Source organism: Solanum pennellii, chromosome 11 (assembly GCF_001406875.1).
Source record: "Solanum pennellii chromosome 11, SPENNV200".
Taxonomy (NCBI): Eukaryota; Viridiplantae; Streptophyta; class Magnoliopsida; order Solanales; family Solanaceae; genus Solanum; species Solanum pennellii.
This window is the reverse complement of record NC_028647.1, coordinates 36,809,823-36,876,695: the sequence shown is the minus strand read 5'-3', so window position 1 is coordinate 36,876,695 and position 66,873 is coordinate 36,809,823. Positions and strand designations below refer to the sequence as shown.

The 66,873-nt window shown below is 33.1% G+C and overlaps 5 protein-coding genes across 6 annotated transcripts; 2 read left to right on the top strand and 3 right to left on the bottom strand.

The window, feature by feature from the left end:
- Nucleotides 1-18,536: 18,536 nt before the first annotated feature.
- On the top strand, nucleotides 18,537-24,596 carry LOC107004987 (heparan-alpha-glucosaminide N-acetyltransferase). 2 transcript variants are annotated; one of them, XM_015203430.2, is made up of 14 exons: nucleotides 18,537-18,684; nucleotides 18,770-19,197; nucleotides 20,352-20,489; nucleotides 20,721-20,802; nucleotides 20,933-21,009; nucleotides 21,111-21,217; nucleotides 22,138-22,255; nucleotides 22,373-22,489; nucleotides 22,587-22,678; nucleotides 22,815-22,881; nucleotides 22,977-23,055; nucleotides 23,173-23,189; nucleotides 23,902-24,045; nucleotides 24,140-24,596. In XM_015203430.2, exons 2-14 carry the CDS (start codon nucleotides 18,904-18,906, stop codon nucleotides 24,170-24,172), a joined length of 1,365 nt encoding a protein of 454 aa, XP_015058916.1. In that variant the 5' UTR covers nucleotides 18,537-18,684; nucleotides 18,770-18,903; the 3' UTR covers nucleotides 24,173-24,596. The 2 variants fall into 2 exon arrangements, with proteins under 2 accessions (XP_015058916.1, XP_015058915.1); XM_015203429.2 differs by having other exon boundaries at nucleotides 23,173-23,264.
- A 1,902-nt stretch (nucleotides 24,597-26,498) lies between these two features.
- Nucleotides 26,499-29,506, bottom strand: LOC107003490 (xyloglucan endotransglucosylase/hydrolase protein A-like). The gene is made up of 4 exons (XM_015201834.2): nucleotides 29,323-29,506; nucleotides 28,583-28,683; nucleotides 27,724-27,917; nucleotides 26,499-27,033 (listed from the first exon to the last, which is right to left on the bottom strand). Exons 1-4 carry the CDS (start codon nucleotides 29,504-29,506, stop codon nucleotides 26,610-26,612), a joined length of 903 nt encoding a protein of 300 aa, XP_015057320.1. The 3' UTR covers nucleotides 26,499-26,609.
- A 4,817-nt stretch (nucleotides 29,507-34,323) lies between these two features.
- Nucleotides 34,324-40,329, bottom strand: LOC107003078. The gene is made up of 2 exons (XM_015201325.2): nucleotides 39,928-40,329; nucleotides 34,324-35,123 (listed from the first exon to the last, which is right to left on the bottom strand). The coding sequence occupies exons 1-2, from the start codon at nucleotides 40,233-40,235 to the stop codon at nucleotides 34,658-34,660; spliced, it is 774 nt and encodes a 257-aa protein (XP_015056811.1). The 5' UTR covers nucleotides 40,236-40,329; the 3' UTR covers nucleotides 34,324-34,657.
- Nucleotides 40,330-46,646: 6,317 nt separating this feature from the next.
- Nucleotides 46,647-48,479, top strand: LOC114074871. Its single transcript, XM_027912932.1, has 2 exons — nucleotides 46,647-48,062; nucleotides 48,389-48,479. The coding sequence occupies exons 1-2, from the start codon at nucleotides 46,976-46,978 to the stop codon at nucleotides 48,421-48,423; spliced, it is 1,122 nt and encodes a 373-aa protein (XP_027768733.1). The 5' UTR covers nucleotides 46,647-46,975; the 3' UTR covers nucleotides 48,424-48,479.
- A 3,284-nt stretch (nucleotides 48,480-51,763) lies between these two features.
- LOC107004618 (DNA replication licensing factor MCM2) lies at nucleotides 51,764-57,364 on the bottom strand. The gene is made up of 17 exons (XM_015202894.2): nucleotides 57,046-57,364; nucleotides 56,788-56,966; nucleotides 55,902-56,065; nucleotides 55,618-55,807; nucleotides 55,271-55,490; nucleotides 54,983-55,190; nucleotides 54,768-54,902; nucleotides 54,418-54,609; nucleotides 54,147-54,319; nucleotides 53,892-54,080; nucleotides 53,667-53,783; nucleotides 53,137-53,221; nucleotides 52,896-53,048; nucleotides 52,682-52,807; nucleotides 52,405-52,587; nucleotides 52,112-52,273; nucleotides 51,764-52,024 (listed from the first exon to the last, which is right to left on the bottom strand). The coding sequence occupies exons 1-17, from the start codon at nucleotides 57,315-57,317 to the stop codon at nucleotides 51,905-51,907; spliced, it is 2,868 nt and encodes a 955-aa protein (XP_015058380.1). The 5' UTR covers nucleotides 57,318-57,364; the 3' UTR covers nucleotides 51,764-51,904.
- Between the last annotated feature and the right edge of the window lie 9,509 nt (nucleotides 57,365-66,873).

Genomic DNA, 66,873 nt, shown 5'->3' with positions numbered 1-66,873 from the left:
AAAAGGTAAAAATGTGGTCAACTTAAAACAGCTTATAAGCTAAAAAAAAAAAAGCACCCCTACCCCAGCTTTTAACTTTTGGCTTCAAATAAGTTTTTTTTAACTTAAAATAAGTTATTTTGATTATTGCCAAACAGCTAAATAACTCAAAAACCAGCTTTTAAGTCAGTTTGACCAGCTTTTAAGCTGAGCCAAACAGGCTCTTAATAAGTTTTGGAGCTTCCGCATTATTTTTGTTATTTATAGTTGAACTATTGGTATATGTTTGGGTTTAGACTGGTTGGTTCGCCCACCTAGGGGGTAAGTGTGGGTGTCACTCATGACTCATTTTGGGTCGTGACAAACTCGGTATCAGAGCGTTAGGTTTGGTGTTCTCATCACACAAGGACAAACCTAGTAGAGTCTTGGGAAACGGTATGGGGACGCCTTTACTTTTCTTCGAGAGGCTATAGGACTTTAGGAAAACTTCATTCCTTCTCTCTTTCGTGCAATTACTTGGATCCAATTGGTATCTAGGTGATACAAATTGGTATCTGACCTTCTCACTCTATTTCGCAAATCGTTAGAACTAGAGCAACAACTGTGCCAACACCAGCACCGGCAAGACAGGGTGCGTCTGAGCCAACCATTGGGGCTATAACTCGAGGAGGATTAGTGGCAAGAGTCTGTGGTAAAGGTCACGGGAGGACGCCCACTAGAGGCAGTAGACAAACACCTGGTCCAGCTAGGGATAGAGCAATGACTCCTCCACCGACTGATGAGGTAGTGAGAGAGGGTGAAGAAGGGGAACATGAGCAGATTCAGGATAAGGAAGTACCACCCCAGCCTACCCAGAGATGATTAATCAGGTTCTTATTTATCTTAGTGGGTTATCTGATCAGGTCCAAACACCTCCTGTGTTTTCTGCACCAGCACCTCAGGTTCAGGGAGTACAACATGCAGCTGTTGTGGCTCCCCGCATTGATGCATCATTGGAAATAGGCACGCTTCCTTGATTGACTACAGGGTCTATAATGACAGCTGATCAACATGACCTTTTCATTAAGTTCTTAAAGTTGAAACCTCCAGTCTTCAAGGGTGTTGAATCTGAAGATGCCTATGATTTTCTGGTTGATTGTCACGAGCTGCTACATAAGATGGACATAGTAGAACGATTCGGTGTTGAGTTTGTGACCTACCAGTTTCAGGGGGATGCCAAAATGTGGTGGCGGTCGTATGTTGAGTGTCAACCAACAAAGACACCACCTATGACTTGGGCATCATTTTCTAGCTTATTTATGGAGAAGTATATACCACGGACATTGGGGGATAGGAGGAGAGATGAGTTCCTAAGCCTAGAGCAGGAAGGATGTATGTTGTTGATTATGAGGCCAAATTTCGTGCACTATCCAGGTATCCCACTCAGCTTTGCTTCAGTCCACAAGAGCGGATTCGCCGCTTTGTGAAAGGATTGAGGTCAGATTTGCAGATTCCAGCCTTACAGGTAGCTGCTGCAGCAAAATCCTTTCAGGGAGCAGTTGATTTTGTGATAGAGGTAGAGGGGGTGAAGCCAGACGACTTCACCACGGTGTCGACATTTAATAAGTTCCGTAAGGGAGGTAAGTTTAGTGGTTCTTACTTTAGAGGGCAGAGTTCAGGAGGTTATTCAGCCCGTCCTATTCAGTCTTCATTGCAGGCTTCAGCTGGGGTTCCGTCGCAGACCAGTCAGCCTTTTTCTGAGTTTGGAGGTTATCTCCAGACTTCGTCATTTTCATAGAGACCTATACTTGACTCCAGTACTTGTTATGGATGTGGAGAGGCTGGATATATTAGGAAATATTATCCAAAGCAGAGTTACAGATCCCCAGTAGTTAGAGGTAGAGGTGGTCATGGTAGAGGCCTCCATTCTGGAGGACGTGCTGGCCAAGGTAATGGTGGTCACAAGTTCAGTCGGAGTAGCGGGAAGGTTGGAACTACTGTAGCGCAGCTTGGTAGGGTCAATGGATAGACAGGTGATAGGGCCCATTGTTATGCTTTCCCCGGGAGGTCTGAGGCAGAGACATCTGATGTTGTTATCACAGGTACTCTTTTGGTCTGTGATTGCATGGCTTCTGCATTGTTTGATCCTGGATTCACATTTTCATATGTATCTTTCTCATTTGCTACTGGTCTTGATTTATATTGTGATTTGCTTGACATGCCTATTCGTGCCTCTACTCTTGTGGGTCAATCTGTGATAGTTGAAAAGGTGTATAGGTCTTTGTGGGGAGCAATACTTATGTAGATTTGATTATTCAAGAGATGGTTGATTTTGATGTAATTCTGGGTATGACTTGGCTTTCTCCAAATTTTGCTATCTTAGATTGTAATGCTAAAACTGTGACATTGGCCAATCCTGGGATAGATCCGCTAGTGTGGGAGGGTGACTATATTTCCACTCCAGTTCATATTATCTCTTTTCTTCGTGCTAAGAGGTTGGTGAGTAAGGGTTGTTTAGCTTTCTTGGCACATCTTAGGGATGATACTTCCAAAGTGCCTTCGATTGAGTCAGTTTTGATAGTTCGTGACTTTCTGGATTTGTTTCCTGCAGACCTTCCTGGTATGCCACCGGATAGAAATATTGATTTTTGTATTGATCTGGAGCCGGGCACTCGCCCCATTTCCATCCCCCCTTATAGAATGGCTCCAACTGAGTTAAGGGAGTTAAAGGCCCAACTTCAGGAGTTGTTAGGTAAAGGTTTTATTAGAGCGAGTGCATCCCCTTGGGGTGCTCCTATTTTATTTGTGAAGAAGAAATGGAAGTTTTCGGATGTGCATAGACTACAGGAAGCTGAATAAGGTAACTATTAAGAACAAGTAACCCATTCCTCGCATTGATGATTTGTTCGATCAGCTACAGGGTGCTTGTGTTTTCTCTAAAATTGATTTGAGGTCTGGTTATCATCAATTGAAAATACGGGCAACAGATGTGCCAAAGACTGTTTTCGGAACCAGGTATGGGCATTATGAATTCTTAGTAATATCTTTTGGGCTTACGAATGCCCCTGCTCCTTTCATGAGCCTGATGAACGGGATTTTTAAGCCATATTTGGACCTCTTTGTTATTCTATTTATTGATGATATACTGATATACTCAAAGAGCAGGAAAGAACATGAGGAGCATTTGAAAATTGTATTGGAGTTGTTAAGGGAGAAAAGGCTTTATGCGAAATTCCCGAAGTGTGAATTTTGGCTCGATTCAGTGTCCTTCTTGGGGCACGTGGTTTCTAAGTATGGAGTGATGGTGGATCCTTCTAAGATTGAAGCAGGGAAGAATTGGGTAAGGCCTACTAATGTTTCAGAGGTAAGGAGTTTTATTGGTTTAGCTAGCTGTTATCGCAGATTCGTCAAGGGGTTCTCTTCTATTGCTTCCCAGCTGACCAATTTGACTAAGCAGAATGTTCCATTTGTATGGTTGAACGAATGCGAAGAAAGCATTATGAAACTCAAGATCTTGTTGACTACTGCACCGATTCTTGCCTTGCCAGAGGAAGGTAAGAATTTCATTGTTTATTGTGATGCATCTTATTCTGGTTTGGGTTCATTGCTAATGCATGAGAGGAATGTAATTGTTTATGCTTCGAGGCAACTGAAAGTGCATGAACGTAACTATCTGACCCGTGATTTGGAGTTGGTTGCAGTTGTATTTGCATTGAAGCAGTGGAGGCATTATTTATATGAGGTCAAGTATGAAGTTTATACAGATCATCGTAGTTTACAATATGTCTTTACTCAAAAGGACTTGAATTTGAGGCATAGGAGGTGGATGGAGCTATTGAAAGACTATGAAATTACTATTTTCTATCACCCAGGAAAAGCTAATGTTGTGGCAGATGCCTTAAGAAAAAAAGCAGGGAGCATGGGTAGTTTAGCCCACTTACAGGTTTTTAGACGCCCATTGGCTAGAGAGGTTCAAACTCTAGCTAATGAATTTATGAGGTTGGAAGTACTAGAGAAAGGGGGATTTTTGGCCTGTGTGGAGGCAAGATCTTCTTTTCTTGACAAGATAAAGGGAAAGCAGTTTGCTGATGAGAAGCTGAGCCGAACTCGAGATATGGTATTGCGAGGAGAGGCTAAATAGGCAGTAATTGATGAGGAAGGCATCTTGAGAATTAAGGGAAGGGTAGGTGTGCCCCGTGTTGATGATTTGACTCACACTATTCTTGCAGAGGCTCATAGTTCGAGGTATTCTATACATCCTGGTGGAGTAGAATGGAGCGTGACATTGTTGATTTTGTTGCCCAATGACCGAATTGTCAGCAGGTAAAGTATGAACACTAGAGGCCTGGAGGAACACTTCAGTGAATGCCCATTCCTGAATGGAAGTGGGAAAGAATTGCAATGGATATCTTAGTTGGTCTTCCAAAGACATTAGGTAAGTTTGATTCTATTTGGGTAATTGTTGACAGGTTAACTAAGTCTGCTCACTTCATTCCGGTCAAGATGACTTATAATGCAGAGAAGTTAGCCAAACTCTATATCTCGGAGATTGTTCGATTGCATGGAGTTGCACTTTCCATCATAACAGATAGTGGTACGCAATTTACTTCCTAGTTTTAGTGGACCCTACATGCTGAATTAGGTACTAGATTGGATCTTAGTATTGCATTTCACCCTCAGACCGATGGGCAGTCTAAGCGAACAATTCAAGTGTTGGAGGATATGCTTCGTACGTGTGTGACAGATTTTAGTGGTCATTGGGATAAATTGTTACCCTTAGCAGAGTTTTCGTACAACAATAGCTATCACTCAAGTATTGATATGGCCCAATTTGAGGCACTGTATGGGAGAATATATATGTCTCTCATTGGTTGGTTTGATGCATTTAAGGTGAGACCTTGGAATAGTAATCTTTTGGGGGAATCGTTAGAGAAAGTGAAATTCATTCAGGAGAAGATTTTAGCAGATCAGAGCAGAAAGAAGGAGTATGCAGATCGAAAGGTTAGAGACTTGGAGTTTATGGAGGGTGAGCAAGTCTTGCTGAAGGTTTCACCCATGAAAGGTGTGATGCGGTTTAGTAAGCGAGGTAAGCTTAGTCCGAGGTATATTGGTCCATTTGAAGTTCTGAAGCGCGTGGGGGAGGTGGCCTATGAATTGGCATTGCATCCAGGGTTGTCAGGAGTGCACCCGGTATTTCATGTGTCTATGCTGAAAAAATACCGTGGTGATGAAATTACATTATTCGTTGGGATTCAGTTCTTCTTGATGAGAATTTGTCTTATGAGGAGGAGCCTATTGCTATTCTATATAGGGAGGTCCGCAAATTGAGATCAAAAGAGATTGTCTCTATCAAGGTTCAGTGAAAGAATCGACTAGTTGAAGAGTCCACTTGATTTTTTAGTGGATCAGTTTTAGCATTTTATAATTGGTTTTGTAAAGCAATTAGGTTAAGAATTTATTTGGAGAAAAGAAGAAAATTTAAGAGGGAGGCGCACGGTGTAGAAGAAATCAAGAAGAGTAGTTATCAGAAAGAGCCGCCGAAAGTTCTTCGAATTGGTACCGTACTTCTCTGCTAACTCAGAATTATTTTAATGCTGAAAGAAAGTATGGGTAGTTTCTCCTATTATGCATGTAATATTGTAAAGTTATAGTTCTTATTAGGAATCAAAATTATTATTATAAAATAGGTAGGATGAATTATCATATATTTATATGATATTGAGGAGCAAAAGAAAGAATAAAATTGGCTATTGAAGTAAATGTTAGTTGAATATACAATTGATTAGAGTTGGTGCTAGGAGAGTGCTAATTGGTTGGAAAAATTAAAGTGAATGGTGATCGGAAAGTTGAAACACTAATCCCTGCGCAGCAACTAGTGTTGTTTGCAATTGTTAATCAATTTTGACGTCAAAATTTTACTAAGGTTCATGATTTCGCTAGCCTGCCACTGATTTCGTAATCGGTGGCCTAATTTTTAATAATATAATCCTATTATGAAATCCAAAATATAAAATAAAAATTGTAAAATTAAATATTATCGTAATATCAACTTAAGATTAATATAAAAATTCATAATTTTTTTAATTTTGAATCTGCTTATAGAAAAAAATCTCTTAACATATTTAAATTGTAAACTTTTTAAAAACATTTCTCGTTCATATATGTCACGTAAAGTACACCAAATACAATAAAAAGAGTCCGTCTGGATTGGCGGAATAAAAAAAGTTTTTAAGTCAAAAATAAAAAGTAAAATTTAAATGTCTTCTTAGTCAAAAAATAAAAAACTGGAAGAATACTTATTTTTGATTTTTAACTTTTTATTAAGTCATTTGAAACTTATTCCAAGATATTTTTAACTTTGTCAAGCACTCTCAAAAGTTAAAAACGATTTAAGAAGTAGATTTGATCAATTTTTAAGTCAAATCAAATAGGCTCTAAGGGATCGTTTAGTTTGAAATCAAGTTATGATGGAATTAATTATGATGGGATAAATTATAATGAGATTATTTTTATTGAGTGTTTCGTTTATTATATTCAAAATAATAAATTTTAAGAATAATTTATTTGTTTACAAAAGTACCATTCATGAATGTAAAATGTGGTATAACAAAAGGATTGAAAGAGACATTTCTGTCAATTATTTATTTTATCATGGGATTACTATACCATCCAAGGAAAGGAATAACTTATACCAATATTAATTATTAACCCCGAAATAAATTATTTCTGACTTACCACTAAACAACAAATTATATTATATTATAATTTAATTTTAAAACTATTTGATATTATCCTTCGCACCAAACGATCTCTAAATACTTTATGATATATTTATGACCTGTTTGAAATGACACAATATTTAAACCATAAAAGACATAAACTTATTCAACGTGCTCATACCTTTCTAACCAATGAAATTGTCAAAATATTAATCTTATATGGAACAAGTCGTCACTAGTCATAGGGATCGTATATAAAAATATTTAATAAGATTAATTATCTTATTTTTTATACAAGAAAATAGTTTCATTATTTCAGCAGAATAGTGAGCTAAATTAATTTTATGACTTATTTATATTTATACACAAATGAAAGAGTATATATTTTATTATAAAATTATTATTTTTATTCCATCAAATGACCCCTAAAACTATGTTACATGAATCATGAATCATGATGCACTACTATAACGACGACGCTAAAAAATTTTGAGTATTATTATTATTGTTGTTGTTAGTATTAACTCTCCACCAAAAGAGTTTGGTTGAATCTTTTTCGTCACTAAATGTCACTATATTATTGAATATATGGATTTGAATAGCAATAAGAACAAGATATTCAGCAAGAAAATTCATTATTATTATTACTATAAAAAATTTGAAATGTATTCAAATTTTGATTGAAATTATTGTAACGATACCAAATTTTGGAAAAGACTTTTTGTCTCTGTAATATTTAATATTGTATTTTAAAAGTATATATGTGTCCACGTATAAATAAAAAAAATTGCATAAATATAAATAGTAATGTGTCCACGTTTGCACTATATAAAATAACTATTAAATAATGTAGAGATAAAAGTATCCTCCATAAAGTTTGATGTAGCAATTTCGATCAAAATTAAATTGTTTTTCAGACAATTTTCTCTATATATTATTATTATCATTATTTAATTCATACGATAAAATGTGACTTAATTTTAATCATGAATCCCCTTCGAACCTTTAGCTCCACCTCTAAATTTGAGTGAGAACATTATTTAATTACTGATAAATTTTTTTGTAATTATTTAGATAAGACAAAGATAGTTGAATAATTTTGATACGATAAAATAAAAGTTAAAAGTGATTGAAACTTAAATTTCTAAAATTACATGAAAAATGGCAATGACGGTAACCTTACAAGCAACTCAAAGGTCATTTGGATAAAAATTAATAGATGGCTTCTTAAGCAACTTAATTATTAGAAGTATTAATGGAGCTGTTAAATGTAAGTACCTTACTAATAAAATTAAAGAAATTACATTTAAACCATGGTTGGGTTGAACATTTAATTCCACACCAATAAAATCATTAAATTAAACCTCAAGTACAAATTTACCTAACCATGCTTTTTTTAAAAATCAATTTTCTATCCAATAAATAACCGCCAATTATTTAAATTATAGCAATTTACTCAAAATTATAAAAACAAAACTTCACTAATAAAAAAAATTGTAGAAAATACAAATAAAAACCCATTAAGAAAATAATAGGCTAAAAGTGACTCTAAAAAAAAGAAGAGAAAATGAATAGAAAAATAATTTTAAAAAATCCTACTATGGTATATGTCCTAGACGGCTAAAAGTTGAGCCAATATTAAAACAAGGAAGTACGTTTAACTTTAATTCTTTTTCTTATTTTTAAAAGACAAAAAAAAGTGTTTACATTTCAATATAAATAGTGACATAATCATATAACTTATAATATAATTCTAAATTTAAAATAAAATTTTCATCGGGTATTTGAAATATTTAACTTCAAATTTATATAATTTTTTTCATATACTTCATATTCAATTAAAAACGATATTCCATAAATAAGAAATGAAAGAAATTTTTACCCCAAAGACACTAAAATTATGTAATTTGCATATTGAGTGATTCGATTTAAAGTTTATTCAATTATTATTTTGTAAACATGATAAATTGTTGTAGAATCATATTTTAACTCAATGAGGTATTTGTATTTTAATATAAAAAGTAACACAGTAGATTACTTATAAAATAATAATTATAAATTTAAACTTAATGATATATTTTAATAATACAGAATTGTTCTGACTAAAATTACAAAGTTGGAAAACCTTTTTCATTTTTTCATAGACAATAAAAATTATGTTATATAAACAAGACATAAAGAAATATCCTATGTGCAAGGCGAAGCCTGAATTAAGATTTTGGAGGTTCTATTTTTCTAAAAAAAATTATTATTAATTTTGTTAAGGATTTACTAATAACAGATAGTATTAAATAAATAGTATTAAATAATATTAGTATTTAATGTGTACTAATCCTAGTCCTATTAGGATTAGTACTCCTTAATCCTAGTCCTATTAGGATTAGTACTCATTCCTATATCTCCTATATATATCTCCCATGTATTCCCTTATTAGGTTAACACTTCAATACAATCAATATTCCTTCATGGTATCAAGAGGCAGAAAACTTAGATCTTCTTTTCTCTAGGTTTTTTTTTCTCTCTTTAGGGCACCGATCGTTCCCTCTCTTCTCTTGGGCGGCGGCAGCCATGACAACCGAGGTGGATCCTCTCGATTCACTTCCTTCTGGCGTTAAACTCCTTCTCAGGCATCTTCATGCCCTGATTCCCGAAAAATTATCAGACATAAATTACCCTACATGGAAAATCACCGTTCTTACAGCCCTTGAGGCCAATTACCTTCTCAAATACGTCGATGGAAGCACAGAGCCGCTGCCGGCAGTCATCACCGCCACGGACAAATCAGAAAAAACCAATCCGGCCCATGCCGCCTGGAAAGCCGTGGATGGCCAGATCCGATCATGTTTGATTGCGGTCATCTCTCCCACGGTTCAGAAACACGTCCGATCCTACACAACTGCTTCAGCCCTGTGGACGGCCCTCGCAACACGCTATGCATCAATTTCCCACTCTCATATTTTTCAATTGCGTGATCGTCTCCACACAATTACCAAAGGCACGAAAACTATGGCGGAGTATTTAGACGAGGTCTCCACCATCATCACAGCCCTCGACACCGTGAACGAAATCATTCCCGAAAAAGATCTCGTCATGTGCGTCGTTCGGGGGCTCCCATCAGCTTACTCCTCCATTAAACAGGCGGTTCGCATCAGTCCAACGCCCGTTGACCTGGCTACTCTCTCCTCGTGGCTAAAAAGTGAAGAAATCAACGTGGATCTGGAGAGCAAACTTCTTCTCCGAGAAGCCGCTGTTATGGAGCCGGCCACTGCCCTCACCGCAAGCCAGAACTATCGCGGGGGGCGTGGTGGCGGCCGGCAGGGGAGCCGCGGCGGCTACGGCAGAAACAGCGGAGGCCGCGGGCGCGGCGGTCGGCAGGGCAGTCGTCCGCCGTACGACGGTCAGCAGCACGGCAGCAACAACAGCCTGCACTCCTTCGGCAGCGGCGGGCAGTCATCTTCCAGCGGCGGGCAGGGCACTTACGAGCGGGATCGTCCAACTTGTCAAATCTGTCAGAAAACAGGACACACCGCTGCTCGTTGCTGGTTTCGGTATGAGGAGAGCCGAAATAGTGATAACCGTGCCAATTATGCATCTCAAGCCGGCCCTTCCTCTGAATGGCTGTTGGATACTGGGGCCAACATGCACGTTACTTCTGATCTATCCAAGCTTAACGCTCCAAATCCATATCATGGCTCCAATGGTATTACTGTTGGCAACGGTGAGTCCCTTAATATTTCTCACACTGGCACGGGTACCATTAAAACCCCCACCGCTATCTTTCACCTAGGTAACCTTACCCACGTCCCTTCTATTAAATCCAATCTCCTTTCAGTTCACCAATTCACAAAAGACAATAATTGCTCACTCTTGTTCACCTCTAATGATTTTCAGATCCTAGACAATACTACCAAGAGGGTGATTTTTCAGGGCCCCTGTGAGCATGGTCTGTACGTTCTTCCTGGCACAAGTTCGTCTGCCCACCCAGTTTCAGAAAGCGTTCCTGTGGCTCCGGTGGCTCTTTCGGCTGATGGCCACAGTCTGTTGTGGCACAGTCGTCTGGGTCACCCGTCTACTCAAATAATAAATTCTTTAATGTCTCAATTAGGTTTTTCTTCCATTCATGTAAACAATTGTGACTCCTGTTCAATTGCTAAATCTCATAAATTACCTTTTACTTTATCTGAGAAGCGTACAACTGCACCTTTTCAACTTATTCATTCTGACCTATGGGGTCCTACTGCTGTTCCTTCATTTGCTGGTTTTCGCTATTATATTTGTTTTGTGGATGATTTTACAAAATACACTTGGTTGTACCCACTAAAACACAAATCACAGGCATACACCACCTTTGTCACTTTTGAAAAAATGGTCAAAACACAATTCAATTCTCATGTTAAACTTTTTCGAAGTGACAATGGAAAGGAATATGTCAATAACATCTTTGGCCAGTTTCTGCAATCCCTGGGAATTATACATCAAACCTCCTGTCCATACACTCCCGAACAGAATGGGGTGGCTGAGCGTAAGCATCGCCATCTCATTGAAACGGTGGTTACTCTTCTACATCAATCTCATCTCCCTGTCTCCTTTTGGGTAGAAGCTCTAGCCACCGCAAACTACCTCATTAACAGAATGCCCAGTCACACTCTCTCCAACAAATCACCCTATCAACTCCTTTACCAAGAACTTCCCAATTATACCAACCTCCGCGTCTTTGGGTGTCTTGCCTACCCTTGGCTACGCCCTCATATTACTCACAAATTACAACCCCGATCCCGTCCTTGTATTTTTTTGGGCTATCATCCTACCTCCAAGGGTTATCGCTGTCTTGACCCACAAACTCATAAAGTCTACATATCTCGTCATGTCAAATTTGTCGAAAATGAGTTTCCCTACGAGTCTATTTCCTCCTCCACAAATACATCATTCATTGGCGTCCTTCCCCTTTTTCCAACATACTCACAGGGTCCCTCACCACCTTCCCCCACACCTCCACCCACTACCCAACCACCCCTCATCACCCCTTCGACCGTCACCCACAATACACCCGCAACCACCACCCACACTCACAACCAACCCGAACCACCCCATACCCACAACATCTCCAGCCCGATCCGTTTTGGGTCCTTCCCGGCCACCCCCGAATCACCACCGCCCGTGCCACCCCCCAATACTCATCCCATGTTAACCCGTGGCAAAGCCGGTATCTTTAAACCCAAAACCTTTCAGGCTACCATACTACCAAATACACCCCTTCCCGATAGTGAACCAACAACCTACTCTGTTGCCTCAAAAAATGCTTATTGGCGTCATGCTATGGATGACGAGTTTAAGGCTTTGACTGATCAGAAAACTTGGGTTCTTGTACCTAAGCCCCATGGGCGGCACCCAGTGGGCTGTAAATGGGTGTACAAAATTAAACACAATGCGGATGGCAGTATTTCCAGGTACAAGGCTCGTTTGGTTGCTAAAGGCTACAATCAGGAGTATGGGCTTGATTACTCCGAGACATTCAGTCCTGTTATTCGGCAGGAAACCATTCGCCTGGTACTGTCACTCGCCGTGCGCAACAATTGGCTCATCAATCAGTTGGATGTTTCCAATGCTTTTCTTCATGGCATGCTTGATGAAACTATCTACATGACGCAACCACCGGGCTATGTTGATCCCCGCTTCCCTCAACATGTTTGCAAACTCCAGAAGTCTCTGTATGGGCTCAAGCAAGCCCCCCGTGCTTGGTACACACGTCTGAAAACGTTCCTCCAGGGACTCGGCTTCACGTGTTGCGTACACGACACGAGTCTGTTTACTCGACATTCAGCACACGGTACAGTCATTCTTCTTGTCTATGTAGATGATATCATTATTACAGGCTCTACTGCAGCTCTCATTCAGGATGTCACTCGAGCTATGCATACTACCTTCAAAATGAAGGACCTTGGCCCGTTACATTATTTTCTGGGAATGGAGGTTTCTCGGACAGGCAGCGGCTTGTTTCTTCATCAGTCAAAATATGCTCGAGATCTGTTGCAGAAAGCTGGACTGGAAAAATGCACCAGTCAACCAACACCGATGGCAGTCTCTTCGTCTACGAATGGAGCCGACACCCCCTTTGCCGATATCACCCACTTCCGCAGCCTCATTGGGGCTCTACAGTATCTGGCCATTACCCGTCCTGACATCCAGTTTGCTGTCAACCGAGTTGCTCAGCGCATGCATCAACCAAGTGAACATGATTACCATTGTCTAAAACGCATTCTCAGGTACATTTTTGGCACTCTTGGTCGTGGTTTACTCATTCGACCCGGGGACTTGGAGCTTCGGGGTTTCTCAGATTCAGATTGGGCGAATGATAAAAATGACAGAAAATCTACATCGGGGTTTCTCGTTTTTTTGGGGCCGAACCTGATCTCCTGGTGTACAAAAAAACAACCCAAGGTCTCTCGGTCCTCGACTGAAGCTGAATACCGCGCCCTTGCTCTTCTTGCTGCTGAGACCATGTGGGTCACATATATTCTTCGCGAACTCCGCGCCACTCACACTGTTCCTGCTCTCTATTGTGACAACAAATCAACCATCTGTGTGGCCAAGAATTCCGTCCTACACACCAGAATGAAGCATGTTGATACCGATTGTCTCTTTGTTCGCGATGAAGTTCAGGCCGGCACCATGACTGTGCAGTATGTACCCACTGAAGAACAACCGGCTGATATTCTCACCAAGCCTCTCCCGAGCCGACAGCACGATTACCTCAGTTCCAAGCTTCCGTTCGCTTCCGCTCAGCTCAGCTTGAGGGGGGATAATAACAGATAGTATTAAATAAATAGTATAAAATAATATTAGTATTTACTGTGTACTAATCCTAGTCCTATTAGGATTAGTACTCCTTAATCCTAGTCCTATTAGGATTAGTACTCCTTCCTATATCTCCTATATATATCTCCCATGTATTCCCTTATTAGGTTAACACTTCAATACAATCAATATTCCTTCATTTACAAATTAATATATATATATATATATATATATTTAATTAATATTTTAGTACAATTACAAAATTTATAAAAAAAAATTATTAAATTCATTCTAATCTTAAATTCCTATCTAGCTCCGCTTCTGCTCTGCAATAATTATAATGGTAATGCATCTGTTCTAATGGAAATGAAAAGTCTTATTTCTTCACTTGTTGTTCACTTGATATTTTTAAATATATTTACCAAGTCAAAAAAACTATAATTCTAACTCACTCATAATATCAGAAAAAGTCTTAGAGGACTCAAATTCCATCGAAAAATCTTTTTATTTCCGCATTTGCTAATTATCATATATATATAAAAAATAAAAACGTATTTATGACCTATTTCAAATGAGATAATATTCAACACCCTAAAAAATTAAACTTTGTCAACGTGGTCACACCTTTCTAATTAATGAAATTGTCAAATTTATAAGCATTAATGTTTATACATGCAATAGGTCATCACTAATTGACCTAACCTAACATATAGTACTTCTTCTTAATTGACCCTTTCATGTATTTAATATTTAGGCAAATCATATAATATAAAACTATATATGAGTTCATGGTACACCATTACTATTAAGTTCACACGTGTTTGAAATCACAACAAATAAGAGACCTAACTTTTATTTTAGGTATTTATTATTTAAAAAAATTGATTTCGTATATATATTGTGTTTTTTACGGTGAAAGGGTTCGAATGAATAGCTTTGTCCATCCTTGCTAGTTCAATCCCTAGATATCATTATCTAGGGTTGTTGGTTTGAAAGATAAATTATATTGAAATATTTATTTAAATATTTTTTTAATTAGCTTTTTGGTTTATTGTATTAAAAACAATGTGCATTGCATAATATCTAAGAATAAGTTATCTTTTAAAAAATATTTTTCTCCTTATTTAATAGAAAGAAAGTTTGAGGAACCTCAAAAGTATTTTTGTTTGTTTTAATACCGAAATAACTAATTCTGATACTATTATTTTGTTTCACCCTATGACATAAATAACTTATTCTAATACTAATTAGTATGGCTGATATAGTTTGTTTCAGATTTAGTAATCAAACTAGGGATACTACTATACTAATTTATATTCAAAAATTATCTATGTATGTATACTAAGTGAGAACGATCATTGATATATGCGAATGAGTATGGTGAGATAAAATACTTATCGATAAATTAAATATCTACTATAATGTGATTTTTCTAGCAAGAAAGATTGAGATAGAATAATTTCCGCCCTTTTAAGCTCAACCATTGAATTTGAGTAACTTTTTAATTATAAAACACCATATTGTGATTTCCTTGTAATATTTAGGTATTGTTGGGTGATAGTTTTGTTGCTAATGATTGTTTAGTGATTTGGATGGAAAATAGGCATGCTCTTAGTAACTAAAAAAGTATGCTTTGTGTGGAATATAATTCACAAACAATAGTTTGATTTAATCAAATAGATTAGAGAATATATCTATCAATAGCTTCTTGTTTTTCTTGGTCGGTATTTGATTGACTTCAAACTAAGTTAAATTTAGATTTGTATCGAGAAATTTCTTTATAGCAGCAGATCACTTTATAATAAAGAATATTTTATATTCTAAATTTAATTTTAAAAAATTTACATTAAGAATGATGAAACACTTATCATATCATCACAATACTTATTAAGAATGACATGGTACTTATATTTGCAATTTCTTATTTTCCTCTGGTCCATATTAAGTGAATTGTTAGAAAAAAAATTTCTATAATTCAAAATAAACGTGGATACCAACTTTTAATTTAAGTGTGCCATATGTCAACGATGCACTTATACATAAAATATTAAAAATGTGTAAGTACTTATTATTTTATCATCGATGATTCATATTAATAAATTGTTTTATGTAAAGCGTCCCTTGAAGTATTTTAATATTTAGGCAAAGCCTAAGTCATGCATATATATACAACATAATAATAAAAAGAGTCATGTTCCATGGCTAATAAAACACTATTGCCACTACAGCTGAAGCATATGCCTTTGCCGGCCTAATCAAATAATTCTATACATCTACAATCTTATTTTGGTGATTCCAATTAATTTTATATTTTTTTTTTAATTTTATGAATATTTAATACGTAAATTTATTTTCTGACATTTTCTTCTATTTCTCTTAAGAATTTTTACATTAAATTCACCTTACCATTGAAATTATGAGTTATTTTGTCAAATCTTAAATTTTTCCACACACATGTATATATACACCCCAAAACAAAAATTCCTTTAGTTATTCTTTTTTATATTGATAAGTTTTCCACACACATGTATATGTACACCCCCAAAACAAAATTTAGTTATTTTTTCATATTAATAAGGAAATTCACAGCTGCTATCTTTTGATACATATAATAAATTATACTAGCTAGGTGAATTACGTACATCAAGATATTTATAAAATAATTTTTTCAATGCAAATTATAATTGACCATAAAAAAATTATTTTCTCATAGTAGTTATATCACATACAAAAAAGTATGGAGATGAATTTTTTGTTGTGGTGATGTCCATGAGATCGATCAAAAATAAGGTTGATAGATTTTTGTGTTGACAAACTTTTGAAAATGTGATGTGTACATTAAATTAATTTAGCATGTGACCTAAATGATTTTAAAAATATAAGAATTACTCAAATCTAAAAGTTAATTTAATTTTAAAACACATAATACATATCATATCATAGGAGGGAGTTGATCGAAGAATATGTAAGAAAGTTTGCGTAACGATTTAAAAGGAAAATAAGCATAAGGACGCGTTTGTTGTTTGATTTATTCTCCCATTTTTGAAGCAAACAATGCCCTTTTATTCCGGGGACCCACGCACAACACCACCAACCCTTTCCTTCGTTCATTCACCAAATTAACACCAAACTTAAAAAAAAAAAAAAAATTTTTTTTTACAGACAGATAGATGAACATATTATTGTAACAAGTAGGGATGAAACTATAAAATCACATTTTATATATATATATATATATATATACACTATATTTTGATATATTAAATGATTTTTTTAGGAGGACATTTAAGATTTGTACTAAAATTATGTAATTATCATTATATCTCTGCTCACATATATAATGAGTATTGAATTTTCTCGGTGAAAATATTATTTTTTCATAGTACAAATAATTGTTAAGTTCAATCCGTTCAAATAAAATAAGGTCAATACATTCAAATAAGGTAGTTTTGTTCTGCCTAATGTCATCAAGAGAGTATTAATAGGGGGTTCTTGAGATCTTAAGAATGAGTAAAGGAATTTTAGCATTTCACAAATTATTTATCATGTTGAGTAAGTTATGAAGAATCTGAATCTAGTCTTACTATTGACTCCGTTTTATGTGTATTTTAAAGTTTTTTCTTTAAAAAATAATAATATGAATAAATTCACCGGACGAAATTGTTAAAGATAAAAAACATAAATAAAAAATTACATTACAATTTTTATATGAGTTACCAATACAGAGTATGATCTCATATTTTGAATGATGATTTCAAAAAATTGTTCCATATTCCAACACATGTGAAGATCTTTTGTCTGCAAATGTCAAGTAGACGTAAAACATGAGCATATTAGTATATCAAATATCAATGCTTTCCTTGGATGCCATTCATAGATGCTCAATTTTTATTATTGAGTCGATAAAGCTATAGTGTATTTTTATTAGTTTTGGTTAGAATACATCGAAATACAAATTTAATAAAATTATAATAAATTATAAATATATATATTTTAATTTTAAATAAAAGTATAATGTAATTAATATAAAAATCTTAATATTTAACCTCATAAATTAAAATCTTGAGCCAACTTCTATATTTATATTCCAAATATAGTGTTATAAATTTATAATTATACTATGGACTATAATATAATATAATAGTAACTTAAAAGTCAAAAAGTATAATTATGATATTATAAACCTTATTAGGAAAGAGTTAAAATTATTTATATATAGTAAAAAAATTATTTTATTTTGAAGATTATAAATATCATATTTTAGGAAAACTAATAATATAAAAGATTTCCTACTATAAAGGTGCATAAAAATTAGGAGCATATATTCATAATTTTCTTAAAAAGCATTTTGCTTATATATTTGATTGGATTTCTGAATAATTTTACGTTTTAAAACTTACAGTAAAAAATCTTTTACACACCAAATTTAACCTTTTTTTTTGTTTTTAAATTAACTACATATTCTAAATATAATTTTCAAATACTCTTTTCAACTCTTTTTTCTCTCCTTTCTATTATCACCTTTTTATATATTTTTACAACAATCAATTAATATCACCACAATTAATTAATTAATTTTTTTTATACGTATAGTTTAACAATCTTTTGCACTCATAATTTTTTTTCCCAAATAAATACTTGGTTCAAATTTTTATTTCGAATACCCTTTCTATAATATCACATTTTTATGTTCAAAATGTTCTAAATAAATTCTATATCAAACTAGTGAGCATGATTTGAAGTTTATCTAATATTAATATTATAATAATAGCTATTATATTAAATATTTAATGAATTTCTTTTTCTATACATCTAATATGAATAAATTTTACTTAATTTATTCATATTCGATCCATTAATTTTGTTTTTATCTGAATTAACTATATATATAACTTAAATTCGTAACTGAAATAATAATATTACAGTAAATAAAAAAGATGTTTTATAAGTAGAAGAGTTGTATATAAGCACATACACCACTCTCTACATATCATCCTCTCATCCCCTATCTCTCTCTCTATATCTATATCTATATATATATATCTCTATCTATATGTATATGTGTCTACTTATTATACACATAAAAAACAATTAAAACATTTGTGTACCCTCTACCATTTTTTTAGTTTTGTGTAAAACAGAGGGTTTTTTTTTTTGGTACATTATTGTCCCCCCTGGTGCTGGTTCTTGCAAAAATTTTTGTTGGTGGGGGGTGAGTTTTTCTTGTTTTCAGATACCCATTATGTTATTGGATAGAAATTAAAGACTAATAAAAATTTGATGTTTTTTTTTTGCAGTGAAGATTTTGTTGGTGCAAGAATCTGGAGCATTAAAAGATTGAATCTACAAGTTTAAGTGAAAAGGGTGTTGCTTGAAAATTGTTGATTTTGGTGGTTGAATGGTGTAAATCAAAATTAGTAGAGAGAAAAAAATGGGATCTTATCAACTAATTAGAGAGAAGAAAGATGCAAGATTAAGATGGGATCCACAACAATTACAACTAGGGGATATTATAGTTGAAGGAGAAGGGAAGAATTTATCTCCTAGGATTGAGGTTATTACTAGTGATGCAACAAGTAATTTAGAGAAATCACCCACATCTCCTTTGTCTACATTGCCTAAATCCATTGGTGATCATGGTGGACCTCATTCTCATAGGTCTAAGACTGGAGGAGGGAGTGGTCGTCTTCTTTCTCTTGACATTTTTCGCGGTATCACTGTTGCGGTAATATATCTCATATATTTAGATGATTTAGTTTCAGTTTTAGTTGAATGATTCATCAGTGTTAGGATCTATTGTGGAATTACACTAGGATGTTTTGTTCATTCAATGTGCATATAGTTGTCTCTGTGGATTTCCTCATTCTGAAAATTTTCTTGTTTTTTCTAATTTTTGTTTTCTTGGGTCTTGTCTATTTTTAGTTTATTTCTCATCTTTTCTATTTTTAACAAAAATGTCGAAATTTTTTTGTTAAAGTCCAAGTCCATATTACCAGCTTCATATTGCTATGGGGACTAGTTTTGGCATTAAGTCTTAGTTGAAGATTCAATGGACATATTGTTGTCTTTTTCGATCTCTCTGGGAATTCCAGATTCTTGCAATTTTATTGTTTGGTTGTTTTTGACTCTTCTCTATTTTTTGTTTTTTTCCTTTAGTGTTTTCTTGTGTCAGATTTCTTTGCATTTGAGTAAAGTTCACAGCTTTTTTGCTTGATTCCTCCAAATTTGTCATTTGTTTATGCTGATTGTTCCAAGAGTACGACTACTACATAGATACGATTTACAAGTTACAACTGGCTCATTATTCTTTGACTTGTGTATTAAGTTGTTTTGACTTGTAAAGTATGAACTTTAGTTGGAAGAAAAGGCAGGGACTTGGGTGGTGCTTAAGACTTAAAGGATGATTTGACTTTTAAGCAGAATTTTGATTCAGAAACACGCACCACAGACCTCATTTCATCTTGTTAAGTAAGTGCAAAAATTATACAAAAAACTGATGACATTGTGATGGTTCAAGCCTAAGCTTATGTTCGATCGGATCATCCTGTTTTGGTGCCAAATAGTTGTGGGAAAACGAGAACAATGTACCATTTCGGGGATACAATGAGAAAATTGGATTAAAGGAGATGGAACTGAACAAGGCTTACCAGACAAGGATGCTAATCTTATGTAGGTTTAAAAATGTCTTATCATGTAGGATTTATTTATTACAAAAAGGGAAATATGACGATAGTTCTTCTTTAGCACATGTGAAGGAGGGAGTTAGATTGCCTGTTTGTTGTTTATGTGAGACTAATTCCTAAAACCTGAATGAGCAATTTGGTTCTTTTCATTAAAATGTATTATCTTATTCTCTTGCTGCTGGTACACTTTCTGCAGTTAATGATATTTGTGGAATACGCTGGTGGAATTTATCCTGCTATCAATCATTCACCATGGGATGGTATAACCCTGGCAGATTTTGTCATGCCATTTTTCCTCTTCATTGTTGGAGTGTCGCTTGCACTTGGGTACAAGGTAAATATGTTTTAAGCAAATTTCAGATTATTTAACTATGTTTTGTTCCTGGATTTGTTCATTTACATTTGTCTAGTATCTATGCATTTTGTATATGGACAAGCTGTGAATCAAGATATGAAGGACACTTTTATGATTTTATATTGGCTGAGCTGTTTCTGTAAGCCATTGTATTGAAGTTTCAGATGTTTCTGTTTCTTGTGCTTATAGAAATTCTTTTGTGTTATACAGAACATGCCCTGCAGACTGACTGCAACTGGAAAAGCAATTCACCGCGCGCTTAAGCTACTCATCCTTGGACTCTTTCTTCAAGGTGCTCTTCTTTTAGTCATCTGTCTAACTTTACCTTGCAACAGCTGTTTATTTATTGTCATGCAGTGCAAAATATTAGATTGTTGTATTGGAAAGTATGACACTTACGTGCTTTATCCCTCTCTAAACAGGAGGCTATTTTCATGGTATCAAAAATCTAACTTATGGAGTGGACGTTGAGAGAATCAGATGGATGGGTATATTGCAGGTATGAAGCCGCCATATTCTTTTTTTGTTTTATATTATGTGGTGTATTTCTCTTCTTGTTCAAGTGGATTATTTCTTTCAACTTTTTTTTTTCTTCCCCAGAGAATTGCAATATCATTTTTGTTGGCAGCAATGTGTGAAATCTGGCTAAAGGGTGATAATAAAGTCAATTCAGGACAATCTTTGTTGAAGAGATACCATCAACAATGGTGAGTTCCGAGTCTTTTGACCATTCGTTCCAATAAAGATTATTTAAAATATTCATCACTTGCGGTAATGTTACTTACTTTTTTCATCAATATGTCTTGCTTACGTTGAGCATAACATGTTGTTGACAAAATTTTAAATTAGTACAAGATCAGCTTGATTTGAAGTTGATACTTTTGGTTGTGTTCAAAAGATGGTCCTCAGTCTGAATTCTGAAATGATTGAAGTCTAGTATTAAAGTAACTGTATTGCAAAATGTTGGTGTGATATGGTGAAGGCTTGATTTCCAGTGGCTAGAAAATACTATTATGTGGTTATTTTCAACGATAAAAAATCTATTGTGCGTATTCTGTTCAAATAAGGTGTCGGAATTTTAACAACATGGTCTTTTAAGCAATATGCCCTGCCCATAGGGTGGCAAGTACCTGGTCCTCATGGTGTACATCAGGATTGGAGATGATACATACAAATATGGACAATGACACCTTTTAGCTTATTGAAGTGATAAATAGAGTGAGTCTGTAAGAGTAAGTAAAAGGGTCAAGGATCCCAAAAGCCGAGTCTATGTAGAGATTGATCTGCTCGATCTGAGTCTATTAATATCAGACTAGTAATTTGTTCCCTTCAAAAGGGCAGACAAACGGATAGTGATGAACCATGGATTATTTCATGTTGGACTATTTGTAGGGGGGTATCCATAGAAGAACAAGATGCTGCAATTTGTTTGATTTTTTTGTTTTTGTCTTATGTAGCTGCAAATGTGGTGCATTTTGAACTTTTCCTAAAGCTTTATGCTTCTGTCGATTTTTTTAATGTTGAATGCTTAATCTGCATTATTCTCAAAAACAAGAAAACGATGCTTAATCTTCACCCTCCTGTTTAATCATATTTCCTTTTTCTCCCTCCATTTTTGTTTCTCCAGGGCCATGGCTATAATGGTTACTGCTTTATACCTTTCTTTGTTCTACGGTTTATATGTTTCTGACTGGGAATATCAGATGCCAATGGACATATCTTCTTCAGAAGCAAAGATATTCACAGTAAGTTCTTCACTGCAATTAGTTGTCTATTTTAGTTTTCTTTGAAAGGTCTGGGATGACATCCCGTTTTTTACAAAAATGATGAGTTTTGTTGACATGACTATGTTCCCTTTGAAGGTGAAATGTGGTTTACGGGGAGACAGTGGACCAGCATGTAATGCTGTTGGAATGATTGATCGAAAAATATTGGGTATTCAACACTTATATGCAAGAGCCATTTATGGACGATCAAAAGTATTCTTCCTCCCTTAGTATTTCAAAGTTTCTCTTTCTGTTACTTACCATTTTCAGCATTCCTTGATATTCAAACATTTGATTGTTTTCTTGACAGGAATGTAGTGTCAACTCCCCTAACTACGGTCCCCTTCCGCTAGATGCTCCATCATGGTGTCAAGCTCCTTTCGACCCAGAAGGACTTTTGAGGTTTGTTATTGATACCTCAATATTTTTTGTTATTTGCCAGAAACTTATGACGTGTCAATAAAAAAAGCCCCTTTCCTTTTAACTCTCTTATCTTTGGTTGGAATTTGTCAATTAAGCTCATTTGACTTTGTTGTAGCTCATTGATGGCTATTGTAACTTGCTTCATTGGTTTGCATTACGGACACATCATTGTTCATTTCAAGGTAAACATTTTGTGCATTCTCATGTTGTCTATTCTTTCTTTCCATTGGATGAGAAGCTCACTTATTTTGTTGCTCCGCATCGTAATGTGTTCCAGGATCATAAAGTTAGAATTCAGCAATGGTTGGTACCATCCTCTTGTCTCGTGCTATTGGGTGTAACATGTGACTGCCTGGGTAAGCTTTTCTTTTAAATTTCTGTTCCTTTTCATTGTATATATCTTAGAGCTTTGTTTTACCATAGAGAGCAAATATACAGAGTATTAACTTCTCTTTTTTATTTACTTTGTCTAGGGATGCACGCAAACAAGGTTTTGTACTCCTTCAGTTATATGTGTATTACTGCTGGCTCTGCTGGCTTTCTCTTCATTGTAGTCTATATGATGGTTAGACACTATTCATCCCTTTTTAGTCTTTCCTCGAACATTATCTGAACATGCTAGATCTGTCTCTACTAAGGCAAAGCTTCGTAGTGTTTCGTTTTGGTATCTGATTTTACCTACTTGCATCTCCAAGAACTTAGTTTCGAACCTTGTGCTATTGACCCTCAGGATTTCTTGGTTCAATGGTGCAATGCTTGAAACTCGGTGGAAAGTATAGTTTAACGAATGAGTTTTGTATTTCGCATATATTTGGCTTTACATATCAAAAGTTTTTTTCTACTTCTTAAAACTCCATTGTCAATGAGTCAAGATTTAATATAAGAAGTTCCTTTATCGAAAAGCTTCAGATATACAAGTAGCTATGTCTAGTTGCCGAAAAAGGATTTCCACTAAGGAGATTCAAAATATAAACAAGGGTTCATATCCACTAATATAAGAAATAATTTTGACCTTGTATATATAGTGTACTTTTTCGACAAACCCCTTCCACTACCCTAGTTCCGCTCATGGCAATATGATTTTGAGACAGCCCAATCTTTTTTCGTTGTAGTTTACGTCTGTCAAAAACTGCAGCCATGCTAGGGGTTGGTAAATAAGTCATTCTTTTGTCACATAGCTAAAAGCTTTGTCCTTTGTATAGGTTGATGTGTGGGGCTATAGACACTGGACCACAATACTGAAATGGATGGGAACAAACGCGTTGCTGATTTACATTCTTGTATCGTGCAACATCCTGCCCGTTCTTTTGCAGGGATTCTACTGGAGGCGGCCTGAAAACAACATTGTCAGTACATGCTTAGACTCTTACACATTATCCATTTCGATGAATTTGTGATCTTTCAATAGTTTCCTCTAACTTTTCGTTCCATTTTTGGCAGCTCACGATGATTGGTGTCGGACCTAAGAAGTAACAGAGAGCAATAACCGGCGCTAAAGCATTTATCACCAATGCTTGATAATTTTTTCGCGTAATGAAATCTTCAGAGCTTAGTACAAGGCATAATCTCTCCATCTTTCGCGTGACACTCTCTATATGTAAATTTATGTATATGTATTATTGACTTACGAGTGCACGAAACACACACACACATCATATTTTATTAGCTCGAAACGCGGTTTTTTTATGAATGAGAAATCTGCTCAAAGAAGCAGCAGAGGTATTACCTCAGGACAATGAAGATTTTCTCTTTGGTAAACTGCAGTAGTTAGTTTTTAGGTCCACTGAGATTGACTTCTCATCACACACTACTTCTTGCTGTATCAAATATCGGACTAGTTGAGTTGAGGTCGGATACATGAATCCTCTGTTATCTAGTTTTCTCTATTCATGTTCGATATAGCCTGTAGGTGGGCACAAATTCATCATAGTTTCACGTTGGTTGTCAACATATTGCAATAACATTTGTCCGAATTTAGGTGACTTACAGTCTAAGAAATAATTTGACTTTTAAATTTCTATGTAAAATTGAAATCTATTTCTATGTATAGTCCAATATTATGTCAATTTTGAACACTACTATAATGTACAAATATTACTAACATAAAATTACATGGTGTGGTTTCACAAAGAGGTGTCTGAAGAAAATAGAGTATAAGCAAATTTTATTTTTACCATTATTTTTAATAGACATTCGACTCAAAGAAAAATGATTTAGAAACAAAAAAAATAAAAAATAAAAATAGTAAATAGTAAATATAAAAATTATATAACAAAATAATAGGATAATCAACATAAAAAAATTACCATATATTGAGTAATAAAAGTCAAAGGACACGAAATTCCAGGCACATTAATACCAACCCACACCAATTTATGCATGTAACAAATAGTAACATAACACGAAACTACACTATAATGTATAAAAATTAAGTCTTATTAAGTTTATATATAGAATCCAAGTTGAAAAGTAGGTGCATATTAATACCAACCACCATCAATTTATTTAAAGACAAAATTAGTTCAACAATCAAAATCTCAAAGTTAATATAGTGATGAAATAGTAGAAAACTAGAAGTTAATTCATTTACTAAAAGCCCAAGTCTTTTTTTAAAAAAGGTTTAATAAGGTGCTTCCTGGTAGATAGTTTTTAAAATTTTAAATTAATTTTTAAAAAATACATCACGAAATCTGAACTAACAACGATCTTAAAATGTGAACTCATTATAAGTAAATTCTTCTTTCATTATTAAAGGTTTTGGATTCAAGTCTTAAATATGTAAAAATTTAGTTATTGTTATTTGGTAGGTAAAGTTGTCAAAATGAGCTTGACGCACTAGATCGATCCAATCCAACCCTTGAATTAAATAGTATTGGATTCAATTTTTTCAGTCCATTTATGAATGAGACTTTTTAGTTCAATTTCATTTGGTTCGCTGGCCTCGTAAGCCCAACCTGCAAGCCTCAGAGGCAGCACGCGAGCTGTGAATTTTGAAAAATATTTATTTTATATATTTTAATAGTGTTTTACTTGTTAAGATTTTGTCAATAAATATTTTAAAAATATTTGTATAAAATCAAGATAATATTTTTTACATATCTTTTACATTTTAGGGTCTTTAGCCCACTAAATTTTCTTATTAGTCCAAATCTATTACTCCATAATAACTATGAATCCTTTGACCTCTTTTATTTTTGTTTTTATGCCTAATTTTTCACTTCTCCTTTATTATCTTGTTTATGAAAATAGTGATCATGTAATGTTTTTTTTGCTCATATGTATCTTATGAATGTTTTATCTTGGCTATTATGTATTTGTTTTGTAAATATTTACTGAAGTATGTGTAATTCATGAATAAATTTATTTATGTATTGATGTCGTGTTCATCGGACATCAACGTTCGTATCCTTTCTAAGAGGAAAATGTTGTCCCTTTTTTGGTTGAAGGGCCAACCCGTGACCCCTTTAGGACTGAATTGGACTGCTATTTTATAGACTCTTTAATTAAAAGGGTCAGATCATGTCAATCCATTTAACTCTTTAGCTCATTAGAGTTGGGTCAACTCATTTTAACAACTCTATTGGTATGTAGCACTTTTGATTAAGGGATTTTATTTAATTATAAGCCTTACATAACACAAATTTAAATCAATCGAGCGTCAATATAAGTAGCAAACACTAAATATTTTTTTTGAAAAAATAGTAGATGATAGTGCTACTTTCCTTCAAGAATTAAAAATTATTATTATTATTATTATTATTATTATTAAAACATTATAGTAGACTTGCTACACACAATATTACAGCCTCCATACTCAATTTTTTTTAAAAATATTATCATATTCGTATTAGATTCTCTAAAATGCATAGCTTTTACAGAATCAGACACATGCCTAATAATAAACCAAAACTTAATTTTCCTTTCTTGAATTCCTTGGAACATCTCTATTCCTCTTACACTCTATTGGCATTGTAGAGAACCTCTTTTTATCGGTACAATAGTTATAAATTGTATATTTGTCCCTAACTCTTCTCAAAAGCCTCCATTGAGTTTTGTCCAAATCTTGAAATTCCTTTTGATCCCACCAACTTTTGCCTTGATTGGCACAAAATTTGGCATTGACAGAAGATTCACAACCATCAATGTGAAAGCCTTTGTATGAGGCAACAAAGGGTGCATTTGACCAATCAATTTTCTCAAGTCCACCTCTTGTTGCCCAATCATCTGCTTCCCATAGACTTGAGTATATCTTCATTGATTGGTCAAATGGGAATTTGACACCTAAGTTCTTGTTGTTCTTGAACACTCTTATGGGATACTCATCCACAAAAAATCTGTTGTCAAAAGGATGGATTGAATTAAATTTAAATATATTAAAATATATTTATAAAAACTCATATATAATTATGTATTTTTCTTTCGTTATAAGGGAAATAAAGAGCAAAGATAATGACCTAAAATTTCACTTGTGATATATGAAATTTTAAGATAATAATTATTTATTTGAAAACAAATTGAAAATTATGTAGTAAACGCTATTTTTATGTTAAAACAAGTCAAACTAATAAATTTTCATGATTTAACGTGCCTAAAGTTTATTTATATTAAAATAGTTCAAGTAACAATGGTAACTTAACCCTTCGTATCCTGACCTAACTAAACCTCCTTTCTTTTTGTCGCCTTTTTGAGAAAAAAAGAATGAAACTGACATTTTCTTTAAATTAGTACCTTAATTTTTTCAGATTTATATAATTCCCAATCTTCAAATTTTGAGTTTGTAAACTTGGGTTTGGTTATATTTTGACTCATTTGACTCAATAGTTTGATGAATCATTTCAGTTCAACTCATTATGTTAAATTAATAATAATCATAATTGAATTCATTTAAATTTAAACAGGTTGGACATTTGAAATGTAAAACCCCCTAATAAAAATTATTTCTTTTTTAATGAATAACACGAATCTAAATTAATTAAACGATTTTCAATTATCAAATGATCATAAAAGAATAAAAAGTTACTTACACAATTTGATGAAGATTCCACAAGACAGAGTAAGTGTGATAATCTTTTGTTGGATCAAACCATAAGTAAATCCTTTGCTCTTTGTCACCTTTCCCTCCTGTGTATACATTTGTTTGTAAAATGTATGGTTCTCCTGTTTTATTCCCCAAGAACTCGAAGTCTATTTCATCATGTTCTGAATTTTGAGAAGACAACTACATACACACAAAGTAATTCACATCGTCAGAACAACTTCACAGGTTCGGAAATTTTTGTATCTATGTAATAATAAGTTTTTAACATATATATATATATATATATATCATACCTCACATTTTAGAATTATATTGGATATGCTATTGTTATTGTTATATATAGTGTATGAGACAAAATTAAATCTGCTTAAATTCGCCTCTGAATATAGTTTTTCGGCTGTAAAACCTACAAAGAAGCCAATCGATGGTCTTTCATGGATCGTGCCCCGTGACACAAAGTTTTGTGCAAATAGTTTCGAATTATTATTTTGTTCGAAGCGGCCTATCATATCATCAGGGACGGGGCTACATTTGCTCGAGGGTTGTCGAGCGACATCCCTTCACTAGGAAATTATATTGTATAAATAGGTCAAAATTTTAGTTTTATAGTCACATATATATATCAATGTTGACGCTCCTTGCTTTTTGTTCAATATATATCGTTGCTAGCGACATTGTTATAAGTTTTTTATACCGTTAAATAAAAACCCTAGCTTTTTCACAGACTATCACACCTTTACATTATAACAAAATATATGTTTGTTGTATAATTTATATAGTCAATTTTAACAAGTTTAAGATCGAAACACAATTAATTGACTATTAGTATATGTAATTTGACTTACATAGAAAGCGGTGACAGTGCCTGCAGAATCACCAGCAACCATCTTTATGTGCATAGCAAAGTGCCCAAATAGGTAAGATCCTTTTGACTGAAAACCAGTGCCTATATGTCCCAAAACAAATTCAAAATCAGAAGCATTAACATAAGAAGTACTAACACTTTTTGAAAAAAAAAAGAGTACAGTATATGTTAAAGTAAATAATAATATTAGTATCAAAAGTTAAGTAAGATTGTTCTACAAAAACTAAAACTAACAATAACACTTACTATAATATCGAGGTCTAAAAAAGGTGGTATATATAAAACCTTAGCCTTTATTCTATAAAAACGGAGAGACTGTTTTTCGATTGATCCTCGATTCAAGTAAAACATAAAAAAAAAACACGTATGTAACACAAATAAAGTACTCCAGAGAACAAGTCATGTTGAAAACAATGCAAAGATCAAGATTAACAATATATAATACAATTAATGACTTTCAGCATACCAAATACATACGATGGAATGTTAAGGGTAGTGTAGAAACAACCATACCCTTACCTTGTGAAGACGGAGAAATTATTTTCGATAAACCTTCGAACTAAAGGAAAACATAACAAAAGAAATCACGTATGTAAAACAAATAAAGTAGTAGAGAAGCTAGTCATGCTGAAAGTAATGTTAAAATCAACATTAACAACAAAATAATACAATTAATGACTTCAATCGTACCAAACACATCCGATGAAAAATAAAAATTACCGGTGCGATTATCGAGAGAGAGCTGGATCTCAGAGCCACCATTCAAATATTTGATGTGATCAAAAGCCCAACTAGGTTCATAATTTCTTCCAAATGGGACATCAATTGGCTTATTGGGCTTAGCTCCCATTGATCCTCCTATTAACACACACAACACCAACATCATCGTCCATTTGAAGCCCATAATATTTCTATTATTTTCGAGTTGATGAGTAGAAATCGAATATAAAGAAAATCTCTAATAATAACTATAACTTATGCAAATTGAAATGTTGTTACGACTTTCAAATCAAAAATGAGAAAGCTCAATTAATAAAGATCATTCTTTAAAATATATAGAATCCTACTAAGAGAATTTATTTATTTTTTGGTTTTGGGATGAGAAAATGTACTAATTCTATGCCATTATATATAGTGTAGATACTATAACGTGGAAGTTACTGCAACTTTGGCAGTCCCAAAACTAGCTGGCCAATTAAGGGCCCGTTTGGATGGGCTTAATAAAAGCAGCTTTAAAAAAGTATTTTTAAAAGTGCTGAAACTTATTTTTAAAATAAGCAGTTATGATGCGTTTGGATAAAAGTGCTGAAGTTGTTATGTCAAACGTGAAAAGGGAAAAATGGAAGAAAGAAATGTTAGGGTTATATGGGTAATTTGAAGATTGTATAAAAATATTAAGAGCAAAAGATAAAAATGTGGTCAACTTAAAACAGCTTATAAGCTAAAAAAAAAAACACCCCTACCCCAGCTTTTAACTTTTGGCTTAAAATAAGTTTTTTTTAACTTAAAAAAAGTTATTTTGAGTATTGCCAAACAGTTAAATAAGTCAAAAATCAGCTTTTAAGTCAGTTTGACCAGCTTTTAAGCTGAGCCAAACAGGCTCTAATTCTTTCGTTTCATAATAAGCGATTTTTAAGAAATTGTGGGGTGAGCATATATGTAATAACATAGTTAGAAATTTGATGAAAAGTGAATAATTTTATTTCCCAATTATATTAAGAATTTGCAAAATTAAATATTTTATAATAATTACATTGTAATATTCAAACACTACATAATTTTTCGATAAAAAATATGTACTCCACCAATAAGTATAGGAAAGACAAAGTTATCTCGACCTCATAAATTTGAATTCTTATAAGTTAATAACAAATTTCATTATTTTAATATAATTGGCTATAGATAATTTTGAGATTTGTTAAATACTTCAAATCAAATACAAAATAAATTAATTTTATTTCTTATCATAAAATTATTATTGTTATCCACCACACTAAACAACAAGTATTTGGTATACCCAATAAGAACATCACTCAATAGCATATATATATATATGTATATATATATAAAAATTTAAAAGTGGCACTCAAGGTATCATCTGTTTGGTCAATATAAAAAATTATGAGATTTTAAATACAAATACTCTTAAGAAATAAAAAGACAAAATAAATCACTGTACAATAATTTATAAAAATAAAAATTGAACTTATAAAATTAGTCAAAATGCATTTAAACCGACCCAACATCACAATTACAAAAATTAGTTATAGTCACAGGATTCAAGAGGCAGAATTAATGATGAATTGATAATGTAATAAATTATATCTCGAAAGTCTCCAATGGTCAATGACTAGCATTGCACGCACGTGCACATGTTATTACACAATTTAAATCATACTCCCTCGGTCCAAAATTATTTATCATATTGCGTTTTTCAAAAGTCAGTTTGACTAATTTTCAAAGTTAAATTAGATCACATTAATTTGATATTCTAAACAAAAAAATTAGAAATTCTAAAACTATATGAAAAGTACTATAAATTGCAATTTTTTTCATATTAATATAATGAAAGAATAAAACTTAAAATATTCGTCACAATTTTTATAATTGGACTCTAAAAATACAAACAATGACAAGCAATATCAGGCAGAGGGAGTATGTGATTTCTGTAATTTGGGAAAATTTTGAGTTATTATGTTTTAGGTTAAGTACTGAAATTGCCCCTAATTACTTGTCCACTTTTAAATTGCCACACCTCTTAAGAAAATAATTATTGATATAGTGAGTTTCCCATTTTATACTTAATTATGAAGTAGATGAATTAATAACTTAAGAATTTCAAAAGTTCCACATTTTTTCAAAATAATTAATTAAGGTATAATAGATAAAAAAAAATTTATCCTTTCTTGATTTGTCAAAATGAAAAAATAATTAGCAACAAGTAAAAAAGGAAAAGTGGACAAATAAGTAGGGATAGAGCGGTCAGTATTTTATACATATAAATTCTTACTTTTCGCCCTAATTACTATCACTAAAAGATACTCCTTTGTTCCTAATTATTTGTCCACTTTTGAATTGACACGTTTATTAATAAATAATTGTTTGACATAGTAAATTTATTATTTTATTCCTATTAATTTTAAAGTAGATGAATTAAAAATTTAAATTTACGAATTAATATGATAAAAATAATTTGTCTTTTTCTTAATTTTTCAAATGAATAATTATTAGTATTATAGCACATGACATGTGCCAAGTCTGGCAATAGTTGTAACCAAGGCACATGATCAAGCAACTATATATTATACATTGAATTATTACGGTAGGACATAATTAATAATAATCACATTTAATTAAGTGCATTATAATCATAGAGCTTTCTCTCACTTCATAATTAATTTGGGAATATCCATAAAAATATAGTTTTCCATTGGATGCAAATATCATTAGCCAACTAATTATACCAACAACACACATCACATGAACACAAATATTTATATATATCTTGATGCAATGAATCCACGATGAGGTGTCATAGTATATTTCATTTGTAAATCACATAATATAATGTTGCTTAGTGACATAGATAAAAGTTTGTAAATAAATTCTATAGTTTAAAGGTCAGTTCAAATTGAATAAAATCAAGATAATATATTTGAAGCAATGATAATATAGCACATGAGACTAAAATTTAAGCGAAATTCTATTATTAAAGTAGTTATAAAAAAAAAAGAGTTTTTAAATATGTTTAATCTATTATCTAAAGTAACAAAAGAATTGACTCGAACGTCACACAAGGCATAATAGATAAAATTGATACTTTGAATACAACCAAGCCTTAAAAGGCAAATCTTATACAATTAGGTTAGGACATAGATTAACTATAATTTTCTATTTTGTCCTTATTAATTATTGTCAAAAAAAAATAATTAAACATTAATTATAATAACTAATTCCAATACTAATTTAAAGGATAAAATTGAAAAAATATTTTAAAAATAGTATTAAAAATAAAAAACTTATGTAATTTTTTTTTAAAAAGCTCATAATTTAAATTAATATGGAATGAAGGAAATAATAATTAGACTGACTAGGTTGTACAGAAGCTAACCTAACTTGTAATTGACAAGTTGTTCTTTGCAACGGTCACATGACTAACATAAAATAAAGTGACATTATTATCTTAACACGAAAATAAGTGTTTTAGTCCATCAATATAAGCCTAATTAAAACAACCAGAAAGTAATTAATGAGATATTTCTCCGGTTCAATAATAGTTGATTTTTTTACTATATTAATTTGAAATGTTCAATAATATTTATTTATTTTATTAAATTAATGAATAATTTTTATATTTTTTTAAATATATTCTTACTATTAGTCTATTACATTTTTCAAGACTTTATATTTATTACTTTTTCGTCCATATTTCCTTTTTAGTTGTCTCCATTTATTTGTCCATTTTGACAAATTAATAAAGGATTAAAAAAAATTCTTATTATACCCTTATTTAAATTTCTTGAATATTTTCTTAGTTTTAATGCATCCTTTTTGAAATCATAAGTAAAAAGGGTAAAATTATGACTTTACTATGCTAATTATCGCTATCTTAATATATGTGTCATTTCTAAAGTAGACAACTAAATAGAGACGAAGGAAGTATATTTAAATAGTGATACAGTATAATTACCCTTCAATTTATGGTGTCTAAAGAAATTTATGGTTAACTAAGCACTGACATCTTCATGTGCTAGTGTGACATTTGCTTCAACAAATTAATTAAGCATTAAAATGGCATCAATTAACCAATACTTCATCATTATCTTTTCTGCAATTAGAAGGTTCATAATTCCAGAGTGCTAATTAATTTCTTGAAGTTGTCTTAACTATATGCAAACATAATTTATGTGTTGCCAGAAATTAATCCAAAAGGAAGTCCCACACGGAAGAAAAATATCAGTTCGGCAAACTAAGTTTTCGCTATGCACAAGTTCATCCTAAAAACCTTTTACTATCGCGACAAAAGGTCAAGCATATCTCTATACTATTAACTTTCATTATTGAGTTAGCACATGCAATAGTACCTATAATAAGGGTCATACGGTAAAACTTCATTTAAAACGATGTGGTAGAAAGAAATTGACTAAGTCGAAGTTATACCGTCTATGAAATTCAATAGAATTCAACCATGTCTTCATTCATAGGATTTATTGTGGATCGTATCATCTATATATTATACAAAAATAAACTCCAGATATTTGAAAATCTTATTAGGTAAATCTACGAGACTCCACCTTGATTAATCAACTGACACAAAAAGAAAATAATATGATGCATTCAAAAAATCATTCAAACTGTTTTCTCAGACTCTTTATTCCCGACCTATTTGACTCTCTGGCCGTAGTTATTTAGGTGGTATTCCGAGATCGAATTCCTCCCAGGAACACAAACCTAACAACAATAACATACTGAATGAAATTTCACAAACTGAGTCCAGAGAGAATAGAATGTACGCAAATATTACCCCAAATCTCATGGAGCTACAAAAGTCATTTCCAAAAGACTCTCAATGGAAATGAAAAGGGAAAACGATAGTGAAGAGAACATCGGAAGCATTCAAGCAAGGAACATTAACAATTGCAAAATAGTGCAATCACCTAAACATATTAAACAGCAGATGATAACCGATAACAAAAGCAACAAAACTACATGAATAAAACATTCGAGCTAAAACAAAATGCATAGTGAAGGAGAATATAAACCATTTATCCATTAAGCTTAAATCTCTATAATGACGGTCACAGTATCTCTTTGATTTCAAGATTTGATTTTGTCTACACAAACATCAAATTTCTTAACCATAATGTAGGAAGAGAGAAAATAATTATCAACTTCTTTTGGAAAAAACACCATGTTCTCATCGCAATTCATTTTCTTCCTTTGCAACGGGACCACGGGTTATGTCAGCCATGACTCGATAAATCCCTACCTTTCGACCACCATCAGGGGGATATTAAAGAGGGAAAGAAGGAATGAAAAACCTATATATAGTATATTACTGTTTCTTTGAGTCTTTTCCTTTTACCCTTCCAGTCAATCTATTGTTGTCGTTATCATCTGTAGGAACTGTCTCAGCGACTGAGATATCCTTGGAATACTTTTTCACCCGCAAAGAAATGAGGATACTTGCTAAGATACCAAGTAGAGGAAAGATGTATGACCATAAATTGGATGTATTAGATCCAGAGCCGGATGATACAGCAGCACCGGCTAGACTGCCAATAGATGTGTTCTGTAGGATCATTGGCAGGCAGCCAATTGCTGTTGGAAGTAGGAAATCCAGGAAGAACCTAACATTGGTGGCTGCTAAGGCATAGTTGATGACATAAGACGGTATAGGTGAGAAACGGGCAAGGAGTACAAATTTCCATCCATCTCGTTCAACACCCTTTGAAAGCACATGAAAGTATTTGTTGTTTCGCACCCACCCAACAGCAGAGCTGGAACTGCGAAACACAAACCTGGGGAAGTACAATATTAGAATTGAAATGTCAGGATCCTGAGAGGGAGAAATATCGACAACATTTAACAAATTATAACTTCACAAACCAAAGCAGAGTGTGCTCAGATGAACAGTTTAAATGTACACCTCCTCGGATACTATACGCTTATTTCGCTTAAGCAGAAAGACAAGCTTAAAAGAGGGGAAGGGGAACAGATGACCATCTCGTCACCTGTTATTCTGAAATCCAACGACTAGAATATAATTTCCTTTGTCCATTCAATTAATGGAAAGAAAGTAGCCAAATCGGCAATAACCTCTTCTCAAGCCAATACCATATCCAATTCCTCCAAATTAGGTTGTTCATCTGCTGAAAAATTAAGTTCTCTTTTTTTTGATAATGGAGAAACCTCCGAGGGTCAATGGTGCACAGTTCAAAACACAATGCTTTTGACTGCAGCTATTTGTAAATTAACTTGTTTATAAGCTGATCATATCCCCACTTTTACTTTCTTTGTCTCATTTATGCATCCTCAAACAGTCAACCGAATTAATATATTACATATGCATTCCACAACATCTTTGCCTACTTCACTTTTTTATTTCATGGTCCAATTTAGCACGCTTAATCAACTATTTGTAAACAAATTTATATTATACCATCTTCACATTTATCAGGTATTAGGATGTCAGATTTGGGAAGATAAAAGATCTCTCAGAGTGAAACAACAATGATTTGTCTACAAGGTAACCTTTCCTATAATTAACCCTTTTTTCTCCCTTCTAGGTACTTCCATTATAATATTGCTTCAGATATGGGTTCAATCCACATTTAACCCCTTCAACTACGAGTTTTGAAAACTGAGGTATTACTTAAGGGATATAAGATCAGGGAAAGAATTCTAAAAAACAACTGTCATAAAGCAGGAATACAGAAATGTATGCCTTTTGCTGTCTACAACATTACTAATTTCAAAAAAAAAAAAAAACCTATGCCTTTTGCTGTCCAACAGAATTAGCAGCAGCCGCAAGGATTCACTATGCTGTAACCAGAATCTGAACGATGATGGTCTTTATAGAAAGTAAGTGCAGTTTCAATATCTGAAAAGAATGAAACCTTGATCTCGGCTGCATGGCATTGTCAGCTGCAAATCATCTCAGGAAGTACTATAAGCTACACTCCTCATCAGATATGGATTGACATTTGTCTGTATCTCCTAATGTAGCTAAGAAGGTGATCATTCTTACATCTTTCTCTGTAGCAGCCCTAATTCCTATCTATGCTACTTTTTGGGGGGAACTTAGGCATAGTTGTTGTTGTCTATGATACTGGCGTATAAATAAAAGAACAAGAAAAACATATTCTTTTCTTTGTATAGGTCAAGAAAAAGAGATCACTTGACTTAGTACAATTCTCACAAACCTAGCTTCTACAAGCTTCTTCTGAGATTATTATTATTAGGTTGAACCCATCGGTAGCCACCTAAAATTGACATCAATTTTCACTTGGACACCTCAAGTAGGCTTTATTCATTTTAAACACCGTAAGTAGGAGGACGATGTGTCATATTGACACTTTCTTGACAACCAGCCAAATATATAAGATGTGTGTATTACACACAGCGATATCGTGTCAAAGTAGCGAATTAAATAAGACATGTGGCATATATATAGAAAATAATTACCTATTTTAAAACTATTTTACTTAGTTACTTTAGAACTTACCTTTCAATAGAGAAGAAAAAAGAAAAAAAATCTACAACACCTTTCTTTTTCTCCTCCGTCATTTCCATCCTTCACCATTTCCACATCTCCTCCTCCTCTAACCACTACGACCTTCTTCAAATTTGAAGATTATCATTCTTACCATCTCTTTCTTCAAATCTACCTATTATAATCAATTTGCATCATAAGCAAATACCTTTAATCCAACTATCATATTACCACCATCTCTTCGATCCTTCAAATTTAGGAATGGCAATGGGGCAGGGGCGGGGCGGTTACGGGGCAAACTCACATTTTTTTATTTTTTCCGATAGGCAATATTCATTTAGTATCAATATTCCCCTCACTTCAGAATTTTGGTAAAAGAAATTGCTTCAGCGAAGGCAAACACTATCCAACATAAGCATTCAATATCCCCAAAAAACAGAAAGATTTAGCATCCTTGAAAATCCAGCAAATGTTGATAATTATATACTGTATAGGATCCAAAAAAAAATCAATATTCTGCCATTTCCTTTCTGAAGATTTACACGATAAACAACACATATTTGAACTTCTAAAATAAAGGAAAATGGACATTTGAGATACCAATAAAAGAAAAAAAAGGGAAAATGACAAACATTTAAAGGAAAAGTAAATAAATTTTCGCTATGCTTCTACACTCAAGTTATCTACTGATTTCATAGGTAAGTATTCATAATTTCATATCTAATGTTAGTTAACCCGCCACGCATCCGCACTTAATTTCTTTTGGAAAAAATCAACCCGCCCCGCTCCACCCGCACTCACATAAAGACCACCCCGCCCTACCCCGCATAAGACAAAACCAGCCCCACCCCATTGCCATCCCTATTCAAATTCATCGTTTTTTTCTCCAATCACCTCCACCATTGGAACTGCTCCTTTTGAAAGTTTCAAAGTACCCAAAAGAATTGATTCCATGATGAAATCAGATCTATTTATGAATTTACTTGAAATGGGTTTATCGAAATAGAAAAGTTAAAAGCTTTGAGAAGTAGAAAATTAGTGTTTCAAAAATTGAAACTTGGAAAAGAATTACTTAAATAGAGAAAGGTGAAAATAGACCAACAAGCATTTGAAGGATTCAGTGAACTTTCTGACAATGGAACTATGGAAAAATTAGGTGGAGAAATTTGATATCACGAAGAAGATATATGTTGTAGACATATTTTGGTCCTTTGTTAAGTTATTTTTGTTGATATATACAATGACAAGAGAAGAGAAAGTTAATATACAATGGTGGCAACGTGGTGGCAACGTGGTGGTCGATGGTGGAGGAAGTTTGGGAAAGGAGAGAGAAAGAAGAAAAAAAATTAAAAAAATCACTAAAATTAAGCCTTTTACGCGCTAAAAGCTAGTGCAACACACATAATATGTCAACTCAGCAAAAAGTGTCAAATTAACATAATAGGACCCTACTTAAAGTGTTTAAAATGAACATCCTCCAATTGAGGTGCCCAAGTGAAATTTGGCGTCAACTTTAGGGGGGGCCACCGATGGGATAAGCCTTATTATTACTATTATTTTTATTGGTATTCTTTAACAAATAGAAAGACAAGCACTAATCTAGTGTTGGAAGCTTTTATTAGGAAATGTTATTAGCCCTAATTGAACTGCAAAGCCTAAAGAGAGGAAACATTGTAACTTGTTTCAATTTTCAATATGCCAAGACAAAAGATACTATTCCGGTCAACGGAAACAAAACAAAAGTAAGATTACTCTGTAATAAACTTACCTTTCAAAGAAATAAAGGGGTATGTTTCGCAATCTCCTCATTTGGACTCACGAGAAAAATAGATGATATAGTTTCTTGTAGACAAAACATACAATTCGTCCGTCAAATGAAATTCAGAAACCTAGGTAGGCTTGAAAATTTGAAACAACAAGTTCATGAGTAATAAGTATCTAGACTCTAGATCAAACAATCACCGCTAATCACGAATCATCTACAATTTCTAGGAGACAAGATGTACAATTCAACTGTCAAATAAAATTCGGAAACCCCAGATAGTCTGTGAATTCAGCAAACAAATTCTCAAGTATCTACTGTTAAATCAATTAAACAACTACACCTGAATCCAATTTCGCTACATTCAATCTTCAATACCCATTATGTTCTATTCGAATCCTTTTCATAAGCAAACCAAAATAAATATCTCTTTTCTAGGGCAAATTAACCCCAATTTCCTTATATCAATCCTCAAATCCCTTCTACTCTATTCGAGCCCTTTCATTTCCAAACTAAAAAGTAAATCTTTTTCAAGGCAAATTGACTCCAAATTCCTTTTGTTAATCCTCTATATCCTTTCTGCTCTGTTCGATTCCCTATCATTCCCAAACTAGAAAAAATACAATCTTTTTAGGCAAATTAATCCCAAGTTCCTTATATAAATCCTCTATATCACTTCTGCTCTATTTGACCCTTTCATTCCCAAACTAAAAATAAACAATCTTTTTTTCAAAGCAAATTAACCCCAAATCCTTATATTAATCCTCTATATCCCTTCTGCTCATTCGAGTCCCTTCATTCCCAAATTGAAAAAAAAAATACAATCTTTTTAAGGCAAATTAAGGATTATCTAAACCCCACATATATTTCCCAATTGATTCAACATTTTCTTTAACTATTCAATTGCTGCCTCTTTTTCGAAACCTAATTGGCTGCTTAATCCATTCATCGCAGCGATTATCGCTACCACCACTGCATTGTCACCCATTTCCTCACAATCCCCTTTGTCTCAATAATATGAAATGTTGACAGTGAACTGAGCTGATCTTTCATTCCCAAACTAAAAAATGACCATATTAAAGATCATCTAAACCCCACATAAATAATTCCTACAAGTATAACTAAATTACTCCCATACCCAGATAATATTTTGAAAAAATAACAGTGAAGTCAGCTGAGGCAAACTAAAAAATGACAATCCTAGAGAAATAATAAGTAACTAATTAACTCCGAAATTTGAAGAAAAAAACAGTGAAGCCAAAGTAGAAGAAAAAGATAAAAGATTATGTAAACCCCGCATGATATATTGATTTGTTGGAAATTAGAAGAAAAAGGAAGAAGGGTTTACCTGCCGATGGAGAAAGAGAGAGAAGCGCCAAGAATTTTAGCAGAAAAGACGCACAAGACAGCAGGTAAGAAGCCAAAAAGTAGAGAAGCACCAGCTTCAAAGAAGACGGCATAAGGAAGACAAAGAGCAAGTGTAATTGTATGAAGAGCAACATAAGCAGGGATCGCCCAATTTCCTAATCGATCGGACATTAGCTTTAACCATTGAATTGCTATCTCTTTTTCGAAACCCAATTGGCTGCTTAATCCTTTCATTGATGCCATTATCGCTACTACTACACCTATCGTTACCCATCTCTTCATACCCATAATTTCACCTTTCTCTTCTCTCTTTCACAAAACAATCCCCCTTTTGCTACTACTTACTCTATATGACAAGTTTCCCAATTCTTTTTTGGGAAAATGGATCAAAATTATCTTTTAATTTTGTTTTATTAATTATTTTATAATAAAAATAAATTATTTTTATTTTTGTCGTCAACAATTAATAAATAAACTTTTTTTTGAATGAAAAATTTTAAATCAATTTAAATTATTTAATTTTATTTAAATTATTCAATTTTAATTTGACCCGAAGTACCTAATAATACAACTAATTTCTGCATACTCAGGGATGTCTTCCGTCACGAATGACGTTGCCACACTCACGAAAGTGAGGGGTAAAAATAACTTGTTTTTGTCCTTTTCTCCTTATTTTTTCAATATATTAATTTAGGTATAAATGATGCCCTGGGATAGTATTTCCGTCGTAATTCACCAATGAGAAATATAAAGAATAATTAAAATCTATGACTATTTTGCGATTTGTATTTTTGAATTGACATATTTATTAAGAAAATAATTATTAACATATTGAGTTTATTCATTTTATTCTTATTCATCATAAAGTGGATGAATTAGAAATTTAAGATTTTCAAAAAGTTCTACCTTTTTTAAATTAATTAATTGATATAGTAAGTTTACCATTTTATTTTATATCCCTAGTTACTTGTCTACTTTTGAATTGACATGCATATTAAAAAACAATTATTGACATGCTCAGTTTATCATTTTATCATTATTAATTATGAAGTGGATGAATTAAAAACTTAAAATTTCCACAAAATTTCTACCTTTTTCAAATTAATTAATTGAGGATATAATATATAAGAAAAATTGTTCTTTCTTGATTTGTCAAAATGGACAAGTAATTAAGGACAACTATAAAATAAAAAGTAGACAAATAATTAGGAACAAAGAGAGTATTAAAGATGAAGATTTTGAAGAAGTTCTATCTTTTTAAAAATTATTAATTGAAGGCATAAGAAATAAATTTTTTTCTTTTTATTTGTCAAAATAAACAATTAATTAGAGACAACTAAAAAAGAAAAAATAGACAAATAATTTAGTACCGAATACAAATTTTTTAATATGAATTTGCAATTTTACTCCCTACTGCTATAAGGGGTACTATACCAATTACACCTCACAATTGAAAACTCTTTTTTTATTCTTTGTCTACTATTATTGATAGGTCTGTCACATAATTTATCCTAGCCAATTCACTAAATGGTCACCTAAATTAAGCAATTATTATGAAATATTATTTATATTTTATTTAAAATTAAAATATCACTCAATTATTATCATCTTCCTTCAAAGATACTTGACACTTCAAAAGCTCCATTCTCTCCTAATTGACATGATATGTCATTAAAGTCTTTTTTAATAAAAGATTAATTTAATTCATTAATCCATATAACTAAAATAATAATCATATTATTTTTAAAAAAAATATATATTAATTTATTAAGTCTTTTATTATAATTAGAAATTTTATTTTTGTTATGCTATGAAGAATAAGTTTTTTGAAGTATACTGTAATATCATCAGTTTTGAATACGTGTAAACATATACGTCCAAAAAAAATTATCGATATACATAACACTCATGAATGCTAACTTACATCAATTGCTCATAATTTAACAATGAATCAATAATATTAAATGTCAAGAAACTATTACAATAAAATTAATTGTGTATTTTGAATTCCATGCTTACAATATTTTTTTCTTGAAAAAAAAAATATAAAGTGAATAATATTATCGTTGTTTTTTGTCCAAAAAAAATAAATACTTATTTCAAAAGTCTCCTTTTATTCTAGTTGATATGTCATGTTATTAAATCATCATTTTTTAAATTAATTCATCAAACTTATGTCTATACAATACAAATATAAAAATTACATGAGAATTTACGAATAGTATAAAAAAACAAAAAAAAACAATTTCTTTATATTTTTTTACCAAACAAAATTTAATGAAAACAACTCTGTGTGCAATTATTACTTGGTAATTTTTAAAATCCCTTAAGTAAATTATTTAAAACTTTTAAGCAATTCTTTTATGAAAGCATTCAAATAAATTTGTAAGATTGACAAACAGTTGGTAAGAAAGAGAAAATTATTACTCCCTCCATTTCAAAAAGATAAGCCTAGTTTGATTTGGAACGGAGTTTAAGAAAAGAAATAAGACTTTTTAATTTTGTGGTTCTAATTTAAAGTTATGTCAAATGTACTAAAATACCCTTTAATCTTGTGGTCTGGAACATGCCACGTAGAAAGTTAAAGTTAAAGTGCTGCCAAAAAAAGGAAAGGGGTCATTCTTTTGAAACAGACTAAAAAGAAAATGGGGTCATTCTTTTTGAAATGGAGGGATATTTAATTTTGTAAAAATTAGGCAAATCACATAGTCTAAGATAGAAATTACTTTCTATCCCTATTCTTCCACTAATTACCAAAAATCCCTTTTTTATATTATTTCGGATACATAATATTGTAGACAGATAATTTAATTAAAATGGACGGATACTTAAATTTTTAAATTGTTGTTATCAATTTACTGCTTAAAAAGAGGATTAAAAAAGGAAATTATAATTAACCCCACAAATCACGCGAACGTTTAACAATTCTACCAATCAATCTTCATAAACCTCTAACTGGATTAGGCATTTTTGAATTTCAATTTGTGAAACCTTCTCATTTTTCTTCGAAAACACAGTAAAAGTTTGATTCTTTTTTATGGCTGTTTTTTCTTTTTATTTTCTTTTGGTTTGGGATGTTGTTTTGGCTTCTTGAACCTTTGCTGTCAAGAGAGATTATTATTTTATATTTGGTACAATTGCATCTATGTATTAGTGTGTTATGTAGTTCCAATGGAATCAATGTCGGACAAAAGTGATTGTTCAGTTTCGAATTGTGTTTTGAAAGAAGTTGTCTTGCCAACAAGATACAAAAGAATGTCCAGTAGATCAAGAAAAAAAAGAAGAAAAATCCAGATGAAAAACTAACATCAAACATTAACTGTTATGGGCGATGTGGACAAGAAGACCCTAATCGAAGAACTTGTACTTTCTTCCCAAAAGAATCTTGATCAATACTTTTTTGAGTACTTTGTTTTTTCAGATCTAATAATTTTTCAAATTATAATATTTCTTTCCACTGTTACAAATGTTTACATTAAAAAGTGCTTTTAGCTTACTAATTTCTGATCCAATAAATTGTAATGCTACGTTTTTCAGTTCTGCCTATATTTTTTATTAATTTTTTATAAAGTGAATACGGTATTCATATTGTGTATTGTTTTGTGTTTGATATAAAGTTGCTTTTAAAATATACGTCGTATTGGTTAAGTAATTAATGTATATATAACTATTCATAAGTATTACATTGTATTAATTTGTTTAACATAACGAATTTGATACTTAATTCTTTTAATTTTTTTGTATCAGATAATATAGTATCAAGTGTTGTAAATGTACCGGATAAGAGACATAATGTTAAAAGATAATATATTACAAGTTTAGAGGATTGGAACAATTGTAAATGTATAGCATCATGTTTAATTTTGAGAGACACATCAATTTATGATGTTGAAAGCATAATAAATAATAATTGTGTATCATATACTTAATATACAATTTTGGCAAATTTGTATCAACTTATACACATCAATTTGTGCTATTGAAAGCATGAAAAATAATAATTATGTATCATATACATAATATATTATTTGACAAATTTGTGTCAACTTATAATATAGTATCAACTATAGTCATTTGTACCAAATTTATAAGAGACGTAATGTTAAAAGGTACTAAATATATTGAAATTTAACTGATTTGTATCAAGTATAAAAATATAGTATCAGGTGTTGTGATACATACAAATTTTGTTATATAAAAAATAATTGTGTATCATATACATAATATAGTTTTGAAAAATCTTGTATCTGCTAATAATATAGTATCAATTATATATTTATTGTAATATACTCTATATTACAATTAATATAAAGTATAAAATATATGATATATATAAAATACTTATAATCGTGTATCATATACATAATTTTTGATATTTTGTATCAGATAATATATGATGTATAAAATACTTATAATAGACAAAATGTAACAAGGTACTAACAATAACAAATATCATATTCAAAATAAACAGCTTTGTTTCAAAAAACTGTAAAACTTGAGAAAATGTTTCTTGAAAGATAATAAACCCTCCAAAATATTAATTAATGTGTCTTACAAAAAATAAACATCAAAAGTTGTCTGTGAATTGGTACATAATCACTAATATATATGATCCAAGTCATCTTATTGTTGTGAAGTGAAATAGCTCTTCAGCTTTAGTAGATCATCGCTAATCGCTAACATATCCCACCTTGACCTTGTTGAGATCATACTTCCATAATAGTGTTGCATATCTTGTGCGAAGGTAGTCAGCTCAGAAATCATTAGATGGATGTTGACTTCATCGCTAAAGAATTCAACAAAGGCAACTACAAACATTCAACCATCACTATAAATATTCTGCAGATACATTATAACAATAAATTAAATTTGAACAAAAAGTAATTACATGATATAGTAACTATAAAAAATCTTATTGTTTAGTTGATACGTAATGATAATAATAGTAACTGATACTCAATACCACTTGATGATATTTGTTTCTGATACTAAATGAAACATCATACATTCATTATATGTTATTTAGGTATCGTGGTGAAGCTATTTTATAATATGATACACTATTCTGCAATATCTCATCAAAATAATTTCTACTATATAGTTTAATAGATTAGTGACAATATATCGAAAAACAAAAAGAAGCAAAATTACGATTTTATATATAATTTCGTAAGATTTAAAGCAAGGTACAATAAAATATGATACTGTATCATTGTTGTCAACATATCTAATTTTTTAAAAATAACTCACCAGGGATGAATTTCTTTCACATTTGCTTTAAAATATGAAGTTTCATTTTTCTTCGATTTCGTCTTCTAAATATTATGATTCGCCATTGTTAATGGATTCTACAACCTCTTGGATCTATTTTCAACTCAATCATCATCATCGGAATTGTAAGGAATTGATTAGATCTATTTTCATGAAATTTTTCATCATCAAAATCAAATATACAAGGTACCATACCAAAAAGAGGGAGCAAAATTCATATGTATAAGAAAATTGTAATAAAAACAATAATTTTTTTTATAAAAAAAACCAAATCTGAAGAATTAAAAATAAAAAATTGATGAAAAAATAGTTCTATCTCTTTAGGAACTTGAAATTTATGAATTTGAGAGAAAATAGATTTGAAATTAAAAAATTGAGTGATTGATGTAACTGTTGATATATGAGAGTGATTTTAGGCGTAAAAATAGGAAAAAGAATTGTAGGATTGAAGGGATGTGAATAATGTATCTGAAAAATGAGAGAAAAAGAGGAAAAAAGGGATTTTTGAAATATTTTGAAAAGGTAGGGAATTTTAGAAATTATGGAAAGAAAGATTGTATAGTTAAGTAATTTTTCCTTTAATTTTTTACTTTTTATTCTTGTTATGTTATATTATATTTTAACTTATCATACAATAAAACACTAATATATATTCTCATAAAGATCAAAATTTTATTTTCTAATATGAATATTATTCACTTTCTATTTTCTTTTCAATAAAAGATATTGTAAGTATGGATTTCAAAGTACCCAATTAATTATTTTTAATTGTTAATTGACCTTTAATATTATTAATCCATTATATAACATATGATCAATTGATATAAGTTGACATTAATGAATAATTTATATATCAATATTTTTTGAATATATATTTTTACAAGTATTCAAAATTTATGACATTATAGTAAGTTTTAAAAACTATTCTTAATAGCATAAAAAAACAATTATGATAAAAGATTTTTAAGCATGAAAATTTCTTCTTAATAAACGAAATATTCTTTTTAGAAAATAATAAGAGCATTATTTTATTTAAATGAGTTTGATGAACTAAATTAGTCTATTCTTAAAAAATAAAAAAACTTCAATGACATGATCACATCAAATTCCAACTAGGAGAAAGTGAGCCTTTTGAAGTGTCAAGTATATTTGAAAAAAGATAGGTATAGGTGATTGATATTTTGATTCTAATTTAAACGAAACATAATTGTAACACTTACTAAATTGACTCTAATTTATCCCATGAACAAGACTTGCTCCTTTAATTTATTTCTAGTAAGTTACACATTGAATATGAGAAATTTATATCCAAATGAACATGTCTCTATCTTGATAAAAACAAGTACCTAAAAGATCTTTGGTTAATTACAATTTTTAGCGTTACCAAAATATTGTTAACTATTGAGAAATAGCTAAGTGAGTGTGAGTGTTAGCAGAAAGTGTGTTAGAGGAAGTTGTTAGAAGTTAGTTATAACAGAATTAGTTAGCACAACTTAGTTACAACAGAATTAGTTAGCACATTTTTTCTACTGATGTACACTTCTATATATAGAAGTCATCTCCTTCATTGTATTGCATAAAATTCAGTATTAAGAAATATACTCTTCTCTACCAAATCTAAACCTTCCTGTCTGCACAATCATCCATGGAAGTATAACTTCCATGGATCTTACTACATAGTTACAAACTTGTTATGGTATCAGAGCAGCGAAACTGGAACAATCTGCTGCAAGTAAATTGAAATTGAATCTTCAGTCATGGGAGATTTAACAGTAGCCACGTTAGAGCACAATCATCCACTCTATCTTCAAGCTTCAGATACGCCAGGTGCAGCTCTAATTGCGACAAAACTTACAGGTCCAGAAAATTATGGCCTATGGAGTAGATCGCTAAGGTTGACATTGTTGGTGAAAAACAAGCTTGGTTTTGTGGACGGAACTTGCTTAAAAAGTGCTTTCAAAGGTGATTTAGCTATTCAATGGGAGAGATGTAATGTTGTGGTGCTTTCATGGATTAGTAGTACTGTAGCACCAGAACTAATTACAACAATTGTGTATGCTTCGAATGCTAAACGTGTATGGGATGATTTCAAGGAGAGATTTCATAAATCTAATCTCACAAGAGTGTATCAATTGTGGGAAGATGTATCTTCTATAAAACAAGGTACTGATTCTGTCACAATTTATTATTCGAAATTAAGAGATCTATGGGATGAATTGGATGTGTTAGTACCAGCTCCCTTGTGTAATTGTGATGTAGCTAAGCCCTACATTGAACACTTAAGTCAGCAGAGATTGTTAATGTTTCTCATGGGCTTGAATGAGTCGTACAGTCATGTGAGGAGTGACATTCTACTTAAACCAGTTGTTCCTACTGTTAATCAAGCGTATGCTACAGTAATACAAGAGGAGAGCCAGAGGTTACTAGGAGTGATAGACATCAACAGGGAACCTCTTACTATGCTGGTTAATAGAAGACAAGGATTTAGAGGAAAGAAGTTGCTGGATATTGCTTGTGAACACTGTGGTTACAAAAATCACTTATCCAAGGATTGCTACAGAATCATAGGATATCCTGCAGATTTCAAGAGTAAAAGAAAGCAAGGATTACCTGGAGGCAACAACAATGGTTATAGATCAAATAATCTCACTCAAAATTCAGCTCAAAATTCAAACACTCAAAATGCAGGAACTAGTTTCAGGCCCTATGCTAACTATGCTGCTAATGAAGGACAGAGTGATTTTCAGCTCACTGAAGAGGAATATAATCATGTACAGAATCTCAGAATCAATTCAACTTTATCTGCAGCCAGAGATGAAGGTGAATACAAGGCAAATCTAGCAGGTAATGTGTCAATAACATCTACACCTGCATCTAAATTCTCTGCACATACTTGGATTATTGATTCAGGTGCTACTCATCATGTTGCATTCTCTAAGGATATATTAGCTGATGATGGAAGTTATAATCAGAGATCTAGTACAGTTCAGTTACCTACAGGAAATAAGGCTCACATTACAGGAACAGGAAATTCTATTGTGTTGGGAAGTCATAGAGTACAGGATGTACTGCATGTACCAGACTTCAAGTTCAACTTATTATCAGTTGCCAAGTTAACCAAAGAACTCCAGTGCAGTGTCAATTTCTTTCCTAACTTTTGTGTGTTGCAGGCACTCTCCAATGGGAAGGTGATTGGGACTGGTAAGGAGTATCATGGATTATACTTGCTCAAAGATACATTCAAGGTAGTAGCTAGTGCTGCATTAAAAGATGATGATTTAACCACTCTATGGCATTTGCGACTAGGACATCCTTCCTTTCAGGCTATGAAACACATTACTGATATTGGTATGCAACCTGTAGATCATACTAATTGTCATATATGTCCACAAGCCAAGCAGAAAAGGCCTAAATTTCCTGATAGTTTGCATAAGTCTAGTGTTATTTTTCAGTTGATTCATGCAGATGTATGGGGTCCCTATAGAACTCCTACCTATGATAGAAAACATTATTTTGTTACAATAGTGGATGATTACAGCAGATTCACTTGGGCCTGCTTGATCTCATCAAAGGCTGAGGTCTTCTCTGTATTGAAGAATTTTTTGTTAATGGTGAATACACAATTTGGAGTTAAGGTGAAAGTGTTAAGATCTGACAATGGCACTGAATTTATGAATGTTAATTGTAAAGAATTATTTGATTCTCTTGGAATTGTTCATCAAACTTCATGTGCATATACACCCCAGCAGAATGGGGTGGTTGAGAGAAAACATGGACATATATTGAATACTGCTAGAGCACTAAGACTACAGTCTAATGTTCCCATTAAGTATTGGGGTCATTGTGTAAAAACAACAGTTTATTTGATCAACAAAATTCCATCAGCAGTCTTGAATGGGAAGTCTCCTCATGAGATGTTGTATGGCATCACACCTCAACTAACACACTTGAGAGTGTTTGGATGTCTTTGTTTCACCTCTGTGTTGCCTAGATCTGATAAATTTGCTGCAAGGGCAAAGAAGGGTGTATTGCTTGGATATGCAGAAACTCAAAAGGGGTATAGGGTGCTTGATTTAGAGTCTAACTCTATTCATATTAGCAGGGATATCACATTTGAAGAAAAATGTTTTCCTTTCAAAAGTGATAAAGTTGCAGAGCCCTTAATTCCATCAGCACCAGATTCATATAATTGTAATGAGGGCCATCCTCTTACTATACAAGCCATCCCCGCTGATTATGATCCCTCTAATGTGTCTTCTCCATCAGAAGTAGAGAACAACATCATTATGCCTGATTCTGAGGACATATTTTTAGGTGATGAAGAGTGTACCAATGCAGATATTAGTCCTCCTATTCCACCTATTGTAGTGACATCTAGTAATCCTAATGCAAGACCAAATAGGTCTGTTAAGCCTCCAATTTGGCACAAGGATTATCTTGTGTCTACAACTTCTAAACAGGCTCATAATACATGTCTTTATCCTATTAGTGATTATGTTGATTATTCCAATCTGAATGGTTCCTACAAGGTTTTTCTAACTTCTCTTTCAAATGTTGATGAGCCTCATACATTCAACGAAGCCTCCACAAGTCCACATTGGGTGCATGCCATGCAAGAAGAGATTGCTGCCCTAGAACTCAACAAGACATGGTCCATTGTGAATTTGCCACCAGGAAAACAGGCTATTGGATCTAAATGGGTGTATAAAATCAAGCTTAAGGCCACAGGTGAAGTGGAAAGATATAAAGCAAGGTTGGTAGCCAAAGGTTATAATCAACAAGCAGGACTAGACTATCATGAAACTTTTGCACCTGTTGCAAAAATGGTCACAGTCAAGACTGTTATTAGTGTAGCAGCCTCACACAACTGGCCACTTTACCAAATGGATGTCCATAATGCCTTCTTACAAGGTGATCTCAATGAAGAGGTGTACATGGAAATACCACAGGGATTTCGAAGGAAGGGGGAACAAAAGGTGTGTAAGTTGTTGAAGTCCTTGTATGGTTTAAAACAAGCTTCTAGGCAGTGGAATATAAAGCTAACTGAAGTATTGTTGGATACTGGTTTTACACAAAGTTCACATGATCATTCACTTTTCACTAAAAGTAATGGTCATGACATTGCTGTGATCCTCATCTATGTAGATGATCTACTTTTGACAGGAAACAGTCATCAGTTGATACAAGAGTTAAAGGACTCTCTGCATAGTAGATTCAAGATGAAAGATCTTGGTGATCTCAAATATTTTTTAGGCATTGAGATCTTGAGATCCAAAACAGGCATATTACTTAATCAAAGAAAATATGCACTTGAACTAATCTCAGACACAGGGCTTAGTGGTGCAAAACCAACAAATACACCTCTAGAAGCTAATATTAAACTCACCACAGTAGAGCATGATGAACTACTAGGGGTTACTGATGATTCTGTACTTAAGGATGTTACAAGCTATCAGAGGTTGGTTGGTAGATTATTGTATCTTACAATCACTAGGCCTGATATCAGCTTTGCAGTTCAGGTTCTATCTCAGTTTATGCAGCAACCTAAGGTGTCACACTGGGAAGCAGCTTTGAGATTGGTAAGATACATCAAAAGAAGCCCTGGTCAAGGCATACTATTAAGCAGTAAAAGAAGTTTACAACTGGAGGCATTCTGTGATGCAGACTGGGCTGCGTGTCCTAACACTAGGAGGTCTGTAACTGATTACATGGTGAAGCTAGGGGACTCTCTTATATCCTGGAAATCCAAGAAACAACACACAGTAAGCAGAAGCTCTGCAGAAGCTGAATATAGGAGTATGGCAAGTGTTGTGGCAGAAGTTGTTTGGCTAAAAGGATTACTGAAAGAATTGAATGTTACCATTACTACACCTGTGCGATTATATTGTGATAGCAAAGCAGCAATACAAATTGCTGCCAATCCCATTTTTCATGAGAGGACTAAACATATAGAAATTGACTGTCACTTTGTGAGGGAAAGAATCAAGAGTGGGTTGATACTGCCTACATATATCAATACAAAACAACAACCAGCTGATTTACTTACAAAGGGTCTAGGAGCAGCTGATTTACTTACAAAGGGTCTAGGAGCAGCTTCTCATCATATGTTACTATCCAAGCTTGGAGTCTTCAATTTATATTCAGACTGCAGCTTGAGGGGGAATATTGAGAAATAGCTAAGTGAGTGTGAGTGTTAAAAGTGTGTTGGAGGAAGTTGTAAGAAGTTAGTTATAACAGAATTAGTTAGCACAAGTTAGTTACAACAGAATTAGTTAGCACATTTTTTCTACTGATGTACACTTCTATATATAGAAGTCAACTCCTTCATTGTATTGCGTAAAATTCAGTATTAAGAAATATACTCTTCTCTACCAAATCTAAACCTTCCTGTCTGCACAATCATCCATGGAAGTATAACTTCCATGGATCTTACTACATAGTTACAAACTTGTTATTAACCCAAGTGTTTTTTGGCTCAATTGTTAATATTAAAGTAACTTTTCACTGTTGAAACAACTTAAATTATCTGTAATACAAGTACAACAAAAGGCAAACAACAAATTCCTTGTAGAAGCTAAAACTGATCAAATGTTAAGAACGTCTCAGAGTTCTGCATTCATTTGTGTACAAATTTAAGAAAACTAGATCAACCTGCCATATGACTAAATCTGAAACAATAACATAACTCATCGAGCTGGAAGGCGATGTCTTATGATACCCTGATCTTCGTACAACTCAAAGTTTGCTTTAGTAAATTCATTGCTTGAGAAAAATGCTTTGAGATCAGTCATGCCATAATCAAGTGCCTGCAATGATTTTAGAGAATGGGATTTTCATTCGGCAACGGTTGGGAAGTAATATCACATAAATATAGAGATTTCGAGTATAAATACCTTGCTTTGTAGCTCCTCAACCTTGACATCAATATGGTCTAGGTTGGCAGCAGAACCTGAAACAATTTCCTCAAACTGCAATGCATCTTTTACAAGCCCACGTAGGAGGTGAAGAATGATAGCATTGAAATCTTTTTTGTATGTCATGTACTTTTTGAAGCTCTGCACCAAAATTCAAAACCATTTCAAATGTCCATATCGACAACTATTACTGGGGCATATGAATATAATGTGATTATGCCTTATGTAGGCCTAACATGAGCTACAAAGAGGTAGAGTGCTGATAGTATTACCTTTTGCAATGCTTTTTGCACCCCAAATTTCTGGGTTGATATAAATGAATCCAGAAGGACACGAATTGCCATATCCACATCTTCTTGAGTAACATGTTGTCTAAGATGCATCCTTGCATGGGCTTCAGACATCCTTATCATCGATTCAATGTGCCTCACTGCTATGGGAATTCCTTGTCCATGCTGTACATGCACATGGAACACATTAGACAATGTGTCATCGCTACCATACTTCAAATGATTTCAAAAAGAAGCTTCAACTAAATGGCAATCTCACCGAAGATTCTCTCCTTAATTCAGCATAAACCTGTGTGAGCTTGTCCAAGTCTGCATCGTGTAATTTTGGGAATACGTTCAACTTTGCATAAGTTAAGTACTTCTTTAGCAACTCTTGTGGAATTATCTGAGGGAAAAAAGGAACTTGTATAGATTCAAGAAAATAAAACATAAAAGTTCAAACAAATGGTAAAAAAATAAGCTGCAAGGGTAACCTCAGGATCAGTTGCAGCCATAGTGGCACGAGCATCATCCCGTGAATCAGTAAATGACTTCTCATCTATAGTAGCACCTTTTGCTTGTGACCTAAAATGACTATCAACAACAAACTTTGCAAGCATCTCATCAGTGACTGGATCAACCACATCCTGCACAAAATCAGTAACCTTTCAGTTTCAAAAGTTGATTAAGGAAAAGTTTAACTAGATTGACAGGGCTCTAAAAGAATGACATTACCTTGACCACACACAGCACATCAAATCGAGAAATAATTGGATCTGTCAATTCCACATTTTGCGTGAAATTCTTCGAGGAATCATATCTACAAGGATTTAAGAGAAAAGTCACTAAACTAAAGCAGGGAAGAAATGTCAGGAAAAGACAAATATAAAAGCATAAGCTATTCAGAGGATAAATAATGACTTCCAGAAAGTAGAATGCTTGATTCCACCAAATTGTATTTGCACATTAGAACTATTGGATGCTGTGAATGTGAGGTAGCAGCTAAAGTGAGAATTTAATGGCAATACAACAAAAGCAAATGGAAACCTAAATCTAATGCATAGATAAAGAAAGTGTAAAGAAATCCAAGATCTGGTGACCATAAAAGATGTCGAAACCACAGCTGTAATAGAGGGATTAAGCTAGATTTCCAAGATAGAGCTGGTAGCCTACTAATAGTAACATTGACTTGGAAGGAAATGTCTATAGTTAGGATCATATGATCATCCTATTTCTAAAAACATCAAAATTTAGTTCTCCTATACCTTCCTCCAATAGGATTCGCAGCAGCAATAACAGAACAGCGGGCCTGGAGAGATGTGACAATGCCAGCCTTTGATATGCTAATACTCTGCTGTTCCATTGCTTCATGAATACTCACTCTAAAGAAAACATAAAAAAATAAAAAAAGAAATAAACATGAGAATGTTATAATCAAGCAAGCAATGTAGGGAAGACCAGCTAAAAGTGCAGCTATCAGACTTGCATACCTATCCTGATCATTCATCTTATCGAACTCATCAATCAAACATATTCCTCTATCAGCCAAAACTAGTGCTCCTCCTTCAAGGGTCCATTCCCGAGTGACAGGGTCCTTGTGTACTGCTGCTGTAAGCCCAACAGCAGAAGCTCCTTTGCCAGTTGTATAGACGGCTCGTTGTCCCGTCTTCTCGACATACCTGATAGGGTTGTATGGTTACAGTACTCATTGATTCAAAATGAGGTCATTCTAGATTTATACTTACTTGAGGAACTGGGATTTTGCAGTGCCTGGATCACCTAGCAGGAGAATATTTATGTCTCCTCTCAGTCTGTGTTTCCCTTCAACATTTTTCTCTTGGCCCCCAAACATTGCAAGAGCTATGGCAGTCTTTATGTCTTCATGGCCATAAATTGACGGGGCAATGGACTTGAATATCTGTGGAATAAAAATACATGAGAAAAGAGATAGCTAAGATAGTCTACAAATCAAACGGATCAACTGGATTTTAAAATTGACAAGGCACATGGACATACTCGTTCTCCAATCCGAGGGTCTTTGGCCAGCTTCTCAATTTCTTCTTTGTCCTCCTGAGTTAGCTTGTAAGCTGAAAAGAGGTCTTGCTTTTTTGTAACATAATTTGCTTCAATCACAGTAGAAAAGACAGGAAACCCATTCTTGGTATTCAGGGACAAGTCAAAGTTGTTAGTGTAGATTCCTGTGACTTCCTGACATTAGAAAGAAACACTGCCTGTCTTAAGCGAGGTCATTGAAAAGTTCCAAAACATTCAAGTTTAAGAAACACTCGGTAATGCACATGCCAAATATTCATTTAACTAGGATTAATTATCATAAACAAGCCAAAAAAAAAAGTTAAAAGTCTTACTATCTCTTCTCCTGGTCGGGCACAATCAATTAGATCATTCAACAGTATCACTTCCTTGTATCTAGGAAGCCGACCAGCTGGTACAATTCCTGGGCTTTCTTGTAGTGTCAGTTTCTGATAGTTCCTGTATATTGTCTGCAAAAGATTTAGAAAGAGAATTAAGTTATCAATTTCATAGTTCTCTTTCTATGAGAAATATACAACACAATGTTTACCTGCTCAACATTGACACTGAATGGTCCTTTTGACTGACACTCTGGGCAAGAACCAACCTTGACTTCTGAGTATGAGTTCTGGAAAAAAGGACCCAATACTGCTCCACATTTGTTACAATCATATTTCACTTGTTGCAATTGGGGAAAAACACCAGATCGTCGGGTGACAACTCCACCAATACGAATCATGGTGTTCAAATGGATCTGCCTGCAAAGAATGCAAATTCAAGTGAGGTTTTATTTACACTAGATGTAGTCAAGCCAAAGTAAGCAAGTAAGTGATATTACCTTATATTACGAATCTGATCATAAACTGGTAAGTTGGTAATCCTGACATAGACTTTCTGATGAATTTGCTTATAGTTGGGATGAAGATCAAAGACAACTTTGTTGGCAACTTCTTCCATCACTTCAAGAACGGATTGTGGTGCATCTGCCAGCCAGATGGCAATATTGGGATGGACATATATGAATTGTTTGTAATCAATCTCAAGGCTGCATTTATTAACTGCAGATGAATGATGAACAATTTAGAGAAGATCTAAATTAATAAAAGATCTCTGTTGGAACTCATAAAACTTAATTCATTCTTGAAAAGGTCAGCAATGACTAGTCAAGTTCAGAAACTTATTTACCTGATACCATCTCATTAATCTGTCGAAGATATTCAAAGTCCCCATGTTCATTTTTGGGATTTACATATGTGAGTAAGAATTCCTTGAATTTCTTCCCAATGAAGCGCCGGACTTCATCTCTAGTTACCCATTCCCTAAGTGTTCCCTGAACCCTGTACATCTCAAACTCCCCTTCATCATTTTCATCATCCTGCATGGAAAATCCAAAGAATTGTAAGAGATATATTCAGGCAATTCAATTATGATTAACCTTAGTAGAAAAGTGTTACTGTGAAAATACAAACCTCATAGGGATCATCATCAGTTTGATCAGTCATTGGTACATCCTGGCTGGAGTTTACTCGTTGTGATGCCCCTGGCGAACTTGGCATTCCATCAGTATCATCAAAATTCCTTCTGAAATCAGCTCTAGTCCTTTTTGATGGCCTATAGTTATCATCATCAGTATCTGAAGCAAAATACCACAGTGTTAGCTTTTTAGATTTTAGTCTGCTCTGAAGTCATACTAATTAATAAAACACATCATCCCAAATATTCTAAACAAGTTAAGTTCATATATATCAGCTCCTACCAGAAGTTAGTCAAACCTTAAGGGTTGGGGGTTCATGAAAACACAAGTGTTCAGTGGTACAACCGCTAAATAATTAGAGGGGCAATGTCATAACACCTATATACAAATTTGAAAACAATCCATGGCTTTCTGAACCAAAAAGTTGGTCAAAGTGTTAAGACTGGGTTAGCGCTGCCCCTAAACTTTTTGTAGTGGCAATAGTATAACTTACTTAAAATGTCAAAACTCTCTTGATCAAAATATATGGACGGTGAGAAGGGAGGGGGTCCTTAAACTATCAAATGAGATTGTAAACACATTGGAAAGATTCAATCTAGAGCCACAAGGATAGAATACTAGAAATGATACAGGAGACATCAAACTAAATAGAAATGTGGGAGTAGAATCATACCAGAATACTAGAAGGAAGAGACTAAGAGTGAGCTAAAGTAATAATAATAAAGGAGGAACAAATAAATAGTGAAAGGAAAATTAAGAAATTGCATTTAACATGTAAAATAAGCACAATGCAAGTATGAGATACAGGTAAATGAGTCTCAAATATCAAACAAATGAAGAAATAACACAATAAAGAGGCAATAAAAAGCAATTAAGCATACCTTGATCATGAAGAAGTTGAGGAAGCTTGCGGTTAGAGACATGTACATCTCTATTGTCAAGTTCCACTTCAGCAGCCTGACGATCTGCCATGATTTGATCCAGATCTCTTTCATCCACCATGGAATCATCCAATCCGAGGGACTCGTACTGGTCAGCCTCACCCATCCTCTGATAGTCACTGTAATTTCAGCAAAACTTTAAAAAAATGAACGAATTGAACTGTGGAAATGTCAGAACTGAAATATCAAAATACGAACTCGAGATAATTGTCGTTGAAAAGGTCTTCTCCATCTTCCTCTTCAATGTCAGCATCTTCTGGATCATCTCTGATGATATCAGGATCGACAGAGGCTTCATCCTCTTCAGAGTAGTTTTGGCTAGTGTTGAAAGGAAGTTGATCGGTGTTGAATCCTACTGACGTCGGAGAATCAGGAGTAGACGGTGGATTGCCATTTCTATGATCGGAAGACGAAGGAGACTCCGCCGGACGGTGGCTACCACTATCGCCGTTGGAATCTTCTCCGGCCATTTTCTCTCTGTTTCTCTCTCTACTCGGGCGTTGTGCTTTGTAGGGTTTTGGAGAGGAGAAGAGATTGAGCGGCTGATTTATATATCTCGTTGTTTTGGCGGGAGAATTTGGCGCCAGAAAACAGATGTGGACCCAACCCAAGATTAGTGGGCCGATCTCGGAAGCAGGCCCAATTCGAGTTGGTCCTGGTAGTACTATTGCCCGATAAGAGCCTCTTTGCACATAAGTTTTTTTTTTTGGAAAAAATACATAAATTGGTATATTTTAATAAATAATTACTGATTTTAGTGATATTTTTTATTTATTACCATTTATAGTAATATTATGTTAAATATGCAATATGAATTAAAAGTGAATTATATATGCAATATATATGAATTATAATTGTTTTTTAAAATATATCATGTTTGTTTGGAAAAAATTTGACACATTGTATTATAAATGTTAAAATGTGTGATAAATGTATTATCCATCATTAAACTTGTATTATAAATGTATTATTATAAATGAATTAAAACTGATTAAGTGAAAAAAATATACTATTGCCATAAATGGTAAATACTTTTTTTATTGTAGTAATTTATGTAAGTTTCCCCTTTTTTTTTGGGAAAAATTTCATATAACAAACGTACTTAGTGAAATAACGTTCTATATGTATAGTTTTATATGATTACATTTCATGAGTATAACTTAGTTTGCTATGAAGCATAAAATTTGTGTATAATATTTTTCTAATATAATTTATACAATATAATATTAATTTTTTAAATAAATGGATACATGAGCGCTAAATATGCTAACAGAAAATTTACATAATCCAATGATTAAGGGCCCGTTTGGATGGGCTTAATAAAAGCAGCTTTAAAAAAGTACTTTTGAAAGTGCTGAAACTTATTTTTAAAAAAAGCAGTTATGTGTTTGGATAAAAGTGCTGAAGTTGCTATGCCAAACGTGAAAAGGGAAAAATGGAAGAAAGAGATGTTAGGGTTATGTTGTAATTTGGAGATTGTATAAATATATTAAAGGCAAAAAGATAAAATTGTGGTCAACTTAAAACAGCTTATAAGCTAAAAAAAGAAAAGCACCTCTACCCCAGCTTTTAACTTTTGGCTTAAAATAAGTTTTTTTTAACTTAAAATAAGTTATTTTGAGTATTGCCAAACAGCTAAATAAGTCAAAAATCAGCTTTTAAGTCAGTTTGACCAGCTTTTAAGCTGAGCCAAACAGGCTCTAAAGCTAATCATCAAAAATCAAATATTTTTTCAAAAAAGAGTTCTATAGTGATAGAAACATCATAACAACTGGTTTCCTCAAACAACTGAAGATAGATTAATTAATATTCTTGTATATTCGACGCTAGGTAAGGTTTCTTTAAGAAAACTTCATGTTTTGAATGTCAATAAAGTATACAATTGATTTGTACAGTATGTAATTGAAATTTTGAAATACGAATTATTTTTGTTTCTTCATTCTAATGGTTTGCAAAAAAATATTTTTGTTTATACAAGATTAGAGAAATACATTTCTACTCTAATTCACTCGAAAAATTGACACGATTTGTATATATGAAGTTTATTGATTGACAACATCGGTGTGCTTTAATTTGATTTAAAAATTATAATTTACTATTATGTAAGTTATACGATTTGTATATCGTTTGATTTATAATATTGTATATATGTAAGTAGTTGTATAAAATTCTTATATCATGTATATTTGTAAGTACTTGTATAAAATTACTACGTCAATTGTATATGATTTGTTTAAAAAAGGGTGTGCTTTAATTTGATAATTTTTTTGTGTACTATAGATGTATATATAATTTTGTCAGGTTTGTACATTGTTTATTTCATGCTATTGTATATGTGTAGGTATTTGTATAATTATTTTTATATTATGTATATATGTTCGTAACTCTTTGAAGTAATTGTATATAAATGCATTGTATATAATTACTTTTATTATATACAATTGTGTAACTTTGTATATGTATGCTATAGGTATATGAGTATATATAAAGGCGTGCAATTGATTTTATTTTTTTCTATTAATGATTAAATTGCTTGTAACTACCAAAAAATGTCATGCGTTTTGGAAAATGAGACGTTACAATTTGTTATACCAATTATACTATAGAGAGGAAAGTATTTAAAGAACAAGCATATTTTGTTTGAGTTTTATATAATTATTATAATACATATTGGTGTTGATATGAAAATGAAGATATTGAAGATTGAGTATAAAGTTGGAGAAATCAATACACCATTAGTTATACACAATGACATGAGTGTTAGAGTGTATGGAATAGCTTAAAAAGCAATGATTTTAACAAAATTTCAATTTGTATAACCATTTTGAATTTGTGTAATAGATAGAATCAATTGTGTTAGAGTTCATTAGATGGAGAGTTGGTGGTACTGGCACCATTTTGTATTAATGAGATTATTGGATATGGTTCACAACATATGGCCATTGCATAATTGGAAGACACAAATATTAATTTGTATTGATGGATATTAATGGGTGATTTCAAATCCATCTAACAAACATGTTGAAATTGATCAAGTATATATGGAAAAATCAAATTTGAAATCAATTATGAAAAAATATGCAATTGCACAAATTTTTTAATATAGAACTGTGAGGTCAAATTCAATCAGGTAATGTTTTCAATACTTTTATGTATATTTGTATGTGTGATCTTTTTGTAAATTATAGAATATATTTGTATATATCTGATTATACTATGCATATTTATTGATTGTGATGAAATTCTTATGTAGTTATACATTGGAATATTATTCTGAAGAATGTGAATGATTAATGAGCATCAAATATCAACAAATCTGGAATGTTCAGAATTTGAGCATTCAACACACAACATACATGTCCTATAAAGGATAAAGTTTACGCACATAGACAAGTAACTAGCAATTTGTGTGGAGGGATTGTGAAACCTAAATTGGCAGATCAAAACGTATATATACACCATTTGGCATTAAAAAGGATATGAAAATTGATCTTGGAGTTAATGTTAACTATACGTTGGCTTGGAAGGTTAAAGAGAAAATATTGTAAACTTTGAGGGGTACACCAGCTGGATCGTATGCAAAATTACTTGCGTATTTATATATGATGGATATAACTTACATGGGATTCCATATACATATTAAAAAGAGTCATAATAATGAGTTTTTATATCTATTTATTACATTGAATACATTGATACGAGAATTTATGCATTCTAGAGCAGTAGTTGTGATGGATGGTAGCAACTTAAAGGACCATATAATGAGACATTTGTCTCAACAAGCATGAAAATGACACATATTTTGTTAAATTAATGTGTATATGTATACGTGAACAATTGTATATGATCTTGGACATATTTGTATGTTTAAGAACCAAATAACACCCGCATTTTGTCCAAATTCGAAATCATCTGTACTAGTTGTTAGTAGTATCAAGCCATCTAAATTCAGTTAGACTTACCAATTATGTAGGTGAGGTTAAATCAATAAATGAGCGCTGAAACAGGCACTAGGAAGCAAGAGAGGATTCAAGCAAAAGAGTAAGAAGAAAGTAGAATGAAAATAACGAACAAGGCATCTCCGTAACACGAAGAGGGAATTTACTATTTGATAAAAAATTGGAGTTGGAGGCAGAACACACCGTATTGTGCACGCGTCGCGGAGAGAGATATTCATGAGTTGTTGCATTTTTGAAGGCTCACCGCATCGCGGACGCTGGTGCAAGATTTGGCCGGTTTTGATTAAATATAAATAGACTCAGATTTTTTTATTTTAGAATTATTATTTTTTTGGGTTTTGAAGAACGACTATTTTGGGAGTTTTTTCATCTGTTCTTAGGGTCATCCCTAAAGTATTCTTTATTTGATCTCTTTATGTTATTTAAACATTGCGTAATTGAGAATCTTGATATGAGTAGCTAATTTTCCTACTTCTAGGGATGTGGCTACTAGATGATTGTGTTTTATTGAGTTTAATGGATTAAAAATAATTATCATATGAATCACTCTTTTGCTCCTGTTTTAGTATTTCGTGCTTGATCGCCACAGGAATAAATGTCTCGTGTGACTTAAATTCAGGAGAGGAATAAGAGGATAGAACGTGGGGGCAAAAGGATCATGATTTCTCTTAAATTAAAGTTGATTTGTATCTAGAATAGAGATATACCTAGGAACCTTGCTCAGTTATTAGACATGTAAGACCTCCAAAATGAGTTAGGGTGTCTAGATCCTCACATGTGCCTATAAGCTTGTTAACATGTTGATTAAGTGTTTTAAAGCATGTATGATTGATTTGAAGTCATTTGGAAGTCAAACGTTCAAAAACGTCCAAGACGTTCAAAAGTTAGCCCTTGAAACGTGCATGTGTTACTTGAGTGTGCCTAGCATGTTTGGATGTGTTGCGAGTGTTGTTTGATGATTAAAATAGTATGGAAGGTCCTTGACATGTTAATGTGTGTATTTACATTGGAAACATCCGAGTAAAACTCCCCAAGGGCCCCGCTAAAGGCCTTTAGAGAGGACCTAAAGTCTGACTACACTGCCTTAGCAGTGTCTACCTACGACCCTCAATCGACGCCCAGTAGGTGTGGTGACGTCCCGTCGATGGGTGGGCGTCGTCCCACACTTAGCTTGGAGGAGGCTCAGCCAAAACACAACCCTTATACCCAAAAGATGGTGGCCACCTACGGACTATCGTTAAGACTAAGGGGCGTGATGGGACCGTCGATGCAGTCTGCAATTCACTGCCAGACGAGATGTCTCATTAAGGGGTGAAAGGGAAAATTTACCCCATGTCCTAACCGGACCCTAGGTGGTTTACTTAACTATTTTTGGGTATACTAAGTTAGTTAAAAAGATCAAAACCCTATTCCCAATCCATGATTTCAAAATTAGACATCTCTCTCTAAAATATTTTCTCTAGAAACCTCCATTGGAGATGAAGCTCAAGAACATCCATGGTGATGGATTCTCAAGGTTTCTTCATCTAATAAGGTACGTTGATCCTTCATCTCTATATAACCTTTCATCTAGAGAGTTCCTCCTAATGTTTTCAAAGAGAATTCATGATTAATCTTCCTAGCTTTCAATCTAGCCATGGGTTCTTTCTAGAAACGATTTCAAAAGCATGATGATTTATTACTGATTTAAATGTAATTTTCAATCCAATTCCATGTTGAACCCATGATACCTCTCAATCTCAAATTAGCCTATATTGTAGTATGTTGTGATCTTGATGCTAGAATTATTGTTATGAGTTTCAATTATGATAAATTGATTTAGCTACTGCCTATGATGCGAATTTTATGATGAATTATGTATAGTTGATCCTATGTGGATCAAGGTTTGAAGCTTTGAATGAAATTGAATTATTTTCTTCTACTTCTATAGCTTGTTATGTAGTGATTTCAATGTGATCTCGATTGTAGGGCAATTGAAGTAGGATTTCGTTTAGGTCATGATATCTTTAGCTACTGCCCTATATTGTATTGATCATTGATGATCAATGCAAGGGGGATTTGGTAAGTGATCTATGTTTCTCTACTCTCTATTGAATTGGTGATATAGTGTACATGTTAGTATTATGATCTTGTGGTGGCGTATGCATGATTTCGTCCATGTTAAATTACATTTAGCTACTTCCCTATACTTGAATTGTTGATGAAAGATGGATATTGATCAATGATGATCAAAGGTTGATGAATTGGTACGGTCTACTCTATTCCTCTACATTTCTATGTCATGGCTAGTTGAATTGGCCTTGTATGACATTGTGTGGTATGGTCTACTTATGGTGGCGGTGTTTACTTCATGTCAATCTATATATGTGTGGATCATGTCCTTGAAGGCAAATTGATGATATATGAGTGTGTGGTTATGATGATTACACTATGTGAAGTTTATGCCTAGCTCTCAATCTAGTAGCATGTTCTAGGTATTGATGATGTCTTCTATAATTGAATGAACTTATTAAGGTGAGGTTTAGGTGCTGCCATTGAAGCTAAAAAAAATAGTTAATGACCCCTTACCTATATACCCTATATGAATGTGTGATTAGCTATGGTTAGGAGTCTTGAATGTAAGTGTTGAAGTCATCTTGTCTCCTATGCTAACTTGTGATGTGTGGTCTATGCTTGAATGTGCATTGTGGTCCTAAGACGGTGGCTTCCTCAATGTGTTGTTGACAGCCATTAGGTGATCATGTTGACCAATGTACACACACTCACACTTCATGTATGCTTACAAAGTAGTATAGGTTCATGGTGTCTAATGAAAGGGTATTCTTATATGCACTTGTGTCTACTACTATGCATGTAAAGCTTATGTCTATGAAGTATGTTATGTATCCTTTAACTAGGATGACTTGATAGGTGTACTAGTATGGATAAGGGTATGGGACCTTGTCCATGCATTCCACATGTGTGCCTTGATAGGATAGTTACTAGGTTTGTGATTTAAGTACATGAATAAGAATGCATGAACATGTTATGAGTATGACTTATATGTTATGATGTTAAGTATATAATATGATGAAGTATGAATGTGCATAGTGTCTAAATGTGTTTACATGAAAGGTTTGCTCACATAGTTACAATTATACTCTTATGCATGAATGAAGTACAAGTATGAACATGTGTGGTCAAAGGGTGTTTATGTGAAAGCTTTGCTCACATATATGTACACACACATGTATGATGATTTAGTCAATAGAGGGGCTCTTGAAAGGTGTTCTTAAGGGTACCTAAACTAGATGGTGCTTTACATATGCTATGTCCATGTGAAAGGACTTCTCACATGATTAGGTTGATGAACTCTCATCTATGACCTATGAGCTAAGCATATGACGGGATAACTCTCCTAAGCCTATATTTTATATAGTAATGATAATAATGACTTTTCAATAAAGGGAACTTAGCTTAGCACCGAGTGAACTTAGATGAGGGGTGCCCCTTCCCAATGTGGGAAGGATTTTTCACCATAGTCTTCATGAGGTGGATAACTACAACGCTTCAATAGGCATAAAGAGGGTTTCCATAAGTTATAACCACAATTCCCCATTTGGCATAAAGACGGTTTCCATATATACCTCCAAGTTTCATAAACTATGCTTGCCACAAAGGATCTAGCAAGTGATATCACCTAATATGCTAGCATGTGTTAATGTTCTACCTTGGCTAGGTAGAGCACCTTCCCTTGGTGTAAGACTCTACAACACCAAATTCCATGTTTAGCACCCATGATCTTAGTGTCGGTTAAGTCTATAGTTTCCATAAAGTAAAAATGGACAATGGAAGTAAAGTAAGGACCCTAACTAGGATAACCTAAGGGAAGTTGCTTAGTGTAGGTGGGGTAATGGGACTTCACCTATGCATTGCACAAGTAGCTCTTGAAGGGAGTTCTACAAAGGTGTTCTAATGTATATGATGATGTTTATGTCCTTATGCATGACATGGTAGTGCCCTCTTCTTGTTGTGATGATATGCATGGTATGAGTCCTAATGGTTTATATGATGTGGTCTCTCCTTATATGCATAATATAAGTCTTATTGACTATATGATGAAGTCTTGCTTGGTATGTATGAAGTGTCTTTACTTGCCTTGTTGATGTATGAAGTGAATGATATGCTTGTGGTCTCTTGATAGGTTTACTTAGTATGTGTGAGGTTATGGGACTTCACATGTACATTTCACTAGTACACTTAGATTGGGGTTATGAGTAAGGTCTTATACGAGTCTATGTAAAGTGAAGTTAGCATATGTGCAAATTGACTATGGTTTACTGTAATGGCTTTGGTAGTCTTGACTTGAATGTGTCTTACGATGTGCTACACTTGAATGTATGTGTTGAGTTAGGAAGGCTCTATGTGTGACTACCTTGTGGCCTTAAGGTGATAGTTGAGTGTGGGCAGTGTTATGGGACATTATCTATACATTGCACTAAGTATCACTAGAGGGTTACTTGGAAAGTTAAAGTGATAAGAAGAAATTATTTTACTGTAAAGTGAAGAATAAACTTACTGTAAAGTGATTGAGCTTACTGTAATGTGATGAGTATTATGCCTTAAATGCAATGTGTGATTTTATATGATGTATGACCATCAAATATGCCTATATGAAGTACGTGACTTGTATGATGCTCATTGTATCAAAGTTTTATGAAGTTTTCACAAAAAGGCATGATGCATGGTTTTAAGTAAAATGTCCCTTTTAAATGCATTTTTTTGCACGGTTGCCATACTTAGTGCATTCTTTTACTAACTCCATTCTTCTTCCCCTTTTTACAGAAAGTGTAGGTTATGAATGCTTAAAGGATGTCTCTATGGTGAAGAGGTTGATATGTGATTCCCATACTCAAGGAAAGCAATCCTTAAGTCCAAGGATTTCCTAAGTCTTATCTTACTGTAAAGTTTAATAATAATGTACTTATGATTTATTTTGTAAGAACCGTGCCCCTAGTGTATTCTAATGATGTTGAGTCTAAGATGGCAAAGAGACTTAGAGGCTCACTATGTAAATATAATATTTTTTTTTATATATAATGGTAGTGATGTTCAAACATATGATGTGCTATGAAAGTTTTAAATTTTCCACTGAATTTACCTATGAAATGCGGTGAATGATAACTATGGGCTTGTATAAGACCTCCAAGAGGTCAAGTACGCCACATTACTTTTAGGGGGTCTCCTTGGTCATGACAAGACAATATGAAATTATAATACTCGGTAATTGATTCAGCGTATCCCCGCTCAACGATGTAGTTAAACTGTCAATTATCGTAGGCGGTTAGACGTCAGAAGACCATAATCATATAATCAACTCTTTGATCATTGATTTGATAGTTACCTAATATCCAGTTTACAAAGAATAATATGCATGAATACTTCAGTCAACCGCAGCCCTGGAGTTTCCCCCTTCACTATTAGAACCCTTTTGAGATTGAATCATATTAGTTAAGTTTATAATTAGATTATCAATTATATAAAAATCCATTTCACTATTCTTGATAACACTTGTTTCAAATTGAAATTGTTGGAAAAATTGAATAAATCTAATCTCGTCACGACTGGAATCTAGACCCTAGACTAGACCGGTGTCGTTGACCTCTCAGAGGTCGCAGACGAGCCTACTTACGTCATTCTTACTTTACATAGGTTAATTTGGGCGGAAAATTTGAAATTTTTTGTTTCTTAACATACTTATAAAAACATTCTCATTAATACGTAATTGTTCACCATCAACCATCTAACATTAAAAGATAAGCAACTGAAAGAAATAGTTCAATTCTTACTAAGTGTATAATTGCTAGAATGGCACCAATACATAGTCTGAATAAAAACAGGAAAGAAACGCTAGTGGAACATGCTCCACTAGCTCAACTCTAAAGCTAAGCTAGAACATAAAACAGCAACATCCTCCAAAGCGTGAGGATCTACCAAAATTGGATGAATGCTGAACGTCCAGATAACTACAACGATGATCCTGTAGCTCTATCGTCCACCTGTTCCTGCACCTAAAATAGTAGAGTTT

Excerpts from the sequence above, each read along its gene's own strand:
- LOC107004987 (XM_015203429.2), top strand. The coding sequence starts at position 18,904 with ATGGGATCTTATCAACTAATTAGAGAGAAGAAAGATGCAAGATTAAGA. Across the intron at positions 22,490-22,586 it reads CCATTTATGGACGATCAAAA|GAATGTAGTGTCAACTCCCC; the intron begins GTATTCTTCCTC and ends TTTTCTTGACAG. Across the intron at positions 22,679-22,814 it reads GACCCAGAAGGACTTTTGAG|CTCATTGATGGCTATTGTAA; the intron begins GTTTGTTATTGA and ends ACTTTGTTGTAG.
- LOC107003490 (XM_015201834.2), bottom strand. The coding sequence starts at position 29,506 with ATGGGCTTCAAATGGACGATGATGTTGGTGTTGTGTGTGTTAATAGGA. Across the intron at positions 28,684-29,322 it reads CTCTCTCGATAATCGCACCG|GCACTGGTTTTCAGTCAAAA; the intron begins GTAATTTTTATT and ends TGGGACATATAG. Across the intron at positions 27,034-27,723 it reads TGGAATCTTCATCAAATTGT|ATTTTTTGTGGATGAGTATC; the intron begins GTAAGTAACTTT and ends TTTTGACAACAG.
- LOC107003078 (XM_015201325.2), bottom strand. The coding sequence starts at position 40,235 with ATGGGTATGAAGAGATGGGTAACGATAGGTGTAGTAGTAGCGATAATG. Across the intron at positions 35,124-39,927 it reads CTCTCTTTCTCCATCGGCAG|GTTTGTGTTTCGCAGTTCCA; the intron begins GTAAACCCTTCT and ends GTACTTCCCCAG.
- LOC114074871 (XM_027912932.1), top strand. The coding sequence starts at position 46,976 with ATGGGAGATTTAACAGTAGCCACGTTAGAGCACAATCATCCACTCTAT. Across the intron at positions 48,063-48,388 it reads ATACAAGGCAAATCTAGCAG|GCACTCTCCAATGGGAAGGT; the intron begins GTAATGTGTCAA and ends TGTGTGTTGCAG.
- LOC107004618 (XM_015202894.2), bottom strand. The coding sequence starts at position 57,317 with ATGGCCGGAGAAGATTCCAACGGCGATAGTGGTAGCCACCGTCCGGCG. Across the intron at positions 54,610-54,767 it reads CCCGACCAGGAGAAGAGATA|GAAGTCACAGGAATCTACAC; the intron begins GTAAGACTTTTA and ends TTCTAATGTCAG. Across the intron at positions 52,808-52,895 it reads TGGCTGCAACTGATCCTGAG|ATAATTCCACAAGAGTTGCT; the intron begins GTTACCCTTGCA and ends TTTTTCCCTCAG.